Here is a 72089-nt window from a genome sequence, read left to right as displayed (position 1 = left end):
GGCTCTTCCAACAAGGTCGGAAGTGGTACAGACATAATACTAGTCAACAAAGAGGAAACACAAATAGAAGTTTCCCTCAAGTTTGAATTCCCAGCTTCTAACAACCAGGCAGAATATGAAGCCTTGATCGTCGGGTTGAAGCTGGCGGAGGAAGCCGGTGCAGCCAAAATAGTGGTCTTCAGCGACTCTCAGGTGGTGACCTCGAAAATCAATGGAGAGTACCAGGCTAAAGATCTCAATACGAAGAGGTACTTAGACATAACTCTGGAACATCTCAGGCGGTTCTCGGAGACCGAGGTTAAACACATAACTCAGATCTCAATAACAGAGCAGACGCCCTTTCAAAGTTAGCAAGTACTAAACCAGGAGGGAATAATAGAAGCCTGATTCAAGAAACTCTCTAAGAACCCTCTGTCACAAAAACAGATGCTAGACAGGATATCCTTAAAGTATCCAGATTGGACCTCGGATGGATGAACCTACTAATCGAATACATGAAATTTGACATCCTAACCAAAGATGAAAAAGAGGCCAAGAAAATCCGGAGGGAAGCACAGAACTACACCTTAGTAAAAAAATATCCCCTATAAAAGAGGAATATCTACACCACTATTAAAGTGCGTCCCGACCTCAATGACAATAAAGGTCCTAGAAGAACTGCACAATGGAATCTGCAGGAATCATCTCGGAGCAAGGTCTTTGGTTAGGAAAGCCATACGAGCCGGGTTCTACTAGCCAACCTTGTAGAAAGATGCCACCGAGTTCATAAAGAAATGTCAGCCATGCCAAATGCATGCAAACTTCCACGTCGCTCCCCCCGAGGAGCTCATTAGTATAACTTCTCCATGGGCTTTTGCAAAATGAGGATTGGACCTATTAGGACCTTTTCCCCAAGCGCCTGGACAAGTGAAATATCTAATAGTGGGAGTAGACTACTTCACAAAATGGATTGAAGCAAACCATTAGCCACCATTATAGCCCAGAGAAGTCGTAAGTTTCTCTATAAGAACATTATCACAAGATATGAAGTCCACCACTCCATCACCACTGATAATAAAACTCAGTTTACCGACTCTACCTTCAAAAACCTGGTAACCAGCATGTAGATCAAGCATCATTTTACCTTAGTAGAGCACCCACAAGAAAATGGGCAAGCTGAAGTAGCTAACAAGGTCATACTAGCTGGGTTGAAAAAAAGATTGCAAGATGTAAATGGAGCCTGGGCAGAGGAACTTTCTCAAGTACTATGGGCATATCGAACTACACCTTAGTCCACCATAGGAGAAATACCCTTCCGACTTGTTTATGGCATAGAAGCCATGATACTAGTTGAATTCAACGAGAAAAGTCCAAAGGTGAGATTCTATGACAAGGTTGTCAACATTCAGGCACACAAAGAGGAATTTGAACTACTCCCATAAGCCTGAGAACAAGCCCAGATAAGGGAAGCAGCATAAAAGCAAAGGATGACAAATAGATATAACAAGAAAGTCATTCAAAGAAGCTTCACCCCAGACGACTTGGTCTTGATCAGAAATGACATCGGTGTTAACAAGTCGGGGGAGGGAAAGCTCGCTGCAAATTGGAAAGGGCCATATAAGATCAGTGAGGTCTTAGGAAAAAGAATACTACAAGGTAATCGACTTAAGTGGTACCGAGCTACCAAGGTCATGGCATGCTTGTAATATAATAAGGTACTATAGTTAAAAGCGAACTCCACTCCCTGGTGTACTCTTTTTCCTGACTTCATGGTTTTTTCCCAAAAAAGGGGTTTTTCCTAAAGGGGGTTTTAACGAGGCATCAAAGTGGAGGCTAAGAGAACATAAAATTCTCCTAGTAGCAAAAGGTACCTTCATCAAATAAATAAAGATCTTTTTACATCTCTTTATATATTCTTGCATTGTGTGCATTATTCTACGAAAGGCACCGATTTAAGCTCGAAAAAACGTGAAAATCCCATACCCGACCTAGGTGGTTGCAGGATAAAACAACGAGGTACAAGTTGGTGTAAAGAGGTTATGAAAAGACGATCATAATAACTGGGAATATCTCGACCTATTAGTCAGAAATCATGAGAAAAGCGAAATGCATCGCATAAATAACTTAAGTTACGAAACAGTTCAATAGATGAAAATTGAACACGAAAGGAATACAAAAAGAGATAAGGAAAGCCCATCAAAAACAGAGGCAGAAGCTGTCCTAAAGTCCTGGAAAAATTGTGAGTAACTTAGACAAAAAATAGCCTGTCTAGTCATATTTTTTCAAAAGGGTTTTTCATAAAAGAAAAACCTAAAGGAATTACAACAAAAGCATGCACGCGCAAAATATACCCAAAAGCCCTTATCCAAAAAAGGACAAATTAAAATAACACAATTTTTTGTTAATGGCCAGAAGGCCAGAAGAGTCAAGAGCACCATCACAAATAAAGAAATAAAAATTGTTCAAAAAAAGGGCCCACAAGCCGGACCCCAAAGTAGCTCAAATCAATCACTGGGAAGGTAGAGGGGAATCGCCAACAAGAAGGGAGCTCGGGTCTGCATTAGGAGGGGTCGGAGCAGTCTCTTCAGCAGCAGGAGTCGGAACCTCTGAAGAACTTGGCAGGTATCTCTCTTGTTGCCCCCACGAGGAGTAGACTCAATCAGCCTTTGCTCGCAAGGACGAGGATGGGAGACTATAGCTCCAACAATAATGAACTTATCAGGATGGAGGGGAGAAAGGTCCAAGCCAGGGGAAATCACTCCGACCTGCTCCTTAAATATCCTCCACGCCTCATCCGAGCTCTCCGCCACGGAATTCTCTAAGTCTTGATACGCCTCCCGGTTCAACTCCAACTGCTTCTAAAGGTCAATATTCTCAGAAAAAAGCCTAACATAGTTTTGCTCTGCCTTCTCCTTGAGACCCTCCGCCATGGCACACTGGCCCATCAGCTTCTTCTCCCTCTCTTAAAATCGGGCCTTTTCCTCCTTCAACTAAGTAACCTCCCCCTGGAGCCGCTTCTCCTCCTCTTAATAGAGGACAATTCTCCCTTCCAATTTCTCAACCTTTTGGGTAGAGTCCAAAGAACTAAGGGGAGTTTTGTCCAGAATATCAAGGAGTTTTGTGCAGACCCCAGCAGTCCGAACACTCCCCCAAACCATAATTTAAAGATGGTTTTTAAGGGAAGCATCATCCATACTAATTTGAGTATGGGGGAAGATGTGATTCCTAACGAACCTGGGACCATCAAAGTTGGCCTCCTCAGAAGGAGAAGAGCCAGACTCTGAGGTCTTTCGTTTTTTCTTCTCAGGTTCGGAAGGAGGTCAGACTGGGGAATAAGAGGAGGAGGTTACCAAGATAGGATGAGAAGAGGTCCTAGAATCACGAGGAGAAGGAGGAGGAGGAGCGCCAGCAGCCCTCGCGGCATCAACACTGGCACGCGCCTTCTTCTTGGCCTCTTGGACCTTCTGGTAAGTAGCACTTGAACCACTCTTGACCATCTCTGAAAAGAAATAGGGGAAAAAAGCAACGAGACCTACAAAGGAAAATGGAAAAAAGATCAATAACAGGGCTTTTAAAAGACAAAACAACCTTTCTCAAAAACTAAACAAAGAACAGATTCACCTGACCAACAAACTCACTAAGGAGCTAATGGTCAGCATGCAAACCTCCTATTAATATACAAAGCAAAGTACCAACGTAAAGGAGGAAAAGGAAAGGACTAACCTTTGTTTGCGAAAACAAAAGAAAAGCAAGAACAGTAGCAGCAAAGCGCTCCAAGAAGGAAGGCTAAATATTTTCTCTTTGGAAAGAATAAGGATTGTAGGCGAGAAGTTTCAGAAAATGAAAGAAAACAGAGAAAAGAGAGGGAAAAGTATTTATAAACACGCCAGGGGCATAAGGATAAACTGACGCGATCATTAAAGAAACGCGTCGTTACCAATGTAACTGCTCCCACATGTAAATACAAACACTCCAACAGACGCGACGTTAGATTAGACACGACGGTTAAGAAATTTAAATCACGTCGGTTTTCTAGATCACGTCAGCGACACACCCGAGCTCAAATACTCGAATCCAACTCATAAATAAAAGAGATCAGACTCGAGTAGGGGCACTGTTCATACCCTGACCCAACACTATGGCCCAGGTCCAAACACACCAAAAGGCCCAATCCAAATATTGGCCTTCGCCGCCTAACCGACCTCCTCAGAAGAGGTCGGATTCAACATAGACTCCATCCCAAAGAAGTTGGGCTCGAAGGATAGCTGGCAGATAACACTTATTCAAATAAGTAACTGCCCCTAAAATCTCTCATCCCACTTCTAAGAGCCATATCTCAACTACCCTAAGATAAAGGACGGTTATCCACCTTAAAAGGTGGAATTACCCCAATGGTGGTTATTGGCTCACCACTATAAATACACTGATACCTCTCAGGTATCTCTAAGTTTCAATACTCTCTAAACCTGCTAAACCCTTTACTGACTTAGGCATCAGAGTGTTTTTGCAGGTACCACCCCCCATTTCTTCATACACACAAGTCGGACGGAGGCTTCCAAACGCAAACCAAGTCGGAGACCACCTCATCTTGAGCCAACCTTACAAGCCCAATCCATTAAGCATAGGTTACCCACGTAACAGTTGCCATTATTAAATATGGCTTGTTTTTTTAAATTTATAATTAAAAAAATCCTTAAAGAAGCCATGCTTGTTGTCTTTGTATTTTTGTGTATTCCTGTATGATCTATATACTACTTTGGAGAGATGATATGGACTGGGTTTTAAAAAATTTAAATGAATTTCGTCGTGGGTAAGGTGAACTCTATAAAATTTATAGAGTTCGCTGGGAGTGCGACGAACTTGCTAATTTTTATAGAGTTTGCTGGGGTGCAATGAACTTGTCCAAATAAAAAATAAATCGTATTTAGAGAATTAAAGTTCAAAAATCGTGTTTGGAGAAATAATAATTTATTTTATTTTATTTTAACGAAAAATCCCATCATTACAAGATGTATATTCTTTTGACATAAATTTTGTATTGATGATATACCATTTTCTTTAAGGATTTTGGAATGTACCTTTACTATCCTATATTTTGACTTGCAATCTTAGTTGTTTCTGTTTTTTTTCTTTTTGTATAGTAATTTCTTTTATACTCATTTGAGATTGGTTACTTCATAAAAAAATTCTAAATTTTATTACGTGTGAATAATATTATATCCTATTATTACTCTTTAGTATGATTTTAGTATATTTTTTTATGTTTTTTTTTTTGCTCAAGTTTATTGTGATGATTATTTTCATGTGATGAACTTGATATTTTTTTATATAGAAGTGGGATGTTGATTTCTTTTTGTCGAACTCTTAGTTAAAGTTTACAAAATTACATACATATTCATTATTACAAATTTACTAAGCACACAACATGATTGTGAAGAGCAGGATCTCTTATGTATAACAGTATTTCATTTACATTTTATTTATCTTATTGATTTATATGCTATCCTTAAATTATTGATTATTTGTTGTTTTTCATTTTATCTCCAAGAGGTGGTGTTCATCATGTTGTGCGTAGATAAGTTATTAGGCTCCATAATTTAAATTTTATTAGACAAGTAAGTACTTTAATGTACTTATACTAGATTCAGTGATTTTGAACCTATTGCCAATTAAAAGTATGAATTGTTGTGGCACATGATTTGGTACTTCAAAGTCATATAGAGTTTTAATATTTTCTAACTAAAGGAAAGAGAAAATGTTTGTATTTAATACCTCATAATTAAGAAGATGGAGAAAAAAGAGTATTAAAATTCTGTTATTGCTAAAATTATTTGTTTTATTATTTTAATTTTAATTTATTTTATTTTTTAATTGACATTACATTATTATAAAATTATGAAAAACAAAAAATAGAGTTAAAATAATTGAAAAAAATAAAATACTCTTTTAAGATTAATTTAAAATACTAAAATATCTCCTAACATTAAATTTATTTAATTTGATTTTGTAACAGTCCATACCACCCGCTAGCACGATATTGTCTGCTTTGGCACACAAGGCCTCACGATTTTGCCTTTGACGATAGGGATGATGACCGAAGCCCCCTACACTCACTTGTCAAAACGCGTCATGCTAGAGAGAGGTATCCACACCCTTATAAGACATGCTTCGTTCCCTTCTCCAACTGATGTGGGACCTTACAATCCACCTCCCTAAGGGAGCACAGCGCCCTCGCCGGCACATCGATCCGGACTCTGGCTCTGATACCATCTGTAACAGTCCAGACCACCCGCTAGCACGATATTTAGGGGTGTTCATGGTTCAGTTTTTTCATAAACTGAACTGAAATTGCACTAAACCATTTTAAATGGTTTAGAAACTGAACCAAACTACTTTGTCAAATAAGAAACTGGTTTTAAACCAGTTTACAATACAGTGCACCAGTTTAAACCAGTTCATAAAAATAAAACCAGTTTTAATTAAAAAAACCAGTTTAAACTGGTTTATAGGATAAAACTAGTTTTAACTTTTAACATATATAAAATTAGTTTTTACATTTTCTCTCTCCCCCTCTCTCTCCCACTCTCTCTTTCATTCTCTCCCTCTCCCCCTCTCTCCCCCTCTCTCTCTCTCTCCCTCTCTCCCCCTTTCTCTCTCCTTCCCTTCTCTCTCTCTCTCTCTCTCTCTCTCTCTCTCTCCTTCTCTCCCTCATCTATCTCTTTTCCTTTTCTCTCTCTCTTCCCTTCGCTTCTTTCTCCCCTCCCATCTCTTTGTCTTTCTCTCTCTCCCCCTCCTCTCTCTCTCTCTCTCTCTCTCTCTCTCTCCCTCTTCTCCTTTCCTCCCCTCCTCTCTCTCTTTCTCTCCACCCCTCTCTCTCTCACTCCCTCTCTCTCTCTTAACATATATAAAATTAGATTTTATATTATCTTTCTTCCCCTCTCTCTCTCTCCCTCTCTCTCCCTTTTCTCTTTCTCTCTCCCTTCCCTCCTTTTTTTCTTTTCTTCCCCTTTTCCTCTCTTTCTCTTCTCTCCCTCTCTTTATCTCCCTCCTTTCTCTCTCTCTCTCTCTCTCTCTCTCTCTCTTTCTCTCACTTTCTCTCTCTCCTTCCCCTCTCATTCTTCCTCTTTTCTTTCTCTCCCCCTCTTTCTCCCCTTTCCCTCTCTTTGTCTTCCTCTCTCTCTCCCTTTTCTCTCTCTCTCTCTCTCTCTCTCTCTCTCTCTCTCTTTCTCTCTCTCCCTTTTCCTTTTTCTCTCTCGTCCCCTCCCCTCTCTCTCTCCTCTGCCCCTTTTTCTCCTCCTCCCCTTTCTTTCTTTCTCTCTTTTCTCCCTCTATCCCTTTCTCTCATTCTCTCTCCCCTATCCCTCTTTCTCTCTATCTCTCTCTCCTTCCCTCTTTCCCTCTTCTCTCTCTGTCTCTCTCACTTTCTCTCCCTCCCTATCTTCCTCTTTCTCTCTTGCACTCTTTCTCCCCTCATTTCTCTGTCTTTTCCTCCTCCTCTCTTTCTCTTTTTCCTATCTCTCTTTTCTCCTCTTTTTTTCTTTTCTCTCTCCTTCCTTCTCTCTCTTATTTTGGAGAAAAGATGGAGAGAGAGAAATAGATAAAGACTGAGAGAAGGTTAAGAGAGAAAGAGAAAAGAGAGAAAGAAAGGAAAGAAAGAGGAGAAAGAGAGAGAGGAAGAAGAAGAAAATGAGAGAAGAGGAGAGAGAAAAAAGGGAAGGGGGAGAGAGAGAGAAAGAGAGAAAAGGAAAAAAGTAGAGAGAAAAAGAGAAAGAGGAAGAGAGAAAGGAGGGAGAGGAGAGAGAGAAACAAAAGGGGAGAGAGAGGGAAAAGAGGGAGAGAGAAAGAGAAGGGGGAAATGAGGGAGAGAGAGAGAGAAGGGGAAAGGGAGGGGGAGCGAGGGAGAGGGGAGAAAAAAAGAAAAAGAGAGAGAGAGAGTGAGAGGAAAAGGAGAGAGAGAGGAGGGGAAGAAAGAGGAGAAGGAGAGAGAAAGAGGAAGAAAGAGGGGGAGAGAGAGAGAAGGGAGAGAAGAGAGAGAGAGAAAGAAAATGGGAGAGCGAGAAAAAGGAGGGAGAGAGAGAGAGGAGGGAGAGGAGAGAGAGAAAGAAAAGGGAAGAGCGAGGAAAATGAGGGGGAGAGAGAGAGAGAGAGAGAGAGAGAGAGAGAGAGAGAGAGATGGGAGGGGGAGAAAGAAGAGAGATAGAGGAAGGGGGAGAGAAAGTGAAGGGAGAGAGAGAAAGAGTATGTAAAAACTAATTTTAGAGTTTAAATAAAACCAGTTTTAATTTGGTTTAAAACTGAACTGAACCATAAAAACTGGTTTTTAAAAAACTGGTTTTCATAAAAATTATGGTTTCAGTTCAGTTTTTTATTTAAAAAAACTAGTTTATTTAAAATAGTTTCAGTCCAGTTCAGTAAAACCAGTTTTTTTTGCACACCCTTAATGATATTGTCCGCTTCGGCACACAAGGTCTCACGGTTTTGCCTTTGACGATAGGGATGATAGTCGAAACCCCCCACACTCACTCGTTAAAACGCGTCATGCTAGGGAGAGGTATCCACACCCTTATGAGGCATGCTTCGTTCCCCTCTCCAACCGATGTGAGACCTTACAAATTTAAAAATTTAATTTAATTACAGAAAAGTAAAACAAATTTATAATTAATTTTAAAAGAACAACAATTTTATTTTAAATAAAACCTATTTTGTGTAAGTATATATTTATAAATAATATTAAAAATGTTTTATATAAATAAAATAAATATAAATTTTATGTATATAAACACAAAAATTTATGTATTTTATATTACTTATGTTATTTTAATATAATATAATTGGAACTAAATAGATTTATATTCGAAATTTAAAATTTGATTTTTTTTAATTTAAATTCTTTTAGAGAGAAGGACAAATACTTGACAAAGATAGAACCACGCGTAGTGGGGAAGGAGGCCATAGATGAATGCGTGGTTGGCGAGAACAAAGGCGGAAGCCTAGCAGAGCGTGGTGACTAACGGATGTTGATGAGAAAGGAAGAGTGGAAAAAAAATGAGGTATAGTGAGAAAGAAGCAAAAAAAATTAGCTACGACATAGTAGTGTGGAGTCTGCAAGTTGGTGTTGCAGCGATACTTGCATGGCGACAAGCGGCAGAGTGTTGGTGTTGTGGCGGGACGTCAGTGGGTTGGTATGGTGGTGGGGCCTTGATGGCCTGACGTGGTAAAGGCACGACAAGACTGATGTACAGTGAGACAGTTGATTGACTTAGAGAGGAGAAAAAAAGATAATAATAAATAAAACAACTAAGTTAATTTAAACAAACAAATAAGTAAAATTTATTTGATTTTTTTTAATTTGAATCTCATAGAGTTTTAAAACTCCAACATTATAGGAGTACTATATCAACCACTTTTATTTTAGTTTCAATTCTACAATGCATTCCTGTGTCCCTTGTTAAGTAGTTGGTACCATTTGATATTGACACTGTATGGACTATCAACGACCCTCTATCAGTTTTTTATTCTTTAAAGTATTCAACAATTCTGGTAGACTGAAGGAGTTCAAGTTTGGTTATGATTGAAAAGTTTTGTGAGATATATAGGCTGGCATCAATGGATATTTATATTTTTAAGGTTTTATTAACTTTTTCATTTGAGATTTAGGTTGATATAAAAAGGCACAGTATGTTTTAGTTATATTTAGACTTTGTTTCTCAAGAGATTAAGCTGTTTTTGCAAATTTGGTACAAGTAAATGGATAGTTTCTTTATGTCAAGTATGTAATGTTCTAAAAACTGTTTTATACGGTATCATGTATATGTTAGGATGTATTATGAATTTGTGTTCGTTTAGACATTCTATTAGTAGGCAGTTTTTGTTATAATTTTGTGTTTTTCTTTCGAGCATGACCTAATATATCTATAGAAATTTATGAATTATAAATTTATAATAATGAAATGTTTTGCATATAAAATATTACTATTTGGTTGAATAAATATTCTGTCTCAAGAAATATAAAAGTTATAAGCGAAATTATCAGGGTCAAAATATTAACTTATTTTCTCTCTATGCCAATTTTTTATTTACATTATATCTAATATTTTGTGTCTTTATGTTCTTATTATACAGAAAATTCTTTGTAATATTCATGTTATAACATTTCATCTTTCTTTTGTTTTTCATGGTACTCGTACTCGATTAATGGCTAAACAAATTCTCCTTCATAAAAATTAAAAAATAAATAATTTTTAGCATTTTAATTTTTTTGTTTTATTAAATTGAAAAATTTATTTAAACTATATAAATTAGTAATAGGTCAATACATCCCAATATAAAACAACAAGATATATAATTCATATATGTAATCATAGGATAGAATTATGGAAAATTATTGTTGTATATAATCATATTTATTTCCAAATTTTATGGCAACTATAAAGACGGATAATTTATTTTAGTATATTCATAAAAAATTTATTAATGTATATGCTTTTGCAATTTTCTCAAAATAAGATCAGATAACTTTATTTTTATGATCCAATTTAAATCAAAAAGTTCATGTTTAATTAGTTATCTTAACAATATAGTTTAATATTAACTAATTTTAATTAAATCTACTATACTCGTGTCATCGTGAACAAATTTTGAATTCCTTGTATCTCTCTTTTTCTTTCTTTTTCGCTCTCTCTCTCTATCTGATTGATTGATGCAAATGTGGAAAAAATACAAATGGAGTGAGTTCAAAATGCAAAGAGATTATCACCAGCAAGAAACAAGGAGCTCGAGGTGATGGAAGGAGTAATTGGAAAAGAAGATAAAGAATGGGCAGTGGTCGGTGCTACGGTTGGGAGAGCGTCTGGTGAAGAAAAGATAAGAAGGCGGCAGAGGCTCCGACTTTGTTTCCTCTGGCGGGTAGCAGAGATAAAGAACAATTAGTCAGAGGTGACGGTGGCTGTTTGATGCAAGAAAATCTGTCTCTCAACAAATTTTCCTTCGACAAGTATACCGAATTGTTGTCAAGTAAAAACTCACAATAGAGTGAGGTCGAATCCCACAGGGATTAACGGATTAAGCAATCAATAGTTGACTGATTAGCCTAGTTAGACGGTTCATATTGGAGTGATAATCAAACAGGAAATGTAAATGACTAGAAATTAAAAGAAAGCAATAAAGTGCAGAAAAGTAAAATGACAAGAATGTAAAGTGCAGAAAGTGCAAATAACCATAAAGTAAATAAAAGAGAAAATAAGTATTGGGATCAAGATATATTGCATTCTCCGGATCAAGTTCATTCTCATCTCTTCCTCAATCAATGCATTCATTGATCTCTTGGCAATCTTAGGTGATTGAATCCCAATTCCTTAGCAATTCAATCTCTCTAAGCTTAAACAACTGCCCAATTCTTTGATCTAATTGCTCAGGGGAAGAGATTAAGCTTGGCCACTGATTATACCACAAACCTTCATAGACCAAAGTATTGGTAGGATTACAAGTCACTATATCCATCCAACTCCCAACCTAATCCAACATGAGAAAGCATTTCTAGCATGATTTTCTCATTCCTCTTTCAAGGCTCAGAGGAAATCCAAGTATGAATAATTTCTCTTCCGAGACAATTGCTCAATTAGATGAGGACCAAAAGCTTTCAAGCAAATCAAGAGAAAAAAAAAGAAGAAGGAGAATAAGAACTATTAATAATCCATTGAATTACTACAAAGCTCTCTTTCCCAAATGCAGAGGGGTTAATTGTTCATTGCTCTATTCAAATAGAAAAGAAAGAAAGTGCAGAAAAATAAAGATGAAGATTAAGAATTCAAAACAGAGAATAAAAATTGAAGATTCATAAATGAGAATCACAAATTAATACTAAACTACCACTAACGAAGAAAAGAAAAGAAAAGGAAGAAGAGTGTATGAGGGGAGGGTCCGAAGACCCACTTTCCTTGGAGTGTGCCAATTCACAGAAGTTCGAATTGATCTTCACTCTCTCCCCCTTCCTTCAATATCTGTTATTCCCCGTTGTACTTTCTCTATAAAAACTAATGCCTATATATAGGCTTACAACTAAAATGAAAAAGCCAATTATAAATTACAAATGAAAATTCTTAATCTAGATGTTTCTTTTGCCATGGATTGAGTGATGTTAATGGGCTCTGCTTGCTTGAGAGGTGGATGCATGCTTCAGGGGTTTCTTGGCAATTATTAGGGACGTTTTTGGTGTCACAGACGTTGAAAAAATTGCTCTCATGCCCTCTTCAGCGTTTGAATCACCATTAGCATGCAAACGTTGTCACCAACGTTTTCCCGGTCACGCGTAAGCATGAACGACGCGTACGCGTGACCCTTGTTGCTAGCGTTTGAAACGAGCGTTGGAGACAACGTTGGTGCGCCAACGTTCTTCTCACGCGTGTGCGTGGGTGACGCACATGCGTGACTTGTCAATTTTTTCCTTCTCACGCGTACGCGTGGGTGACACGTATGCGTGGCCTCTAATTTTTCACTTCTTATGCGTACGCATAGGTGAAGCGTATGGCCGCCGATTTTTCCATGCATTTTGTCGAGCACGTTGGTGTGGCAACGTTGGTTCACCGACATTCTCACCAACGTTGGTACTTCATTTTCTTCATATCAACGTTGATATATCACCAACTTTGCCAACGTTTCTACCAACGTTTGTTCTTCAATATTTATATACCAATGTTGGTTCACCCCCAACGTTGGTTCTCCCTCATTGCTTTTCTCTGCTTCTACTGTGCCTATCATCAAACAAATAAGTGTATCAAAGTAATATATAAGATAATCTTTACTATACTAAGTGTGCTAATAATGCTCAAAATCATAACTTCACTTAGTGTGATCTATTTTATCAAATTTACACTGTATATTAGCTAAAATTTACCTATGCTTGAGATTTTTCTTAATGCAGAGATATTTCATGCTATTACTCATTTATTAACAAAATTTGTATGAAAACTAAATTAAAATCTACTGAAATAACAACTAAAACAGGCAATGATGCACTTGCATCACAACACTAAACTTAAACCTTGCTTGTCCCCAAGCAAAAAAAGAACTATACATAAAGAATTCTCTTTATGGGAATGTGCTGAGGAATTGCTTATGATGCCTTAGTGAGTGAAATGACTAAGTGATAATGGGGGCAAACTCTAATTGTATGCTTATGCAAGGATTCTAGTGCTCACCAGTCCTTGCATATTGGAAGTCTTAGATCTTAGGAATGTCATTCAAATGGTGTTATAAAATCCTCTTTATAGATTATCACCTTGAAGCAGCACTTATTCATCTTGGCCTCGACTCTAGGTGTCATATCTCAAAGCGGCCCTTTATGATAAGTTTTCAATCAATACTCCCAACCCAGTTGGGGTAAGGTATTAGGTGATGAAGCACCCCTTAGGATTTACTCGCTCAAGCCTCTCTCTTTGACACAAATCTACCACAAGCATATAACTAGGATAATTGATGACATGTCATCATGTCATATTTTTCCATACTTTTTCATACAAGAAATTGATGATTAGTGCTTAAATATTGAATGTTTTTGTGCTTAAATGGTATATTTCTTTGATCTTTTGATTTTACAAACTTTGTAGGAAATAAGTGGAAAAAAAAGCAAAAAAAATACAAGTTAAGCTCAAAAAGAGGAAAGAAAAATTTTGGGACACACTTTGAAGTTTAAACACGCTTTGGAATCTTAGGCCATGCTCTTAAAAGTGTGGCCCATGACCATGAAGCCTTGGCATTAGTAACATGATACATATGCCTTAATGTCTTATGCATGCATTATCATGAATTAATAACTAAAGCATGCATGCATTTAATTATTAATGCCTTATGCATGCATTTAATTATTATTGCCATCATGAACCATGCATTATTAACGCATTGGCATTATTATTGAGAATGAATGAAATGAATTAATGCTACGTAATTGGCATTATTAATTAATAAAGCCAATGAAAGCATGCATGAAACCTTTATTAGTAATGCCCAATTGGCACTAACGAATCAAGCTCCACGTTAACTAAGTAATTGGCATTACTAAAAGCCAATTAAAGTTGGGAGCGTTCATAAAGAGAGCGCTACGTTTAAAGCATGGAAACGTTGATTGAAAGGGAAGCTTGGAAAGTGAGCGCTATGCTCACTAAATTGAGCGTTTTCGGGCGTTTCAAATTGAAGTGAGCGCTGGGCAACAAATTGCGCACAAAAGAAGCGCTCAAATATAGAGCGTGGCGTTCAATAAGTGAGCGCTAGAGGAAATTGTGCACGAGAAAGGCGCACCAAAGGCAAAGTGAATGGGGCGTTTACATTTTCAACTGAACGCTCCACTGGGAGCATCAACTAAGCATGCACCCCTCACCCACTTCAAACAAACACCCAAGACCCATTTTATTGAAATCTCAAAGCAAGCAAAGTCTATTGTCATGACTCAAAGAAACAAAAAATAGTTAGATTAGGAATTTTATTTGAATTGTAATTTGTTTTCAATTTCAATTTTATTTTCACTTTGTAAAGTTTATATAAAGGCATTAGTTTTATTTCATTAAAGAATGGAGGTTAAGCTCTAATAGAGAGCAGTAGGAGTAGGAATAGAATAGAGAGCTCTCTTTTAAATTTTCCTTTTTGAATTTGAGAATTGGAAATCAGATCTGGGTTTTCTTTTCTTTTCTGTTTCATCTTCTTTCCTCTGCAATTTCTTTTCTGTTTTGATCGAGAGAGTAATTGAGCTCTTAGCTTTCTTTCTGTTTTTGCTATTTCATTGAAATTGTTTATTTCTCTTTAGGATTTCAAAATTGATATGAGTCTTCTTGCTGTTTTGATTCTTCTGCACTTTTACATTTCTGTTTTGGTACTAAATTGATCTGTTTCTGAATTTCCTCATCTGAGAGCTCTTTAGTTTATTGCACTTCACAGTTTTTAGTTCTGTTTTAATTCCCAGCACCCAAATCCTTTTATTCTTCATGCAATTTAAGTTCCCTTGTAATTTATATTCAGTAATTTAAATTCCTTGCACTTTAAGCTTCAGTCATTTACCTTTCTTGCAATTTAAGTTTCAGCTCTTTTACTTTCTTGCACTTTAAGTTTCTACAATTTACTTCTTCTGCACTTTTAATTCACTACAATTTACTTTCTGTTGATCAATTTCACCCAATCCACCACTGTTAGCTTAACTAGACTAACCACCTCACTAAAGTTGCTTGATCCATCAATCCCTGTGGGATCGACCTCACTCTTGTGAGTTATTACTACTTGATGCGACCTGGTACAGTTGTCGGTGAGTTTGTGTGGAATCGCTTTTTCCTCATCAAGTTTTTGGCGCCGTTGCCGGGGATTGATATAGATCGACAATGATTAAGTGGATGAGAAGTCTAGTTTAAGCATTTTCTTTGTTTTGGTTCTTTTAATCTTCTGATGCCAAGGTGTTTGAGTTATTGCCTCACTAAGAAATTCTCACTTGTGACATTAATTTCAATTTTCATTAGTGATGTATTTTACAAAATTCAAATGGAGTTCAACTCATCTTTTGATCAAACAGGTTTCATGGGATATTACCTACCATCACCAATTGATTATTCTAATGGTGGCTGGGAATATCACCAAGAATCAATAGATTATGAGCAATCCAACCAATGGGGATATGCTAATCAAGACAATTCCGTGGAATACTACCCAACACCACAAAATAATTCATGTTATTATGCTAATGGTGGATGGGAGCTTCAACAAGGAATAAATAAGTATGAACACCTCCTAGAGTCACAAGATGATTCATACTGCTATAACAACCACTAAGATTGTGACTGGGAGGGTCAAAATCAAAGAGATCTTGATGATCCATACTTTGTTCATCAGGAGGCATCATCACTGGAGTGTGCTTTCGATAAATTCATGCAAGATTTCTCCCCAATGCCACAAAATGATCCACACTCTGATGAATTCTACAATGATTCACATTGTGGATGGGAGGATCAAAACCAGAAAGCATGTGATAGTTCATACTCTACTTATCAAGAGCCATCATCACTTGAGCAAACCTTTAATTCATTTATGCAAAATTGTCCACCCTCACCTCCAAGTTTCTATTTGAAAATTCTTCATCACTTGATTATGCCTCAACACACAGTTTTCTCCAAGATCCATACAAATCATCTCACCAACCACAAAATTCATTCTACAATTCACAAAATTCACTCCATACCCCTCAAAACAACTTCACCACAACACATCCATGTCCACAAAATTACTCTCAACCTTCAGAGGATCTCCTTCAAAAGTCCAGAGAATTATTGGAAAGACAAGAACAATCCTGAAAAAGGCAAGAAATTCTCCTTCAAAAGATGGATGAGCACTTGGAGAAAATAGGAAAACACTCAGAACTGCTAAGCAAGGAAGATGAAGATCAATTGGTGGATAAAAAGGAAGAAGTGGAGAAGGAAGATGAAGAGGCCCATGTGTCAAGCAAAATTTTAATGAAGAATGAGGTGGAGGAGGCATTTGAACCTGAAACTGCATATCCACATAAGCCACTTGAGATGACAAAGGAACATGAAAACTCACAACCTCCACAAAACTTCCTGAACCAAAAACTTTCAACACTTGAATCTGTGATTAAAAGATATGAAGAGGAGATGAAGAAATATTGGGAAGAACAACAAACCTCCTCCATGGAAGTACTATTAAATCAAATGTTGAATGCAAAAGAGGAAGTGGAAGAACAAAAAAGTGAGGAAGTCAATCAAGAGAATTCACACTCAAGTGAAGTAGAGAAGTACATAGAGGAAGAGCTCATGGAACCAACAATTCAAAAGGCTTTTGATAAAGATAATGCACCAACAATCATACAGTAACCATGTCTTGATATTAAAGAAGTGAAGGCAACCAACAACAACAATGAGAAGAGGATTGTGACCAAGATACCAAAGAAAACATTCAAGAAAAGGTCAACTACAAACAATCCTACCCCTGATCCAGCAAGCAAGTTCAATCCAGCAAATAACAAAAAGAAGCTTGCTGAGAAGAGACCAAGAAAGGGGACACTAGCTGGTTCATTTCTCTTCTTGAGGTCATTCCTCTTAACAAACTGGAGGAAGAGGAAGAAAGTGAAGAACAACATGTCAAGCTAATGACACTAAAAGAGTGCTTGTTGGGAGGCAACCCAATCTTAGGTAACATTTCATTCCTTTGCTGTGTTTATTTTCTCTGTCTACTTTGTTTAAATTTTAATAAATTGGCATATGGTTACATTCTAAGTTTGGTGTTGCCCTGCAACAATTTATTTTCAATCCCTCTAGATGATTGCATCAATTCTACATGGAAGTGTTGCACTAAGTTTCTAAGTTTGGTGTGCCACTTAATTCTCTATGCAAGAAACCCAGCAACACCACTTGTCTGCATAATCATAATGCCTTTACAATATTATCTTTCATTTGGTTTGATTTTTTTTATTTCTTCTCTTTGTTTTAGTCATTTCTTTATTTTTAAAGCTTTCATTTATTTTGCTCCTTAACTGTTCTTGTTAAAACCTCACCAAGAAATCCTTATTCATGACATATTCTTCGCTTGGTGATTGTATTTAACATATAACAGTTCCCTTTGTTTAGTCTTAGTTCAAATAAATGGACATATGATTGCATTCTAAGTTTGGTGTTGCTATGCAACAAAACTTATTTCTAATCTTTATTGGATACTTGCATCAATTTCAAGTGAAAGTGTCACACTAAGTTTGGTGTGCTACTTATCTTTTATGCAATGTATCATGCACTCCTTATTTTGCAATCACAATGTCTCTGTTTCCTGTGCCTTCACTGTTATCTTTCATTTTGCTTGCCTAAACATATGTACTACTAATATTTCACTGTGTGAGACACTCATGGTCTAATCTAGACCCCATCACCTTTGTTCTAATTGTTGCTTGAGGATGAGCAAGCATTCTAAGTTTGGTATGGGAAAGGAGAAGAATAGGAGGAAAAGGACAACAACAATGAAGAAGAACTACAAGGTGGTAACGTTCCTTTTTCTCCCTACTTATTCCCAACACTGTAAATTGCATGATTGTCTTTATCTTCTCTATATGCATGTGTGTATGAATAAGCATAGTTTAATTGCTAAATTGTAACATCTTGCTGTGACATTATGATTACCATCTTGAATTGTGTGAGTTTGAAAGCAATAAAGTATCATGATCATAAACAAACAAGGTCATTAAAGAAGAATTAAGCAAGAGCATACAAGTATTGGGAGGCTAGTATGATTAATTATTGCTCAATTGTATTAGATTTTATTTAATTGAAGTTTTCATCTAGGACATTTTGTGAAATCTTTTGAAATCATGAAAACCTTGAAGAAGCAATTGCAAATTAAGGCAAGAAAAGAAAAAGGGAAAGAATGAGAAAGCTAATGGCTCTGAGTACCAATGACAATTCCATTGTTAAGTACTTGTGGTGTTTATGTATCAAGCAAAAAGTTTGAAAACAAAACACTTAGAGTCAAGGTTAGGCTCAAGTGCAAAAGCACTCCCTCAAAACTTAAGGCTCTGAGCATCAATGATTAGAGAGTAAAGAAAAGAAACAAATGAGCTTAAAGAAGTCCTCTAATTAAATGCTTGTGGTGCTTATGTATCAAGTGGTAATACTTGAAAAGAAAGCATTTAGAGTCGTAGCTTTGTTATCAACTCATGGGGCAAAACACCCAAAAGGAGAAGCTAATAAAAAAATTCAAAAGCTTGTTTCAAGGAAGAAATATAAGGAAAAGATTTCATAAATTGAGCTAGATAGAAACATCAATCATTTACATTTCTTTTGTGATCGTGGCATGTATAGAAAACTAGCCAACCATGAACATTGAGTTGCTATTCTTCTTACCTTGGATTATCAATCTTTATTGCATGATTCTTTTCTTACTTAGGGACAAGCACGGTTTAAGTTTGGTGTTGTGATGACATGTCATCATGTCATATTTTTCTATGCTTTTTCATATAAGAAATTGATGATTAGTGCTTAAATATTGAATGCTTTTGTGCTTAAATGGTATATTTCTTTGATCTTTTGATTTTATAAACTTTGTACGAAATAAGTGGAAAAAAAAGCAAAAAAAGCACAAATTAAGCTCAAAAAGAGGAAAGAAGAATTTTGGGGCACACTTTAAAGTTTGAGCACGCTTTGGAACCTTAGGCCACGCTTTTAAAAGCGTGGCCCATGACCATGAAGCCTTGGCATTAGTAACATGATACATATGCCTTAATGCCTTATGTATGCATTTAATTATTAATGCCATCATGAACCATGCATTATTAACGCATTGGCATTATTAATTGAGAATGAATGAAATGAATGAATGCTACGTAATTGGCATTATTAATTAATAAAGCCAATGAAAGCATGCATGAAACCTTTATTAGTTGGGAAAGTATGAGGAGCCAATGAAATATTTATATAATGTATACGATGGAAGTTTATGGAGTATTAGAGATATAATTATTAGTGTTACATTTTTTCATCAGCTGAAGCTTTTGGGATGAGTGATATCATGACATGGTATTAAAGCGCTAGATTCGAAAGGTTAAGAGTTCAATCCTTGGTGGACCCAAAAATTAAACTAATTTTTTCGAGAAGATATTTATTATCCCTTGTATTCGGATGGTTATTCTAAATTAAGTGCCGAATAATATTTTGGCTTTATTTATAAAATGCAATTTTAGATTTGGCTTTATAAACAAACTTACATTGGTTTCTTTTTATCTGGTCAAATTATACTCCAACTTCAAATCTAATAACTTATTCTTTGTTCAAAGTATTTATAGTTTAAATGATTTAATATAGTGGTTGCTCACTTTCTCTTATGTGGATGAGCAATTTTTTGCAGCCTAAATACTATAAAAAATTAAAATATTCTTGCTTTTGGGCAGTTGTCTACTCTGCTATTTGCTTCAAGCTTTGTTCATTCAAAAGAATGACCTTCAAATACCCTTGCAAATTATATCTTTCTTTGTGGTTTTTAATTGAAATGATTGGTTGTATTCTTAATCTAATATAAGATAAGGTTATCAACGTTCATAGATAGGTAGCTTATCGAGAGGCTCCTCAAATTAGATCTGTAAAATTTTTTTTAAAGCAGAAATTTATTTTTATATTTCTTTCTTCTTTTTAAAAAAAAGTTACAGAAAATGCCATTAGGGTTTGGAATGCAAGCAGAGAGAGATCTGTAACTATAACAACTTGACAATTACACAGATTTCTTTTCCCCCATTTTGTAAAACAAATAATTTTTTTTCCTTTCTTAAACTGCAGAAGGGGAAATTGATTATGTGAGGGTGCTCAATCGAGTCCTTCGAAATGATATTTGCATGATGGGCTGGTGTCCTGTTCCAGTCAATTTCCATGCAAGTTTCTATCTCTAACTTCATTTTCTACATGAATATCAAGTTATACTGAGTTTGAGAGCAACGGAAACAACTGATTGGGGAAGTAGGTTTCATATGGTTAGGTAAAGTAAACCATGCTATTGTGGTGAAGTTCGTACTCAAATTTATTGAATCATGAAGTATCCAGAATATTTTCATTTACTTACCCTTCAAATTGAAAAGAACTTGCAATAAATCAAATTTTTTAAAAAATAAATAATTAAGCTTAATATTTTGGATTATTCTATTTTTTCATCATGTCCCTTGCTTATCTGTGGATGCAGGTTCAACTGTTTTAAGTAGGCAGTATAAATCAAATTAGCTTAATATTGTTTGTTTAGAATATAAGGGATCTTCAAATTATAATCCAGACGTTATTAACATACTTAAACGGTTAAGTAACATACAAGTTATTACAAAAGGAAAAGAAAAATGAAATAATCATTTTAGTTTGCTCAGTTAACTTATTTGATGGAAATGTATTCACTAATCTTGCTTGCGTGTGTGTATGTCCTGATATTTTTTTCTCTTTATTCTAAATCTACTTCATTTGATGGAAATGTATTCACTATTTCTATTTAATGCTATATTTACACACGCTTCTAAAAAGACTAATTCAAACCAGCATTAGATTCATCTTTCGGTGATTAGATGCAAATATGTCCTAAGAATTTTTATGTTTCATGGTTTCTAGCAAGTAACAATATAACAATCTCGCCGTGCTCCTTTCATCTCATTAAGCATAAATTATATAAATTTAAACTATGTAATATGTTTCTTATTATAGTTAGAAATTTTATTGTTGGACAATGTAATTTGAAGAAAATTGTAAAATCTTCTTAATTAGTAATTTAGGGGACATTTTTTTTGTAGGTATAATTAGAAGAAAGATTTATTAAAATGGTTGATGATGTGAAAGGTACAACTTATGGTGGTGTCCGATCCTGCAAGTTGGAGTGAAAGTGGTCTTATAGTAGAAAGTTAGTGCTCTAACTCTCTACTTTTATAAATTTTTATTTCATAAAGGTTTTTCCTTTTAATTTCTTTTGATGGTTTGCAGATTTTGATTACACCTTTATGCTTACATTTCTGGGTTATCAGCTCAAAGAGCAAAGAACATTAAAGGTACCAGATTGTTAACATATAATGCTTTATTATTGTCTAAATGAATAATGTTTAATAATTCATGGAATTTTCTTAGGCATACTCTTTCATTTATTAGATAAGAAACTGTTAGACAAAATATTATTTTCATAAGAAAATTATAAAAATAAATAATTAGTTGTTTGGTAATATTCCTATATATAATATTTATATCTATTTTAAATTAAGTTAAATCATTTGATAGTTGGTTATTTATTTAAATTTTGAAATTAACATCAAGCAAGAAGTGCGGAACAGTTACAAGAAATTCAAATTTCCTGCAAGTGGTGTACAAAGAGTAACTGTCCATTGAGATTAGGCTAGTCTATAAATAGAGCTTTAGGAACACGTTGTAATAAGTTCAATTCTTCTTGGAAAACATTTAAAAACCCAAAACGCTCTCAACCCCTTGGCATCACAGAGGAAAATTGGGAATCTTAAATAATTCCTCTAAACTCAAACACTTGTACTTTACTTTTTCTCAGTTTTTATTAATAAAATTTCTCTACTCTTATGTTTTCTTCTCTTTTACGTTCATGTTTCTTCTTTCATCTTCTTTTTAATTTCCTGTTTGTTTCAATTTCTGCAATTTACTTTGCCACCGGCACCTTGCATTTACATGTTTATTTGTTATTTTTATTCCTATTAAATTTATTTGACGTTACAGTTGCGACATTGAGATACCCATAAAAGGAGTTGTTTCCGCTCCTTAAATTAAGATTGTGAAACAAAACTCGAAAATTGTTGATTTATTTGTTGTTAACAATGGAACAAAAATTTGAGTAAAACAAATTGACACGCCCGGTGGGAACTTGTCAATAGATTGTAATTGTCAAAAAGAAAACCAGGAGTTTTTAAGTTTGCATGTGGTTGCATAGTGGTAAGTTCGTGCATCCAGAGCCAAGGAAATCAGCGTCAGTTGACATGTCAAATACTTCTGCAGCATCTTCTTCTACTTCTAGTGATGAAATTAGAGGAAATGAATCCGGGAATTCTCCTGTAATTTCAAATGCAGAGCCTACCTTGATGTTAGTGACGCATGATGGCGTTGGCCATACCCATACAGGGTTAAATGCAACTCATATAAATACTGTGGGGTGGCCGCCATATGGCTTGCCACCGGGGTATGTCCCCCCATGGTGACACAAGGATTGCCTGTGCCTCTCTACTCAACTTTTCAAAATCTTCTTTATCAAAATCCATATGGCATGTCAAATATACCTGTTTCTGGGGTGTCAGGTTCACATGTATCACAACAAAATTTTTCACATGCTATTAATACAGGAAATAACAGTGCATCTAATTCTACTACGTCCACTGTCACTAGGGTAGAAAATTCCAGACCTGTATTTCCTGACATGTCGAGAGCAATGCCTGTTAACCAACCTAGTCAAACTGTGGGATCTTTAGCAAATATTAGGCAACAGATGGATGAAAGCCACCATGATCTAGTAAACATGTTAACTCATCAAATGGTGACAGTTTTAAATCCTCTTTTAGAAAACACAAATACTAGAATTGAACAATTAAATAGGCAAGTCAATAGGATTGCTACTGTGGTAAATTTAGAAGAAAATGATAACTAGGGTTTAAGATTTGATAATGTCAATCAAAACAGTGGAGCAATTCCTAATTATGATGTCCATATGCCTAAACATGGTCAAAATGCTGATGATATGTTAGAAAGACTTAGGCAAAACAACTTAGGGGGGCATTATAATCTAGAAAGAAATGTTGAACAAGTTTTAAACCGTTTGGGATTTAATGTTGGTTGCTTAAATAGGCCATATTTTGTGTCTGTTTTTCCTGAATGTGTCCAACAAGCAGAGCTCCCAAGGGGTTGGAAAATTCCAAAATCTCTTACAAAATTTTCTGGAGAAGAAAATGAGTCTACAGTAGAGCATATTGCTCGATATACTATTGAAATTGGGGAAGCAGCTTCTAATGAATATCTCAAGATGAGATACTTTCCTTCTTCTTTAACAAAAAATACATTTACATGGTTCTCCAACTTGAGACCAAATTCTATTCATTCTTGGGCGCAGTTAGAAAGGAATTTTCATGATCAATTTTTCCGAGGTGAATTGAAAGTTAGTCTTACAGATTTATTCTCTGTCAAACGTGCAGAAGGAGAATCCATTGACACTTATTTGGCACGGTTTAAAAACATGAGGAATAAATGTTTTACTCCAATTCCAGAATCTGAAGTTGTCAAAATGGCTACTAATGGGTTAGAATTTGGAGTTAGGAAGAAATTTGTCAATCAACATACTTTAGATCTTTTTCAGTTAGCTGAAAAAGTAAGACAAATAGAACAAATTAAAAAAAAAAGAGAAAATTTTAAAAAAGGTTCTAAAAAGGTTGCATATGTTGATTGTTTTTCCGATAGTAGTGATTTAGATGAGAAAGAGGCTTATATTGTTGAATTGCGTGGGGGTCCTCCTTATGTATGCAAATCTTTGAATTCTATTAAAGGAAAAGAAAAAGTTTCTTCTTATTCTAAAGTTGAAAATAAGACTTATTCTTTTGATATTTCTAAGGCAGATCAAATATTTGAGGTTTTATTAAAAGATAAGCAGCTTATTTTACCTGAAGGAAAAAAATGACTACAACTGATGAAATAAAGAATAAGAAATTTTGTAAGTTTCATCAGGTATTTTCGCATACCACTAACAATTGCGTCCGTTTTAGGGATTTGATACAAAAGGCAATTGAGGGGGGAAGATTGAAGTTTGAGGATAAAATTACTATGAAGGTGGACACTGAACCATTTGCTGCTGACTCAAATTATGTTGAGCCATTCAATTTGTCAATAAACATGGTAGAAGTTGATGCCACAATGGTTAGTGCTAAAGACAAAAATAAAGACCTGAGAGTCTTTGAACAAGATAAGAAGCCAGTTTATCCTCGTCTTGGTGAGGATTTGTTAGATTTTTTGTTGAGAATTAAAGAATCTGACATCACCATCGCCATGTGCCCAAAGTGCAATGCTGTTTTTGACAAGGAAGCTGCAAAAGAGTTTGAAAGGTACAAAGTTAAAGAGAAAGAAAAGGCTGAGTTGAGAAAGAAGATTGCTGAAAAAGAAAATGAAACTAATGAGCTAAAGCAGAAGATAGCCGAGGGAAAACAAAAGTTGGGCGGTTAAACTCCTTTGAACAAGTGCATCAACAACACTGGAGTACAACCCGTCAACCAGAAGATGAAGACTGTGGTCATGATTGATGGAAGACCTGATAGATTTTCTCAAAAGACAAAAGTTCCTCCCACCAAAATCTCAAACAATAAATGGGTCCAGAATGTGAGAAATGTGCAGAATCAACCTACTACTTTTGCAAGAGGAAAAAACAAATGGGTGAAGTCTAAACCTTTTAAGCCTAGGTATTATGAGTCTCAGTTATGGAACATGAATCATGCACAAGACGGAGGTAGTACATATATTCTAAAAAATGTGCCTGTTCCCTCAAAGCCAATTTATTCTTGTTATAATCCTAACATGCAGCAGGTTCCTAATTATTCTCCTTGGTCAAATTGTCAAAATATTCCAAAATATTCTCCTTTTACAACTTTTGAGCAGAAAGAGAATATGTCTGAGTATGTTCCTTTGGATCCATACAAGGGACACGGAGTAGATTTTCCTCCTTTGCCAACTATGGCCAAGTCTGTAGAAACAGGCAATTCTTCCAATTACCCTAAGTGCAATAAAAATGTCAAGAAAAATCTTGCTGGGAAGAGGGTGATGGTTGAAAACAAGGGAAAAAAGGATGAAGATTTAATTACTGATAATTTTGACATTGGTTTTGATGACAGCTTAGAAGCAATATTTGGTGTTAAGCAACATATAGCTGTGGTGTCAATACTGCCTGAGGAGTATAGTCAAGTCCAGGAAGTAGAGTCATTAGAAGATGATTGTTATGATGTCTTTCCTGGAAGCGAATGCTTATTGCTAGACGACAATATGTGTGGTGGAGGATTATTTGAGAAGCCTACTGAAAATGATAAGGAACACTTGCGTCCACTGCATATCAAGGCTCGTGTTGACGGAAGGATAATCAATAAGATTTTGGTTGACGGGGGAGCTGCTGTTAATCTCATGCCTGAAAGAATGATGGGAAGGCTTGGAAAGACTGAAAAAGATCTGATTAAAAGTAGCATTGGGGTGACAGATTTTAACGGAAAGACTTTTCCTATTAGAGGTGTGGTTCTGCTGTCAATTGAGGTTGGTTCTGTCAATAGGCCAACTCTATTTGTTGTGGTTCCTTCAAAGGCTGGTTTTAACTTGCTTTTGGGACGTGATTGGATTCATGAAATGGGTGTTATTCCATCCACTTTACATCAAAAATTGATTTTCTGGAATGAAGATGGAGGAGTGGAAGAAGTTCTTGCTGACAATAGTACCTGTTACTACGATGAGATACATGTGGAGTTCAGGATGTACAATCCTGGAGTCAAGCCACTGACAGTTGACACCAATGCATTTAATCCTGAAAATATTAAGATGTGCAAAATAGATATGAATGGTTTTATTTTGGTCCCTAAGGCCGGGGCGGATACGGCCTTTGAAGAAACTTAGATGAGCTTGACGAGCCAACTGGCTCGGCTGTCAGCCTATATGGCAGACAGAGAAGGGTGCATTGACAGTGTACCTTATGATTGTATATATGATGATGGTCCTTTAGGTTTTGAAAAAAATAATACTGACACTGTAAAAAAGGTTGAAGTGCAGGATCCTTTGGAGAAAGTAGATATTGGTAACAGTGATTATCCTAGACCAACATATGTGAGCAAGATACTGCCTGATGATTTCAAAAAAGAAATGGTGAAGATTTTGAAGGAATATTGCGACTGTTTTGCATGGGATTATGCAGAGATGCCAGGCTTGAGTCGTGAATTGGTAGAACATCAATTGCCATTGAAAGCCAATGTTAAACCTATCAAGCAGCCACCAAGGAGATTTGCTCATGAAGTCGTGCAGAAGATTAAAGAAGAGATTGAAATACTTCTTAAGGCTAAGTTTATAAGAACAGCAAGTATGTCAACTAGATTTCTAATATTGTCCCTGTCATGAAAAAGAATGGAAAATTAAGGGTTTGTATTGATTTTAGAGATTTAAATTCTGCAATACCAAAAGATGAATATCCAATGCCTATAGCTGATATGTTGATAGATTCTACTGCTGGTCATAAAATGTTAAGTTTTATGGATGGATATTCAGGTTATAATCAAATATACATAGCTGAAGAAGATGTGTCAAAAACAGCATTTAGGTGTCCAGGTGCTTTAGGAACTTTTGAATGGGTTGTGATGCCATTTGGGTTAAAAAATGCTGGTGCAACTTATCAAAGGGCGATGAATAAAATTTTTCATAACTTTATTGGAAATTTTATGGAAATTTATGTTTATGATGTGGTTGTCAAATCAAATGCTAAAAAAGAGCATCTAGAAAATTTAAAGAAAGCATTTGAAAGAATGAGAAAGCATAAATTAAAAATGAATCCCTTAAAATGTGCCTTTGGTGTGAGTGCAGGAATTTTTCTTGGTTTTTTGGTGCAGAAAAAAGGGATTGAAATTGACAAAAATAAGGCAAAGGTTATCTTAGAGGCTCCTCCTCCAGCTAACAAAAAGCAACTGCAAGCATTTTTAGGGAAGGTCAATTACCTCAGAAGGTTCATTTCCAATCTGTCAAGAAAAACCAAGGTTTTTGCGCCTCTGATCAAGTTGAAAAAAGAGGAAGAGTTCCAATGGAAAATAGAGCATCAAGAAGCTTTTGACAACATCAAGCAGTATTTGACTAATCCTCCTATTATGACACCTCCAAGGCACGGAGCACCTCTAAAACTTTACGTGTCAGCTTCTGAAGTAACAATTGGTGGAATGCTGGCTCAAGAAGATGAGAATGGCAATGAGAGAGTGATTTATTATCTAAGTCGTGTGCTAAATGATGTTGAGAGCCGTTATTCTCCAATTGAGAAACTTTGTTTAGCTTTATATTTTTCCTGTTTAAAACTTAAGTACTATCTAATTTCTAGGAATGTTTATGTAATTTCTAAATTTGATGTTCTTAAATATATGTTGTCTTCTCCAATATTGCATGGTAGACTAGGAAAATGGATGCTGGCCTTAACAGAATTTTCTTTACATTTTGTTCCTGAAAGAGCGGTTAAGGGTCAGGTTCTAGCCAATTTCCTGGTTGATCACCCTTGTATTGACATTGATGAGAATTTACTGAGTTTCATTGGTTTGGTGCCTTGGAAATTATATTTTGATGGTTCATGCCATAAGGGTGGTGTTGGTATAGGAATTTTAATTATTTCTCTAAGTGATGAGCCAAGTAAATTCCTCTTTGAATTGAATTATTCATGTTCCAATAATGAGGCAGAGTATGAAGATTAATAATGGGACTGGAATTATTATTAGAAAGAGGAGTTAAAAATATAGAAATTTTTGGAGATTCACAGCTTGTAGTCCGTCAAGTATCACTTGAATATAGGTGTATTAGTGAAAATTTAAGAAAGTATTTCAATGTGGCTACAGGGTTGTTGAGTAAATTTGATAGTGTCATTGTAAGGCATGTTCCAATGGAGTTAAATCAAGAAGCAAATGAATTAGCTCAAATTGCTTCAAGATATAAGATCAAGCCCTCAACACTAGAAAAATTGGTGAGGATAAAGGACATATTTATGCCTTTGAGAGAAAGAGAAGTGTTGTCATTAGAAAAACTAGACCCGTAAGATTGGAGAGTACCAATTGTAGAATATTTAAAAAATTCAAGTCTTAGTGTCGATAGAAAACTTAAATATAGGGCTCAAAGTTATGTTCTAATAAGTAATGTCTTGTTTAAGAAATCTGTTGATGGAAACCTCTTGACATGTTTGGGAGAAAAAGAAGCGTACTTGGCTCTTGCTTAAGTGCATGAGGGAATTTGTGGTGCCCATCAACCAGGGGAAAAAATGAAATGGGTGATAAATAGGAGAAGATTGTATTGGCCAACTATTCAAAGAGATTGTATAAACTATGCCAGGTCCTGTGAAAAATGCCAAAAACATGGAAGCCTTCAACATATTCCAGCGTCAGAACTGCATGTTATAATTAAGCCATGGCCATTTAGAGGTTGGGCTCTAGATCTTATCGAACAGATTCACCCACCTTCTTCTAAAGGTCATAAGTTCATTTTGGTTGGTGTTGATTATTTCTCTAAATGGGTAGAGGCTATCCCTCTAAGGAAGGTGACTTACAATGAAATAATAGATTTTATTGAGGAGCATATTGTGCATAGGTTTGGAATTCCTCAGTCTATTACCACTGATCAAGAAACCATGTTTATTGGAAAAAAGGTCATGGAATATGCCAAATATAGGGATATAAAAATGCTTTCTTCTACACCATATTAGGCCCAAGCCAATGGACAAGTGGAGGCAGCGAATAAAATTCTGATTGCATTAATTAAAAAACACATTGGAAGGCAGCCAAGAAATTGGCACCAAACTCTTAGTCAATTTCTTTGGGCTTACCGAAATTCTCCAAGTGGATCTACTAGAACCACCCCGTATAAGTTAGTTTACGGTCATGATGCAGTGTTGTCAATTGATATTAATCTGCAAAGTATAAGGGTGGCTAGACAAGATGAGATACCAGTAGTAGATTATTGGAATTCTTTGCATGATGAGCTTAATGAACTAGATGACGAAAGGTTAAGAGCTTTAGAGCAGGTGATTCGACAAAAAGAGATTATGTCAAAATCATACAACCCCCGTGTTAAAGCAAAGACATTTACAGTTGGAGATTTAGTGTGGAAAACAATCTTGCCTATAGAAAAAAAAAGTCAAAAACTTATGGTAAGTGGTTGATGAGCGGATAATTTATATGCTTTTTGGCACTGTTTTTAGTATGTTTTTAGTACATTTTAGTTAGTTTTTAGTATGTTTTTATGAGTTTTTATTTAAAATTCACCTTTCTGGGCTTTACTACGAGTTTGTGTATTTTTCTGTGATTTCAGGTAATTTCTGGCTGAAACTGAGGGACCTGAGCAAAAATCTGATTCAGAGGCTGAAAAAGGACTGCAGATGCTGTTGGATTCTGACCTCCCTGCACTCGAAGTGGATTTTCTGGAGATACAGAAGCCCAATTGGAGCGCTCTCACTAGCGTTGAAAAGTAGACATCCTGGGCTTTCCAGCAATGTATAATAGTCCATACTTTTCCCGAGATTTGATGGCCCAAATTGGCGTTGCAAATCAGCTTCAGAATTCCCGGCGTTTAACGCTGGAACTGGCACAAAAGTTGGAGTTAAACGCCCAAACTGGCAGAAAAGCTGGCGTTTAACTCCAGGAAAAGTCTCTACACATGAAAGCTTCAATGCTCAGCCCAAGCACACACCAAGTGGACCCCGGAAGTGGATTTTCACGTCATTTACTCATTTCTGTATATCCTAAGTTACTAGTTCACTATAAATAGGATCTTTTGACATTGTATCTTTATCTCATGACACTTTACACGTTTCATACTGTACTTTCTATGGCATGAGTCTCTAAACCCCATGGTTGGGGGTGAGGAGCTCTGCTGTGTCTTGATGGATTAATGCAATTACTACTGTTTTTCATTCAATCACGCTTGCTTCCATTCTAAGATATCACTTGTTCCTCATTTGATGAATGTGATGATCCGTGACACTCATCATCATTCTCACCCATGAACGTGTGCCTAACAACCACCTCCGTTCTACTTTAGATTGAGTGGATATCTTTTGGGTTCTATAACCAGAATCTTCGTGGTATAAGCTAGAATGTATTGGCGGCCATTCTTGAGAATCTGGAAGGTCTAAACCTTGTCTGTGGTATTATGAGTAGGATTCAGGGATTGAATGACTGTGCCGATCTTCAAACTCGCGATTGTGGGGCGTTAGTGACAGACGCAAAAGAATCACTGGATTCTATTCCGACATGATCGAGAACCGACAGATGAATAGCCGTGCTGTGACAGAGCGCGTTGAACATTTTCACTGAGAGGATGGGAGGTAGCTGATAAACCCATATTTCATGGTTTATCTTGTGCTCAATTGAGTGGTTTTATCAACTCTTTACCCACTTATTCATACTATTTGCATGGTTTTACATTTGCCTTCCTAATTATGTGCTTTGATTGAAAACATGCTTCTTTGGCCTTAAGTTCCCTATGTTTAATCCTCTCTTATTACCATTAGATGCCTTGATATGTGTGTTAAGTGATTTCAGAGATTACAAGGCAGGAATGACTCAGAGGATGGAAAGGAAGCATGCAAAAGTGGAAGGAATACAAGAAGTTGGAGAAACTGGTAAGCTGTCTAGCCTGACCTCTTCGCACTCAAACAACTATAACTTTAGCTATAGAGGTCTAAATGATGCGGTTCCAGTTGCGTTGGAAAGCTAACGTCCGGGGCTTCGATTTGATATATAATATGTTATAGTTCCCCTGATGCTAGGCGACGCGACCGCGTGATCCATGCGGCCGCATCGCAGTGACGGAAATCCAGCGTGGTTGAATTCGAGACCAGCGAATTCTGGGCTGTTTCTGACCCAGTTTGCGACCCAGAAAACACAGATTAGAGGCTATAAAGTGGGGGAATGCATTCATTCATAATTAGGCTCTCATAATTTGCTTTTTATATTTTTAGATGTAGTTTTTAGTGAGAGAGGTTCTCTCCTCTCTCCCTTAGGATTAGGATTTAGGACTTCTCTTAGTTTTAGGAGTGACTCTCAATCCCAGATTCTTTATTTTTATTTATCCCAATTTAATTTATGAACTCTTCCATGTTACAGATTACTCTTTTAAATTAATATTATTTGAGATATTTCAGATCTATGATTGCTTTCTTTAATTTATGTTGTTGGTACTTATCCAAATTATTTTCATTCGAGTAGATAGTTTTCCTTTTGGCTTTGGTTAAATAACTGATGACTCGTGAGTTATCAAACTCATTGTTAATTGAAAATTGGAATTCATCCACTTAACTTACCTTCATAGTTAGAGGTTAAAAAGGTGGGAGAAAAATCCAATTCTCATTACAATTGATAAGGATAACCAGGATAGGACTTCCAGTTCTCATACCTTGCCAAGAGTTTATTTTATAGTTATTTATTTATTTTTCTTATTATTTTTTGTGCAACATACTGCCCCCTTACTTCCAAAACCCCAATTTACAAACTCATAACCAATAATAAGAACATACTTACCTGCAATTCCTTGAGAAGACGACCCGAGGTTTAAATACTTCGCTTATCAATTTATTTAGGGGTTTGTTACTTATGACAACCAAAACGTTTGTACGACGGGATTTCTGTCGGTTTAGAGACTATATCTACAACGTGACTGTTTTTATGAAATTCTTTACTGGCAAAAATCCTAACGTCAAAATGGCGCCGTTGCCGGGGAATTGCAAACGTGTGCCTTATTATTGGTTATTGTAAATATTTTTCAAAAATAAAATATTTTTCTTTTAATTGTTTATTTGTTTTCTCTTTTTCCCCCCTTATTTTTGATAACTATTATGAATTCTCACCCCTCTCGCTTTGAGTTTAGTTCTAACTTTGTTGAAGGAAATAGAAACCACAGCAGGAATATGCATCAAGGTTGGAGCAATCAAGGATGGATGGAGTCAAGAGGATCTAATCAACCCTTTAGGCAACAACACCCTCCAAGATATCATGGACAACGACCATTCTACAATGCATACCCAGTTGAAAGATATGGTGGACAACCTTGTAACTACCAACAAGCCCCACCCCGTGCCTATAGACCATCCTCTCAACATGACCTCGAACCACCACACTCACAAGCTTCTTTTCGCCATTCACCACCATACGATTCTTATCCGCCCCAATACCAATCCAATTACTCCCAAGAACTACCACTCCCCCATACACATAACCCATATCCATCAAAGTCAGAACACGGGTTAGCCTCGAAGAATCAATGAAATAATGTACCACACTCCTTCATCAACTGGAGCAAGCAATGGTGGAGAAGTTAAAGCAATTATCTTCCGGACGTTCAGCCCCTCAACAGATCCCCATGGCCTTATGTGGGAAATCTACTGAAGAATGTAGTAGGAAGGAGAAATTGGGCACCCCGGTGGATAGTGAGCAGCACGATTTGATATTGGAACAAGTGGAGGAAGCCGGAATTATTGAAAAAGAAGAAGAGGCAGTGGTTGAAGACTTAGGAGATGCTGAACCTCCATGGGAAAGTCAAGTTATAGAGCATCCTTCAAAGACATTTGAAGATGATGTTGAGGAGGGTGTACAACCTCCAAAGCATATTATAGTTGAAGACTTTGAAGGAGACGATCAAGAAATGGATTCAATCATTGATGACTTCTTATCTACATTTGAATCCTCTTCCATTGGACTTGACATGAAGTTTAAAGAAGATGAAACACAACATCCCACGCTCTTGGTGAACAATGAAGAAGAGATTAAATTGGAAGAAATTCACCAAAAGGAAGAGGTTGATATTGAAGATTACAAAGAGGTGGAAGATGTCGAAGAAGAGCACAAGGGAGTGGAGCTTGCACGTTCATTAAAAACACCTCCCCCTAAGTTGCCATCATCCTTCACAACATTCAAGTGGGTAAAATTCATATCCCCTAGCTTTCTAATTCCACTTGAATATGGGCTACTGGAGACGGATGGTCAACTTAGAGCTCTCTGTGGCATTAAGAGTAAGAAGAAGATGGTCAAAGATAAGATTTATCCTGCAAGGTTCAACATGGTTGTGTGCTCAACATTTAAACGCAACAGTTGGTGTAGAGCTCACCTGAATGGGTCTAAGAAGTTGTCTGGCTGCTTCAGTGAGAATTCAGACTGTTTACCACCTGGCTGGAACAGTATTGCTCAACAAAAAGACGGGTGCAAAGGCAAGGTCTGGGACCCCGGAATCCATTCTACCAATCACCACTCTTGGGGCCTTGTCACTTGCTTTAACTTGCTTGAAGGCTTTCTGCACCTAATTTGGGATCCCGGAGGCTATTGGAAGTACAAACATTGGTGGGGATTCCTGGATCAATACAAGCACAAGCCACCCTAGCAGGAAGCTCATCAAATGCCCAACTTAAGGACTATAACTAAAAGTGCTAGGTGGGAGACAACCCACCATGGTATGATCGTTCATTTTTCATTTTTATTTAGTTTTATTTGCTTTTGAGTTTTATTTTATTTTATTATATTGAACCTGGAATTTTGCATAACATGGTATGATCGTTCAATTACTCCTGATGATAAAACAGTTAGCGGAATTTAAAGAGATGCTCCAAAAAACTAAAATTGCTAACAAGAATATAGAACCACAGTTGAATCAGACAAAATAGCAGTTATCTAAACAGATAACAGAAGAATGCCAAGCAGTTCAACTGAGGAGTGGGAAGACATTGAATAACATTGCTTAAAGTGGCAAAAAGCCAAGAAAGGAACAACTGACAGAGGATAACCAAACCACTGCCCAAAATCCTTCTGAGGACAGTAAGAGCCCAGAGAGGAATACTCCTGGCGTTCAAATGCCAGAAAGGAGGGAAAAGTTAGTGTTAAACGCCCATTCCTCACCCAGTCCTGGCGTTCAAACGCCAATGAGGAATCAGACACCTGAGAGTGCTGATAGTAACCCCTCTAAGAAGGCTTCTCCAACCACCTCTGTAGGGAATAAACCTGCAGCAACTAAGGTTGAAGAATATAAAGCCAAGATGCCTTATCCTCAGAAACTCTACCAAGCGAAACAGGATAAACAATTTGCCTGCTTTGCAGACTATCTAAGAACTCTTGAAATAAAGATTCTGTTTGCAGAGGCACTTGAGCAAATACCTTCTTATGATAAGTTCATGAAAGAGATCTTAAGTCATAAGAAGGATTGGAGAGAAACTGAAAAGGTATTTCTCACTGAAGAATGCAGTGCAGTCATTCTAAAAAGCTTACCAGAGAAGCTTCAAGATCCAGGACGTTTTATGATACCATGCACATTAGAAGGTGCTTGTACCAAGACAGCCCTATGTGACCTTGGAGCAAGTATCAACCTAATACCTGCATCCACTATCAGAAAGCTTGGGTTGACTGAAGAAGTCAAACCAACCCGGATATGTCTCCAACTTGCTGATGGCTCTATTAAATATCCATCAGGCATAATTGAGGACATGATTGTCAAGGTTGGGCCATTCGCCTTTCCAACTGACTTTGTAGTGCTGGAAATGGAGGAGCACAAGAGTGCAACTCTCATCGTAAGAAGACCCTTCCTAGCAACTAGACGCACTCTCATTGATGTACAAAAAGGAGAAGTAACCCTGAGAGTCAATGAGGATGAGTTCAAGTTGAATGCTATCAAAGCTATGCAGCATCCAGACACATCAAATGACTGCATGAGCGCTGATATTATTGACTCTTTGGTGGAAGAGATCAATATGACCGAAAGTCTCGAATCAGAGCTAGAGGACATCTTTAAAGATGTTCAGCCTGATTAGGAGGAACCAGAGGAAATAAAAGAACCTCTGAAAATTCCTCAGGAAGAGGATAAGCCTCCCAAACCTGAGCTAAAACCACTACCACCATCCTTGAAGTATGCATTTCTGGGAGAAGGTGATACTTTTTCCGTGATTATAAGCTCTGCTTTAAACTCACAGGAAGAGGAAGCACTAATTCAAGTGCTAAGGACACATAAGACAGCTCTTGGGTGGTCCATAAGTGATCGTAAGGGCATTAGCCCAGCAAGATGCATGCACAAGATCCTATTGGAAGATAATGCCAAGCCAGTGGTTCAACCACAGAGGCGGCTAAATCCAGCCATGAAGGAGGTGGTGCAGAAAGAGGTCACTAAGTTACTAGAGGCTGGGATTATTTATCCTATTTCTGATAGCCCCTGGGTGAGCCCTGTCCAAGTTGTCCCCAAGAAGGGAGGCATGACAGTGGTACATAATGAAAAGAATGAACTGGTTCCCACAAGAACAGTTACAGGGTGGCGTATGTGTATTGACTACAGAAGGCTCAATACAGCCACCAGAAAGGATCATTTTCCTTTACCATTCATAGACCAAATGCTAGAAAGACTAGCGGGTCATGATTATTACTGCTTTTTGGATGGCTATTCAGGTTACAACCAAATTGCAGTAGATTCTCAGGACCAAGAGAAAACAGCGTTCACTTGCCCTTCTGGCGTGTTTGCCTACAGGAGAATGCCTTTTGGTATGTGTAATGCACCTACGACTTTTCAGAGATGCATGTTATCCATCTTCTCTGATATGGTAGAGAAGTTCTTGGAAGTCTTCATGGATGACTTCTCAGTATATGGAGACTCATTCAGCTCCTGTCTTAATCATCTAGCACTTGTCCTGAAAAGGTGCCAAGAGACTAACCTGGTCTTAAACTGGGAGAAATGTCACTTTATGGTGATTGAAGGAATTGTCATTGGGCACAAAATTTCAGGCAAAAGGAATAGAGGTGGATCAAGCAAAGATAGAAGTAATTGAAAAATTACCACTACCTACCAATGTTAAGCCAATCAGAAGCTTTCTAGGGCATGCAGGATTTTACAGAAGGTTCATAAAGGATTTTTCAAAAATTACAAAATCTCTAAGTAACCTGCTAGCTGCTGACACGCCATTTGTGTTTGACACAAAGTGTCTGCAGGCGTTTGAGACCCTGAAAGCCAAGCTGGTCACAGCACCAATCATCTCTGCACCAGATTGGACATTACCATTTGAACTAATGTGTGATGCTAGTGACCATGCCATTGGTGCAGTGTTGGGACAGAGGCACAACAAGCTTCTGCACGTCATTTATTATGCTAGCCGTGTTCTGAATGACGCACAGAAGAATTACACAACCACAGAAAAAGAATTACTTGCAGTGGTTTATGCCATTGACAAGTTTAGATCCTACTTAGTTGGGTCAAAAGTGATTGTGTACACTGACCATGCTGCTCTTAAATACTTACTCACAAAGCAGGATTCAAAACCCAGGCTCATAAGGTGGGTGTTGCTTCTGCAAGAGTTTGATATAGAAATAAGAGACAGAAAAGGGACAGAGAATCAGGTAGCTGATCATCTGTCCCGGATAGAACCAGTGGCTGGGGCGTCCTTCCCCTCTACTGAGATCTCTAAGACCTGTCCAAATGAGCAACTCTTTGCTATTCAGGAAGCTCCATGGTTTGTAGACATTGCAAATTATAAAGCTCTGAGGTTCATACCCCAGGAGTACAGCAGGGTGCAAAGAAAAAAATTAATTTCAGATGCCAAGTACTACCTATGGGATGAGCCATATCTCTTCAAGAGATGTGCAGACGGAATGATCCATAGATGTGTACCTAGAGAGGAAGCACAAAGGATCCTATGGCATTGCCATGGATCACAGTATGGGGGACATTTCGGAAGTGAGCGAACAGCCACTAAAGTCCTCTAATGCGGCTTCTACTGGCCTACTCTCTATAGGGATCCCCGAGAGTTTGTGCGTAACTGTGACAGTTTCCAAAGAGCTGGTAACTTGCCTCATGGTTACGCCATGCCTCAACAAGGGATCTTAGAGATTGAATTGTTTGATGTATGGGGTATTGACTTCATGGGTCCCTTCCCACCATCATACTCCAACATTTATATTCTGGTGGCAGTAGATTATGTATCTAAATGGGTAGAAGCAATTGCCACACCCAATAATGATACCAAAACCGTGATGAAATTCCTCTAGAAACATATCTTCAGCAGGTTTGGTGTTCCCAGAGTACTAATCAGTGATGGGGGCACTCATTTCTGCAATAAACAGCTGTACTCTGCTATGGTCCGATATGGAATTAGCCACAAAGTAGCAACTCCGTATCATCCACAGACAAATGGGCAAGCTAAAGTCTTTAATAGAGAGCTAAAAAGAATCCTGGAATGGACTGTTATTGCCCGTAGACAGGATTGGGCAAAGAGCTTGGATGATGCTCTGTGGGCATACAGAACAGCATTCAAGACTCCTATACGAACCTCTCCATACCAACTTGTGTATGGGAAGGCCTGTCATCTGCCCGTGGAACTGGAACATAAAGCCTACTGGGCAACCAGATTCCTAAACATGGATGCTAAGTTAGCTGGTGAAAAAAGATTGCTCCAGCTAAATGAGCTAGAGGAGTTCAGACTCAGTGCCTTTGAAAATGCAATAATTTATAAGGAAAAGGCAAAGAAGTGGCATGACAAAAAGTTGTCATCCAGAGTCTTTGAACCAGGACAAAAAGTTCTGCTCTTCAACTCTAGGCTCAGACTCTTCCCAGGAAAACTTAAATCCCGATGGAGGAATCCGTATGTGATTACAGGAGTGTCACCATATGGATATGTTGAGCTTCAAGATATTGATTCTGATAAAAAGTTCATTGTTAATGGACAGAGGATCAAACATTATCTTGAAAGCAATTTTGAGCAAGAATGCTCAAAACTGGGGCTTGAATGAAGCATAGTAAAGGTCCAGCTAAAGACAATAAAGAAGCACTTGCTGGGAGGCAACCCAGCTATTAGCAGGTGATTTATTTTACTTAATAGAATATTGACATACATTCTTCAAGGTTGATCATCAAAATTGAAGGAATTAACAGAGTTACAGAAGGATTCAGTGCAAAAAGCAGAGAAAAGGAGTTTGCTGGCAAGAAAACGCCAGTAAAGGGTACTCTGAGCGTTAAACGCCAGAATGGATACCATTCTGGGCGTTTAACGCCAGTAAAGGTACCATTTTAGGCGTTAAACACCAGAATGGGTACCATTCTGGGTGTTTAACGCCAGGATTGCAGCATCCTAGGCGTTTAGCAAAATGCCCAGTGATGAAGGGGTTTCTGGCGTTTAACGCCAGCCAGGGTACCTGGCTGGGCGTTAAACGCCCATAATGGCCAATATTTGGGCGTTAAATGCCAGAATGGATACCATTCTGGGCGTTTAACGCCAGAAAGGTAGGGGACAGAGATTTTGTTTTCCACTTCAAATCTTTTCAAACTTTCTTGTTTTGATCCATAATTTTCTGCATAAACACATTACAAACTTTCATCATTCACCTTCAAATTTCAAAAATTAAACAATTTTCTAAATCATTCTTCAAATCTCTTTCAAATCCTTTCCAAATCTTCTTCAAAAACTCAAATATCTTCTCAAATTCTTCCCATATCTTCTCAAATCTCCTTCAAAAGTTTTGAAATCACTCCCCCTCCCTTATAAATACACGTTCGGCCATCCCCCTCTCCCCATCAATCGAATTTGCTCTCCTCCTCTCTCTCCTCTTTCCTTTCTTTTGCTTGAGGGCAAGCAAACCTCTAAGTTTGGTGTGCTTTTCCGTGATCACTAAGCCAAGATTTATCAAGATCATGGCTCCTAAAGGAAAACAAACCAATTCAAAAGGCAAGAAAGAGAATAATCCAAAGAATCTTTGGAGTCAAGAGAAGTTCTTAACCAAAGAACATGCAGACCATTACCACAAAATAATGGGTCTGAGGTCAGTGATCCCGGAAGTTAGATTCGATCTGAAAGAAGATGAATATCCAGAGATCCAAGAGCAAATTCGAAATAGAGGATGGGAAGTTCTAACAAATCCTGAGACAAAGGTTGGAAGAAACATGGTTCAGAAATTCTACTCAAATCTGTGGCTGACAGATAAGCAGAGAATGACTGGAACTGCTTTTCATACCTACAGAACCATGGTCAGAGGGAGAATTATTTACTTCCATCTGGACAAAATAAGAGAGGTCTTCAAATTGCCTCAACTACAAGATGATCCTGAATCCTTTAATAGGAGAATGGTGAGAGTAGATAAGGGGTTGGATCAAGTTCTAGAGGACATATGCCTCCTTGGAACTAAATGGACAACCAATTCAAAAGGTGTCCCAAACCAAGTCAAGAGGGAAGATCTCAAACCAATTGCAAGAGGTTGGCTAGACTTCATTGGGCGTTCTATATTGCCCACTAGCAACCGTTCTGAGGTCACGGTCAAGAGAGCAGTGATGATTCATTGCATTATGCTGGGAAAAGAAGTGGAGATTCATCATCTGGTTGCTTGTGAGATTTACACAATTGCAAACAAGAACTCCACTGAAGCCAAACTGGCTTACCCAAGCGTAATCTCTTTGCTATGCAAAGATGCTGGGGTGAGGATGGGAGTAGATGAATTCATCCCAATTGAACATCCAATCACCAAGAAGTCAATGGAAGGACAAATGAAAGATAACTCTATCAAAAGGAGGGTGCAGGAATTCCTCCCTGAACTTCCTAAAATTGACTACTGGGCCAGCCTAGAAGCATCTGTTGCCAAGCTGCAAGAAACTATGGAACAAATTAAGGAAGAACAACAAAATCAAAACTGCATGCTCTGCAAATTGCTGAAGGAACAAGAGAAGCAGGGGCGTGAGCTACAGGAGCTGAAGCGCCAGAAGCTCTCCCTTGAAGGGTCAAATAACCCACAAGTTGAAGGAGCATCCACTTCTCAAAATCAAGGTTGTTGAGTCCTAACTCTGTGATAACCTCTATCATTAGGAGTCTATTTTAGAGTCATTTAAATTTTTGTTTTCTATTACTATTAGTCTTATCTTATATTTATTTTTGAGTCTTGTTTTTAATTCATGATTAATAAAATTTAAGGTTCATATCTTAAAGCTATGAATGTCCTATGAATCCATCACCTCTCTTAAATGAAAAATGCTTTAATCGTAAAAGAACAAGAAGTACAGGATTTCGAATTCATCTCTGAAACTAGTTAAATTAGTTTGATGTGGTGACAATACTTTTTGTTTTCTGAATGAATGCTTGAACAGTGTATATGTCTTTTGAATTTGTTGATTAAAGAATGTTAAACTTGTTGGCTCTTGAAAGAATGATGGAAAAGGAGAAATGTTATTGAGGATCTGAAAAATCATCAGATTGATTCTTGAAGCAAGAAAAAAAGTAGTGAATTCAAAAAAAAGAGAAGAAATAAAAAGAAGAGAGAGAGCAAGCAGAAAAAGCCAATAGCCCTTTAAACAAAAAGGCAAGGGTAAAAATAAAAAAATGATCCAAGGTAAAAAGAGCGTGCTTAAGAATCCTGGACACCTCTAATTGGGGACTCTAGCAAAGCTGACTCACAATCTGAAAAGGTTTACCCAGTTATGTGTTTGTGGCATGTATGTATCCGGTGGTAATACTGGAAGACAGAGTGCTTTGGGCCACAGCCAAGACTCATAAAGTAGCTGTGTTCAAGAATCATCATACTTAACTAGGAGAATCAATAATACTATCTGAATTCTGAGTTCCTATAGATGCCAATCATTCTAAACTGCAAAGGATAAAGTGAGATGCCAAAACTGTTCAAAGGCAAAAAGTTACTAGTCCCGCTCATCTAATTGGAGCTAAGTTTCATTGATATTTTGGAGTCTATAGTATGTTCTCTTCTTTTTATCCTATTTGATTTTCAATTGCTTAGGGACAAGCAACAATTTAAGTTTGGTGTTGTGATGAGCGGATAATTTATACGCTTTTTGGCACTGTGTTTAGTATGGTTTTAGTACATTTTAATTAGTTTTTAGTATGTTTTTATGATTTTTTATTTAAAATTTACCTTTCTGGGCTTTACTATGAGTTTGTGTGTTTTTCTGTGATTTCAGGTAATTTCTGGCTGAAATTGACGGACCTGAGCAAAAATCTGATTCAGAGGCTGAAAAAAGACTGCAGATGCTATTGGATTCTGACCTCCGTGAACTCGAAGTGGATTTTCTGGAGTTACAGAAGCCCAATTGGCGCGCTCTCAATTGCGTTGGAAAGTAGACATCCTGGGCTTTCCAGCAATGTATAATAGTTCATACTTTGCCCGAGATTTGATGGCCCAAATCGGCGTTGCAAATCAGCTTCAGAATTCCCGGCGTTTAACGCCGAAACTGGCACAAAAGTTGGAGTTAAACGCCCAAACTGGCACAAAAGTTGGCGTTTAACTCCAGAAAAAGTCTCTACACATGAAAGCTTCAATGCTCAGCCCAAGCACAAACCAAGTGGACCCCGGAAGTGGATTTTCACGTCATTTACTCATTCTGTATATCCTAGGTTACTAGTTCACTATAAATAGGATCTTTTGACATTGTATCTTTATCTCATGACACTTTACACGTTTCATACTGTACTTTCTACGGCATGAGTCTCTAAACCTCATGGTTGGGGGTGAGGAGCTATGTTGTGTCTTGATGGATTAATGCAATTACTACTGTTTTTCATTCAATCACGCTTGCTTCCATTCTAAGATATCACTTGTTACTCAATTTGATGAATGTGATGATCTGTGACACTCATCATCATTCTCACCCATGAACGTGTGCCTAACAACCACCTCCGTTCTACTTTAGATTGAGTGGATATCTTTTGGGTTCTTTAACCAGAATCTTCGTGGTATAAGCTAGAATGTATTGGCGGCCATTCTTGAGAATCCGGAAGGTCTAAACCTTGTCTGTGGTATTCTGAGTAGGATTCAGGGATTGAATGACTGTGACGAGCTTCAAACTCGCGATTGTGGGGCGTTAGTGACAAACGCAAAAGAATCACTGGATTCTATTCCGACATGATCGAGAACCGACAGATGAATAGTCGTGCTGTGACAGAGTGCGTTGAACATTTTCACTGAGAGGATGGGAGGTAGCCATTGACAACGGTGAAGCCCTACATACAGCTTGCCATGGAAGGAGCCTTGCGTGCATGAAGAAGAATACGGTAGGAAAGCAGAAATTCAGAAGATAGAGCATCTCCAAAACCTCAACCTGTTCTCCATTACTGCAAAACAAGTATTTATTTCATGTTCTTCTACTTTTCACAATTAAACCTACGAATTATTGATATCCTGACTAAGAGTTACAAGATAACCATAGCTTGCTTCATGCCGACAATCTCCGTGGGATCGACCCTTACTCACGTAAGGTATTACTTGGACGATCCAGTGCACTTGCTGGTTAGTTGTGCGGAATTACAAAAGTGTGATTGCAATTTCATGCACCAGTGGTCTCCAACTTGGGAAGGACCTTATGTAGTTGACAAGATTTACTTTGAAAATGTCTATAAGATTATTGAAATCGGATCAGGAAGAAGAATTCCTTCAATAAATGGAAAATATTTAAAAGTATATAGGCCAGGCATACATGAGATAAACATTCCACATGTTTAAGGACACGAAAATATCCAGTTGAAGTGTCAAAGGAAAAAGTAAAGAGCTAATTAATATTCGCAATTCAGTTTGTAAAAGCTAACATGTCCTTGTGATTTCTTTGAATTGCAAGTTCTACTGACAGTGTAAAGCATTAAGATTATGAGACAAATATGTGTCCAAAGCATCAAGTTTAAAATCTTGGACAAAAATAATCTCTCATTGACATTTGGGTATGTACTTCATAAATACAAGAGCCTAATTGACTTAGAAATTCTGTTGAGTCTATTAGCGCTTGGAGTCAAGACTATTGGAATGTTAGTGTGGAGATTTTTTTTAAGATTAGAAATTTTATCAAATTTAATTGACACCTAGAGTTTAACATATGAAAGAAACGATTTCACGAAGTTAAGATTCTGTTACTTCTGAAAGTAGGAAAATTGTGTCAATTAAAACGATGAAAGTGTGTGTCAAAAAAAAACTCTTAACTGAAATATTAAAGATCAAAATAAAGGTCAATTGATACACATTTAATGTGCCGAAATTAGAACAGATATCATTTGACACACTTAAAAATTTCATACAAAAGAATAGACCCCATTGACAGTTCAACTAGTAATGTAAAAATTTTATAGACTTAAAAATTCTGTTAAGTCTATTACTAGTAGGCATTTATTTTTAAAAAAATAGCAAGTGTCCAATCTCCAAAGTAAGGGTAGAGTGCATTCAAAAGCGAATAATGAACAAAATTCTAAAGGTTCAAAAAGTGAAGATTGCAGACACATATTAAAATCACAAATGTTCACATAAGAAATGCAAGACTAGGTTTCAAGGATCTCCTTCAAGCGAGTAACTTTGGCTTGGAGAGCGGTTTGGAAGTTCCTGGCTTCTTTGGCAGCTTCCTGTGCGGAGAGCATCTTCTCTTCACGTGACTGTAAAGCTGCATTGCTACTATCAAGCATGTTACTTGCTTTGGCAAATTGAGCCTCATTCTTTATCAAAGTAGCGTCCAACCTACTTTTTGCTCCTCTCTTGACAGCTAGCTGTTGTTCTAAGTCTCGAATCTCCTCAGATAGCTCATGACCCCGATCTTTAGCTTTTGTAATATGGGCAGCCAGGGTAGCTTTGACAGCCTCAAAGGAGGTGGTGTCTTGTTTCAATTTAGAAAGAGATTCAGTTAATTGTTGACACGATGAGATGGCTGCCTGAGAATTTGGAAATTTGGCATAAAGGTCCTCATAAACTTTTCGCAAGTGAGCCAACAAAGGATCAACAGTCTCAGGATAGGGTGTAGTTGAAAAAGTTTGAAGAATATCAGAAAGTTGAGCCTTAAACTGCGGATCCGTAGCAAGTGTCAAAACAGGTTTGGATAGAATGACACTGAGTTGTGGGCTTAATGGAAACAGGATGGAACTACCAATAATCTTGGTTGCGGGAGGTGTAGTATGGGGCTGCTCTGTTAAAGGGTGACTTTGAATAGTGGAACAAGATTCAACTATGGCCTTCTGTGTATCCATGCTACATGCATATGCTTCATTTAGACTTTCTAAATCAGCCAATAAATCATTCACCACATTAGGGGTCTGAGCATGGATGGAAGTGATGGGTATTTGTTTTTCTGACCGCTCACTTGGGGGGGAGTTCAGAAGCTTGAAGCTAGACAAAAATACAAAAGCGAACGTTAACACAAAACTAAGAAAGATACAAGGAAGAGATACCAACCATCAGGCTAAATAACATGCCATACCTTATTTGCATTGGTTTTGGGCATAAGTTTATTAGATGTGGCAGCCATCATATTTTCAGTATTAGGCACGATCAAAGAAATGGTAGAAGTCACAGTGACTGACAAACCCCATTTGTAGGGTTTATCTTGTATTGATTTTAGGGGATTTTATCACCTTTCACCCACATTTATTCAATGAAATAGCATGGTTTTGTATATTCTCCTTTAATTGTGCTTAAGAGTGAAAACATGCTTTTTAGGACTTAAAATAGCTAAATCTAATTCTCCTTGATTCCACTAGATGCCTTGATATATTTGTTAGTGATTTCAGATTGAAAAGGCTAGGAATGGATCAAAGGAGTGAAGAGGAAAGCATGCAAAGTGGAGAAATCATGAAAAGTCAAAGAAGTTGAACTCGCCCATGGACGCGCGCGCGCACCTGCGAATTACCCCATGGACGCGTACGCGTGATGTGCGCGTACGCGTCGGTGCCGTTTTATGATTTTTTAATGAAAACGTGGCCAACGAATTCTGAAGGGTTGTGGGGCCCAATCTCAACCAACTTTGGCGCCTAAACTGCTATTTAAAGCCAAGGATTGAAGAGCAAAGGGGATTCTAACCATTCACACACATTAGGATTAGTTAGAATTAGTTTCTAGAGAGAGAAGCTCTCACTTCTCTCTAGAATTAGGATTAGGATTAGGATTAGTTCTTAGATCTAGATTTTAATCTTTGCTTTCTTCTACTTCTACATCTCAATTCCTTGTTGTTAGATTCATTCTCCTTCCATTCTTTTATTGTAATTTTCTTTATGTTGTTCTTATATTTTGTTGTAGATCTAGTATTGTTCCTTCTACATTCTTCCAATTCAATAAGAGGTAATTCATACTAAATGTGTCTTCTTTACTTTTCTATTGTTGATCTCTTGTTTTTGTAGTTAGATCTCTCTTTAATTCTTGCAATTTATGTTGTTTACTTTTATTGCCTTTTATGTGTTTGTTGAAATGCCTCTTCTAGATATAGTATAGATTTTGTTCCTCTTGGCCTAGGTAGAGTAATTAGTGACACTTGAGTTATCTAATTCCTTTGTTGATTGATAATTGGAGAGATTGCTAATTGGTTTGGAGTGCACTAAAGCTAGTCTTTCCTTGGGAGTTGGCTAGGACTTGTGGCTCAAGTCAATTCATCCACTTGACTTTCCTTTCTTTAGTAAGGGTTAACTAAGTGGTAGCAATGAACAATTCTCATCACAATTGAGAAGGATAACTAGGATAGGACTTCTAGTTCTCATATCTTGCCAAGAGCTTTGTTAGTTGTTAGTTTACTTTCTTTGCCCTTTATATTTCTTGTCCAAAAGCTTAAAAACCCCAAAACACATCACAACCAATAACAAGACACTTTATTGTAATTCCTAGGGAGAACGACCCGAGGTTTGAATACTTCGGTTTATAAATTTAGGGGTTTGTTTTAGTGACAAACAACTTTTTGTATGAAAGGATTATTGCTTGGTTTAGAAACTATACTTCGACAAGATTTTATTTGAGAAATTCTAAACAGTCAAAAATCCAATCGTCAGTGACCTAAATCAAAAGTGAAATGAGGACAAAGGTAATAAAAAGGGGACTCAGCATCAGAAGTATCATCACCATGTAAGTTCTTTCAGATGCTGTTATTTCAATGTGAAAATGTATAAGAATACCTGAGAAGCAAGCCGGTCACTGGGACTAAGAGCATTGACATCTTCTTCCGAAGAGAATTTACTGACTGATTCATCACTTGACGAGATGTTCTCGTTGTCCCTTTCATTGTGTTGAGAAATTACCAGTCCATCAAGATTGTCATTGGATGTATTTGATGTGTCATTCTTATCATTACTACTTGAAGATATTGAAACTTCATTAGTTCAAGTCTTCTTTTTACCCGACGGTTTGAGCAATTAAAATTGCATTTCTTTTTTCCTATAAGTTTACTAGAAGACTTTCTCAAAAGAGGATTTGCCGCAAGTGGGGTTGTTGTGTTCTCTGTAATAAATATATATATATATATATATATAATAATAATAATAATAATAATAATAATAATAATAAAATAATTAAAACAGGTGCCATTGTGATAGCCTTAGAAGACATTGTACATGAAGAAAATGGATAGCAACAACACAGAGAGGACATGTTACTAATAGAGGAAATTACCTTAACTAATAATAATAATAATAATAATAATAATAATAATAATAATAATAATAATAATAGAATGAGCAAATAGTTTAGTGGTAATTACCCTTTTTCGCTCTTCTCACTTGTTGCATTACAAGAACAGTGATCATCCTTTGACAGCAAGTACTGAAAGCAACTTCAATAGAGGAGTAATAGTTTTTCTACCAAGAAAAGAATGATAGGTGGCAATGGACAAGGCTTGAAAGGGAATAGGTGGAATTTATTTCTCCGTATAGCATTATCTTTCTGAATACGCAGCAGGTCTTCTAATGAAATAGTTTTGACATGCGAAGGTTGTGATTCTTGAAAATGATATGGAGACGGAATGGCATGAGCTAACCCAAATTGTCGTGAAACTGCGTTTGGCATATAGACCGTTGTTCTTAGGTCATTCTCACCCGAAAATCCAGCAAAAAGTAATTGAGGAGTTAAGAACTGTGACCAAATAGTGATGCTTTCCTTTTGTGTAACCCCAGCTGGGGTAAGAGATTACGTCAACCATTCCGGACCAGTTTGACAATTAGCAAAAGGAGTCAAATTGACGTTGTGGTCTTTCTCTGGCAAGTAATAAAAAGCGCGGAAGAAGTGTTTCATCTTATCATGTGAGAGCATCAACCTATCAGGAAAGACTGAATTGAGCAAACGTTGTCCGACAATCGCAGAATCCGTAAGACTTTTTTGGGTCGAACGTGGTTGTAGCTCAGATTCAAAAATAGCGGATAACTACAATTGAAAAAATCAAACGAGACCATCAACATTAGTGATTCTTTTCTTCTCCCTCATATAGGCTGTGATCCAATCTAGAGTGAGATATAGTCGAGCCAAGAACAATTTGGCCAAACACAGCCTCTTGCCTTTAGCTAACATAACGACTAATGGAACATAGGCGATTTCAACTTGAATATTTCTGGCACAGAAAACAACGCCACTCAACCAATAGAGAAGGAAGGCTATGTGCTCATTATCAGAAATATGTTCTCCATCTCGACCTCTGTTATTAAGAATGAAACTCTGGTAAGTAGTGGAAGAAATGTCAATGGCATACTTAACGCCTGTGGTTGACCGGGTAGTGGTTAAAATTTCCTCTCCCAAGGGAGATAGGCCGGTTATTGCAGCTACATCCAGAAGAGTAGGAGTAATCATACCATAGGGGGTGTGAAATGTATGAGAAGTCTCATCCCAAAAGTACAATACACCTCCCATTAATCCTGAATTAACAGTGTAGGAGATTTTACTAAGCTGAATTAGGTCATATATCCCAATCTCTTTCCACAAGGTCGTTTTCTCAGTTTCAACCTTACTTAACCAAGCGTGGTAACCTCCAATGTTGGTCTTTGGGTGATTTCTGAATAGTCTGTTGTTGGAATCGAAGTATCCAATGAGAATGGAGTCTTGAAAAGCGACGGGTCTTCTTTGAGGGTGACCAGGAAAAATATTTTTTTATCTTATTTGCCACTTCAAGAGAGATAATAGGACCAACAAAAGCTGAATCTATACCGTCAATGGTTAAAGGGAGTAGCACCTGAGATTCCCATGTCTTCGATTCTAAGGCTTCTGGTTCAGGAGCAAAATCCTTGCCATTCTTGACAACAGGTTTATCGCAAGTGGCCGCTTTAGATGAAGAAAGAGGAATTGTTGACAGATGGTGGCTTGAGGTTGTCATAACGATACAGATTAAAAAATTGAAGTATTGAGTGCTAAGGTTGTCAACGATCAACAAACAAGCTATAAAACAAATATTCTTCAGAGTAAAATTCGAGCACTCATAGTCATAAATAATACAAGAGATACTTCACAAAAAATAGAAAAGATAGGATAAAGATAAAAAAGAAAAGATATTGGAAAAGAAAAGATAGAGATAGAGCTAGCAGTAAAACCTTACTTGGAATATTAAAAAAATTAGGTATAATCAAACCCTTGTGAACAGAGAAAGCCAATCGTAATAGATAAAATTTGGGAGAGTACGTAGGGAGTATAGAGTTGAAGAAAAGTTTAACACTAGCGTATTATCTTTCTCACACGTACCACAAAAATATAAGAGGACTGAGTGATTTCATTTTTGTTGAGCCAATTCAAATAAATAAACAAAACAACAACAAAGAAAAGGGAAAAGAGTATAGTACTCTGGCATACTCTCTAGATGGTATTTCAAAATTTCATCGTTATCAGCATTTATTATTATTATTTATATACTAAAAAAGGAAAAAAAATATGTATATATATAATAAATAAATAAACATACAGTTGTATATACTTCCCTTATTATCATAAACAACAAAATTTTTGCACTTTCAATTTCTGTATGACTTCAAGTGAAAATTTTTGGGGGGCATTATGTTAGACAAAATATTATTTTCATAAAAAAATTATAAAAATAAATAATTAGTTGTTTGGTAATATTTCTATATATAATATTTATATCTATTTTAAATTAAGTTAGATCATTTGATAGTTGGTTATTTATTTAAATTTTGAAATTAATATCAAGCAAGAAGTATGGGAACAGCTACAAGAAATTCAAATTTTCTGCAAGTGATGTACAAAGAGTAACTGCCCGCTGAGATTAGGCTATTCTATAAATAGAGCTTTAGGAACACGTTGTAATCAGTTCAGTTCTTCTTAGAAAACACTTAGAAACCCAAAACGCTCTCAGTCCCTTGGCATCACAGAGTAAAATTGGGAATCTTAAGTAATTCCTCTTAACTCAAACACTTGTACTTTGCTTTTTTTCAGTTTTTATTAATAAAATTTCTCTACTCTTATGTTTTCTTCTCTTTTACGTTCATATTTCTTCTTTCATCTTCTTTTTAATTTTCTTTTTATTTCAATTTCTGCAATTTATTTTGCCACCGGCACCTTGCATTTACATGTTTATTTGTTACTTTTATTCCTTTTAAATTTATTTGACGTTACAGTCTCGACATTGAGATACCCATAAAAAGAGTCGTTTCCGCTCCTTAAATTAAGATTGTGAAACAAAACTCAAAAATTGTTGATTTATTTGTTATTAACAATGGAACAAAAATTTGAGTAAAACAGAAACCATTTTAACTGTTGATTGCCGTAATAAAAACCACTTTTCATTATCAACCACCCCTTTATAGTTTTCTTCATTACCTTGCTTCTCTTTTCTTTTTATTGCTCTTTGAAGATGTGTTTAGTAATAGTGATCTGTCTAATCATAACATAATCCTCTTTTAATTCCATTACTGTTATTGTGGTTGTACATATTAGAGTGATTTAGTTCTTTGGTTTCTATTGTTAGAAATCTGCATTAAGCAAGCAAAAGAATGAATCACAATTTGTCACACATAATTTACACTGTCACAAAATACTCAAGAAAATAAGGATTTACGTTAAAAAAAATTTCAAACACCGAACAAAATACAAGTACAAGTTCTTTCTAATTCGTATCAATAATTAAAACCAATTGCGAATCAACTTTATTGATGTTGCTCAATACCTACATTTGAAACTTCTACTTTTGGTAAATATGTTATTTTTCTTCTCAAATTTAATTAATTTCCACAATTTTTATTTGAATTATATTTTAAAATTTATGTATTTATGTTTAATTTGCTTCTCTTTTTTTTTTCTTCTAATTTTTGCAAGAATCTTCATCTCTTAAAAACATACCAGTAGTGATTTGTTACAAATGAATGTGCCTTCAAGAATTAGCAGGTAATAGGAGAAATAATTTTTTCAAACATTTTGATGCATGAGTCTGTGAATTATGAGGAAGTACTTCATTGTTTAGCATCCAAATTTTTACTAACAGATCAGTGCTTTTTTGGTTTAATCGCATACCTTTTTGGCATTTTCAACTATAGATAATTGAAAAACAAATAGTTGGCAACTATAGTTTAAAAAGTTAATAACTTTTCAAAAAAGTTTGTATCAAAAAGTTAATAACTTTTTCAGTTATCTCTACCATTTTTTAGAACGCTCAATTAATTTGGATATAATTATTTAGGTTTCTTTTTCCCACATCATTATCGATTTCAGATCCACTAAATGTTGTTACTGTCAGCAAAAAGACAGCAGTTCGGTAGTAAGATGGTGACGACGGATAGCTAACCGGTGGATATTCATCTTTGGAGATGAAAGAGAAGAATGGTGATAAATATCTTTTGTTAATTTCTGTTAATAAAAAAAGTGTAGAAACTCCATTAAAATAAGAGAAGATTGGAAATATATAAGTGTGTATGTCTCTTATCGAATACAATCAACTTTATTGGTTACAAAGTATCACATGTGACATTTTCCATTAAAATAACAGAAGATTAGAAATATGTAAGTGTGTATGTCTTATCGAATGTAATCAACTTTATTGGTTACAAAGTATCACATGTGACATTTTCAAAACAACTCGTATGCATGTATGGTTTTAAACTTTTTTTTTAGCAACTAACTTATAATAGAAAAATTTTAATACCGGATGTTTTAATTAAGAACAGCACATAGCACGCGTGATTAGCACAAACGTCCAAAGAATTACAATTTCGTGTATTTTCACGATTATTGTGCAGCAACCAACAATTCTGTTTTACGTTTTGTATATGTTAATCAATTTCATTTAAAGATGTAAACCGAATGATAAAATTAATTCAGTACTCAGCCGCGCATCGCGTGGGTCGTTTACTAGTTGAACTAATTCGTAACAATGCACTTTTTGGTTTAGCAATGGACGCGCCGCTTCCAAAAAAAGAGATCAATCAAGACCCACCAATAAATTAACGACAAGAATGCAATAACCAAATCACTGGCGAATTCCCGTTAAATCATTCTCTTCTCATGCATGTTCCTTTATGTCTCAATTAACGGTTATAATGGAAATAAATGGAAAGAAATCTATCAGAATTTGCATCCCGAAATCTTAGATTCGCAAATGATGTCAAGTTTTCAACAGTTACGTACCCAACACATATCAATGATTTCAATGGTTACGTACACCCCACATATCCAGCGGGCAAATATATACCTGCCGCGGCAGCGTGTTCAGTGTCTGAGAAAGAGTGGCCACACCCGTGTCAGGGAAAGCTGGACCAGATTAAAGTCGCCTTCCCAAGGAAGCAACATTTTTGTATGAGAATGGATGGAGTGAATTGTAAAAGTTGCACAGAATCCATCAACCCAATGCTGCATCAAAAGATTCATGACAACTGAACAACACGAGGCATGAATACCAACAAATATAAACCATTAACTTCAGGTTTGTAATGCAATCAGCTCCTAATAAAAGTTATAAAAGATAGTGCAGGTCTCAGACCCTAGCATCACCATCACAAATCCAACAGGGAAAATCCACTCAACCAAGGGATTATAACTGCCGCCAAAATCATCATAGACCTCTATAAGGAAAGGGGTAAGAAGATACAATAGGGGGACAATTCAGAAGTACATCGACGGCGGGTTACGGGACTAGACACCTTGAATTTGAAAGCAACAAGATGCCTTAGTTTCTGCCCCGTCCCCGTGGATGAGATGCACTCCTCTCACTGTAATCTGTCCTTGCTCTCTCCTGCGTGCGAGAAGAGCCTGCTCTATCTTGAGCTTCAGAAATTGTTCGGGCAGGATGACCATGCTCCGAAGAAGGGAGAGCCCACCCACCCTGCCTGGCCTGTGCAGTTTGTTGGCTATCAAGAGCTCCTAAAACAGAAAAGAGAAACAAATTAAAGATGAGATGATATATTCTAGAGATTAATCATCCCCAGCCAAAGTAACAGAAAGTATATTCGGCAACTGACCAATATTCCCAGTCAATTCAGGCAAATACTTTTGACCTTTTTGTTTCCATTCATCTTCAAAACCAGCAAGTTCATCTACAAGATGACAAATTAACAACACAAATCCTTCAGTAACACTATCATAGAAGCATGGAAGTGTGGAACTGCACATCATAGAAATCATGAATATTGAAGCCAAGATATACCTTCATTCAGATTGTGCAAGGTCTGCATGCTGTCCACTCTACCATCCGAATTAAGTTTTCTTGAAAGGGAATGTCCCTATGAAGTAACAAACCAAGTGAAATAAAGTTAATAAGCAGGGCAATTACAATTTACAAATACACAGCCATAAATCGAAGCAACTTAATCCAATATTATTAATTTGATACCAAAGAAATAGTATATGAATACCTTGCCATGAATGCCTCTGGAAACTCTCTGAGAAGCTTCCCTTGTAGAACTATCAGCCTCTTTGGCCTCTTCATATGTCACCTAATATGTTGAAGATGGCATCAGAAAACCAACAATACACTAATTCACTCTAAAGAGTTATTTAACCAGATTCTAAATGCTCACCCCATCACTGCCGGTCCTCCTTGTCCTTGACGAAGTATAGTATGTTCCATTAGCACCACCATAGCTTACGGTTTGGAAGCAGAAGCTTTGAGTTTGAGGTTCAGCCCTAGCCACATTGAATCTGTTGTTGAATTCATTGTTGTACTCATTCCTAGCCTGCAAGTGCCTGCTTTTCTTCCCTGTAAATATAAACTTTTAGCATGAACAAACCAACCATCCGATTTCAGGAAAAGAAAAAGCAAAAGTACCAACCAACAGCTTCCCATTACCTTCGATTCCTCCTTTTGGATGTTCAACAAACGAATCACTGCTGGACCTGCCATGCTTTCGTGGATTCTCTTTCTTTGCCTTGTTTCCTTCTTTGACTTCCCCACCCTGATCATCATCATCATCATCATCAGAGTTCAATTCCTCAATGATAGGCCCCCTTCGCACGCTAGACTCGGGAGCAGGAGCCTGAGCCTGATGCTGATCAAGAAACCCAGCTGGATGCATATCCTGGGAGAAAGGGAATCCAGGGAATCCAGCAGGGGCAGCACCAAAGGGGCTAGAACCAAACATGCCTCCACCAAAAGGACTTCTGAAGAAAGGGTCATCAAAAGGGTCCCTTCCCCCAAATAAGCTCGAGATTAAGCTTCCAGGAGGTCCAAAGGGACCAAACCCTCCTCCAAAACCACCACCAAAAGGGTCACCACCAAAATCAAAGAACGGATCCCTACCACCACCAGCACCACCACCAAACCCTCCTCCTCCACGTCTATTCATATTCACTGCAAGCAACAGGATAATCAAACCATATCCTCACAGAAACAACGTATCAATTATCAAAACGCACGATCACAAATAGCAACGAAGATTCCAACTTCCCGCAGAGGTTTTATTTTTTTATTTTTTTGAAGAGAGTAAATCTTAATTCAAAGTTCAAAAACCACTAGAATTACCATATCATAATGATCCGAAGAACCCTAATCAAAGAACGATTACAATTAAAAACACATATCAAATCAAACACAGAATCTATAATCCGAAACATGATGATCCAAAACGAAGATCGTTGATTTTACCGAAATTGAAAAAGACCTTCAACGAGAGAGAGCGAGAGAGGGGCACACCTGAGAGCAAAACAGCAAAGAGTAGAAAATTGATTGAGAATAAGGGGAGGATGCTGCTGTGATTGTAATAACGACAGAACAATTAAGAATTCAAAGAATCAAGGATGCAGAATCCTGACGCGGAAGTTTCTAGTATACGAGGGATGTCCACGTGCACTCGCCATATCTCGGACGCTAGATTTTATATAATGGGCTTTCCTTCGATTTACTCTTTCTTCGGATTCTTGTTTTCATTTAACGTTTTTGTTTGGGCATTATTATTTTAATAAATTTTTTTAAAAAATTATAATTTATATTTTTTTAAAAGATGTTTTTTAAAAAAATATTTTTATATTATTATATTTGTACGGTATTCTGCTTAATCGGGACTTATCGACGTATATCTCGGTCACGTTGGAAAAATTAAAATACGTACGCCTGAAATCTCATCACATAAACGTTATTTTTTAAAGATCTCAGAGGAAGCTGAGATTCACTCAAACCAATTATTGAATCTCAAACCAATTATTGGGCAGCCCAAGGTCTAACTCTATAAAAACGGCATTAACATAAGCAAGAGATACACGAAAAACAAATAATATACTTCTGCTGAAGAACATTACTTCGTCTCTGAGAATCCACTCTGAAGTCATCTTTCCCTCAATTTTATTTATCTATTAATTATTTATCTCATTCATATACTAACTTGGGCGGAGTTCCTTTTTCAGGTACCACGCTCGGGTCCTACTTCACAAGGATATCATCGGCTCAGGCAAACCTGTCGAACACAGACCAACGCATAGCCGACGTATACCTCAACCACAGCATCCTTGTAAGAACATTTGGCGCCCACCATGGGGCCCACGTTAATTCCTCCCCACCCGAAGATATAACTACTTTTAGCTTTTTCATATCTGCCGCATATCTCTCTTTCTTTGCAGGAAAAGAACCATGACGGATCATTCGGAAACTCAACAACCTTCCCGAACTAATGCTGATCTCACGGCCGCAAATGCCGCACTCTTGGCAGAGAATCAGCGGATGGCAGAACTGTTGGCGGAGATGCAAAACAATGGAGATCGGAAGGTCGATAGTAAAAGAACAAACGCTACACAGCATGAAGAGCATCAGTCAGAGTCCAATGCTAAGACAGGGGAAACCCCTCCCAAGACAGAAAGGCGACGAGCTAACCCATTCTCCGAGGAGATAATGAGCTATAAAATGCCCCAGAACTTTACACTCCCGATGACCCTGACGTCGTATAAGGGGATAGGGGACCCAAAAGTCCATGTCACCAAGTTCGACTCTATGATGTTTCTCAACAGTGATTGTGATCCCATTCTATGCCGATCCTTTCCCACTTTTCTAGATGGAGCTGCCTTACTGTGGTTCTCTAATCTGCCTGCAGGGTCCATCACCAGCTTTGATGAATTCGCCAAGATGTTTATCAATCACTTCGCAGCATCAAAAATCTATGTAAGAGACCCGAATTATCTCAGCACAATCAAACAAGGCCCGCATGAAAGCATCAAGGATTACATGACGCGTTTCACCACAGCAGCTATGGAAATCCCCGACTTAAACCCAGAAGTACAATTGCATGCTATCAAAAGTGGCCTCCGACCAGGAAAGTTTCAGGAAGCCATAGCTGTGGCCAAGCCAAAGACACTAGAGGAATTCCGAGACAAAGCCACGGGACAGATTGAAATAGAGGAACTGCATGAGACGCAAAGGAATGAAAGACCACCATCATGAAAAGACGATGACAAGCCGAACAGGTCCATTATTAAGGATCATCGAAAATCTTTTAAACTAACTCCAAAATTTGATTCGTATACCAGGTTCAACACGAGAAGAGAGGACATAATAAAAGATATATTGCACAACATGCTCATAAAGCCACCAGTCAAAGCGGGAACGTACCAAGATCAAAAGTATGTAGACAGAGGGAAGCATTGCGCATTCCACCAAAAATTCGGCCACACCACGGACGAATGTGTGGCAGCTAAGGACCTATTAGAGAGATTGGCAAGATAGGGGCTACTGGACAAGTACATCGATTCTAGGAACCAGAAGGAAATAGCTGACACGGGCAAGTCGAAGCATACCTCGGAACGCAGAGACAAAGGAACATGGCAGGACCCAGTAGAAACCCCCACCTCCAAAGGGATCATAAACTACATATTAGGAGGTTTCGCCGGAGGAGGAATAACAAACACAGCAAGGAAACGAAGTTATAGAGCCATGATGACAATGGAAGGAACTCAGCAGAACTCTCCAGCGCCAACATCCTCGGCCATTGTCAATTTCAGTGCTTCTGATTTCAAATCAAGAACTCCAAACCGAGATGACCCAGTGGTAATTTCTGTAAGCATGGGAGAATTGATTGTGAAAAAGGTGCTGCTCGATCCAGGAAGCAGCACCGATGTCTTGTTCTACTCCACATTCAAGAAGATGCAATTAAGCGACAAGTCATTACAACCATCAGGAGGAGAACTGGCAGGTTTTTCGGGTGAAAGGGTCCCCATATCAAGTTACGTCTAGTTGAGAACTGATGAGCGGATAATTTATACGCTTTTTGGCACTGTTTTTAGTATGTTTTTAGTACATTTTAGTTAGTTTTTAGTATGTTTTTATGAGTTTTTATTTAAAATTCACTTTTCTGGGCTTTACTATGAGTTTGTGTGTTTTTCTGTGATTTCAGGTAATTTCTGGCTGAAATTGAGGGACCTGAGCAAAAATCTGATTCAGAGGCTGAAAAAGGACTGCAGATGCTGTTGGATTCTGACCTCCCTGCACTTGAAGTGGATTTTTTGGAGCTACAGAAGCCCAATTGGCGCGCTCTCAATTGCGTTGGAAAGTAGACATGCTGGGCTTTCCAGCAATGTATAATAGTTCGAGATTTTATGGCCCAAACCAGCGATGCAAATCAGCTTCAGAATTCCTGGCGTTTAACGCCGGAACTGGCACAAAAGTTGGAGTTAAACGTCCAAACTGGCACAAAAGCTGGTGTTTAACTCCAGGAAAAGTCTCTACACATGAAAGCTTCAATGCTCAGCCCAAGCTCACACCAAGCGGACCCCGGAAGTGGATTTTCACATCATTTACTCATTTCTGTATACCCTAGGTTACTAGTTCACTATAAATAGGATCTTTTGACATTGTATCTTTACCTTATGACACTTTACACGTTTCATACTGTACCTTCTACAGCATGAGTCTCTAAACCCCATGGTTGGGGGTGAGGAGCTCTGCTGTGTCTTGATGGATTAATGCAATTACTACTATTTTTCATTCAATCACGCTTGCTTCCATTCTAAGATATCACTTGTTCCTCAATTTGATGAATGTAATGATCCGTGACACTCATTATCATTCTCACCCATGAACGTGTGCCTGACAACCACCTCTGTTATACTTTAGATTGAGTGGATATCTCTTGGGTTCTTTAACCAGAATCTTCGTGATATAAGCTAGAATGTATTTGCGGCCATTCTTGAGAATCCGGAAGGTCTAAACCTTGTCTATGGTATTCTGAGTAGGATTCAGGGATTGAATGACTGTGACGAGCTTCAAACTCACGATTGTGGGGCGTTAGTGACAGATGCAAAAGAATCACTGGATTCTATTCCGACATGATTGGGAACCGACAAATGAATAGCCGTGCTGTGACAGAGCGCGTTGAACATTTTCATTGAGAGGATGGGAGGTAGCCATTGACAACAGTGAAACCCTACATACTGCTTGCCATGGAAGGAGCCTTGCATGCTTGAAGAAGAAGACAGTAGGAAAGCAGAGATTCAGAAGATAGAGCATCTCCAAAACCTCAACATGTTTTCCATTACTGCAAAACAAGCATTTATTTCATGTTCTTTTACTTTTTACAATTAAATCTGAGAATTATTGATATCCTGACTAAGAGTTACAAGATAACCATAGCTTGCTTCAAACCGACAATCTCCGTGGGATCGACCCTTACTCACGTAAGGTATTACTTGGACGACCCAGTGCACTTGCTGGTTAGTTGTGCGGAATTGCAAAAGTGTGATTGTGATTTTATGCACCAAGTTTTTGGCGCCGTTGCCGAGGATTGTTCGAGTTTAGACAACTGACGGTTTATCTTGTTGCTTAGATTAGGAATATTTCATTTTTGTTGGTTTCGAGTCTTTTATTTGAGTCTAGTTTCATATTCTAAGTTTGGTGTCTTCTTTGTGTTTTCCTTTAAATTTTCGAAAATTTGTGTTTGATTTTCTAAAAATTTTAAGTTTGGTGTCATTTTGTTGTTTTTCTCTTTCCTCATTTCAAAAATCAAATCTTTTTCAAAACAATTTTCAATCATATCTTCTTAATTGCTAATTCCAAAATCTTTTTAATTAGTTAATTAATTTAGTTTTCAATTTGCTTTGATTTTATTCTCTTTTGGTTTCCGAATTTTTATTTTATTTTCCATTTATTTTATTTTATTATTTTCGGTTACTGTTAGTTAAAATATATATATATAATAATAATAATAATAATAATAATAATAATAATAATAATAATAATAATAATAATAATAATAATAATAATAATAATAATAATAATAATAGTAAAATAAAATAATATCCACATCATCTCCCTTTTTCCATCATGGACCTAAGTGGAAGTGAGTAGTCCAGAAGGACTCTGGGGTCATATGCTAACCCCATTACAGCTGCATATGGGAGTAGCATCTGTATACCTCCCATTAAAGCAAGCAGCTTTGAGCTAAATCCTCAACTCATTATCATGGTGCAGCAAAATTTCCAGTATTCTGGTCTTCCACAGGAAGAACCTACTGAGTTTCTGGCACAGTTCTTACAAATTGCTGACACAGTACGTGATAAAGAAGTGGATCAGGATGTCTACAGATTGTTACTATTTTCATTTGCTGTAAAAGATCAAGCTAAGAGGTGGTTGAATAACCAACCCACAACAAGCATAAAAACATGGAGACAGTTATCAGACAGATTCCTCAATCAATTTTACCCTCCAAAGAGGATGACACAGCTAAAGTTGGACATCCAAGGCTTTAAACAAGAGGATAATGAATCCCTTTATAATGTCTGGGAGAGGTACAGAGGGATGCTAAGGAAATGCCCTTCTGAGATGTTTTCAGAGTGGGTACAGTTAGACATCTTCTACTATGGGCTTACAGAAACAGCTCAGATATCTTTAGACCATTCAGCTGGTGGATCTATACACATGAGGAAGACGATTGAAGAAGCTCAAGATCTCATAGATACAGTTGCTAGAAATCAACATCTATGCTCAAGTAGTGAGTCCTCTATAAAAGAAGAAGCTATGGCAGTAACTACTGATCCTAATCCTCAAGAACAGATTGTTGAACTTAATCAGCAATTACTCCTGATGACAAAACAGTTAGCAGAATTTAAAGAGATACTCCAAGAAACTAAAATTGCTAACAAGAATATAGAATCACAGTTGAATCAGACAAAACAGCAGCTATCTAAACAGATAACAGAAGAATGCCAAGCAGTTCAACTAAGGAGTGGGAAGACATTGAATAATTCAACTCAAAGTAGCAAAAAGCCAAGAAAGGAACAACTGACAGAGGATAACCAAACCATTGCCCAAAATCCCTCTGAGGATAGTAAGAGCCCAGAGAGGAATCCTTCTGGCGTTCAAACGCCAGAAAAGGGGAAAAAGTTGGCGTTAAACGCCCATTCCTTGCCCAGTTCTGGCATTCAAACGCCAGAAAAGGGTGGGAAGCTAGCGTTAAATGCCCATCCTGTACCCAATCCTGGCGTTCAAACGCCAATGAGGAATCAGACACCTGAGAGTGCTGATAGTAACCCCTCTAAGAAGGCTTCTCCAACAACCTCTGTAGGGAATAAACCTGCAGCAACTAAGGTTGAAGAATATAAAGCCAAGATGCCTTATCCTCAAAAACTCCGTCAAGCGGAACAGGATAAACAATTTGCCCGCTTTGTAGACTATCTCAGGACTCTAGAAATAAAGATTCCATTTGCAGAGGCACTTGAGCAAATACCCTCTTATGATAAGTTCATGAAAGAGATCATAAGTCATAAGAAGGATTGGAGAGAAACTGAAAAGGTGTTTCTCACTGAAGAATGTAGTGCAGTCATTCTGAAAAGCTTACCAGAGAAGCTTCAAGATCTAGGAAGCTTTATGATACCATGCACATTAGAAGGTGCTTGTACTAAGACAGCCCTATGTGACCTTGGAGCAAGTATCAACCTGATACCTGCAACCACTATCAGAAAGCTTGTGTTGACTGAAGAAGTCAAACCAACCCGGATATGTCTCCAACTTGCTGATGGCTCCATTAAATATCCATCAGGCATAATTGAAGACATGATTGTCAAGGTTGGGCCATTTGCCTTTCCCACTAACTTTGTAGTGCTAGAAATGGAGGAGCACAAGAGTGCAACTCTCATCCTAAGAAGACCTTTCCTAGCAACTGGACGCACTTTTATTGATGTACAAAAAGGGGAAGTGACCCTGAGAGTCAATGAGGATGAGTTCAAGTTGAATGCTGTCAAAGCTATGCAGCATCCAGACACTTCAAATGACTGCATGAGCACTGATATTATTGACTCTTTGGTGGAAGAGATCAATATGACTGAGAGTCTCGAATCAGAGCTAGAGGACATCTTTAAAGATGTTCAACCTGATCAGGAGGAACCAGAGGAAATAAAAGAACCTCTGAAAATTCCTCAAGAAGAGGATAAGCCTCCCAAACCTGAGCTCAAACCACTACCACCATCCCTGAAGTATGCATTTCTAGGAGAAGGTGACACTTTTCCAGTGATCATAAGCTCTGCTTTAAATTCACAGGAAGAGAAAGCACTAATTCAAGTGCTAAGGACACACAAGACAGCTCTTGGATGGCCCATAAGTGATCTTAAGGGCATTAGCCCAGCAAGATGCATGCACAAGATCTTATTGGAGGATAATGCCATGCCAGTGGTTCAACCACAAAGGCGGCTAAATCTAGCCATGAAGGAGGTGGTGCAGAAAGAGGTCACTAAGTTACTAGAGGCTGGGATTATTTATCCTATTTCTGATAGCCCCTGGGTGAGCCCTGTTCAAGTTGTCCCCAAGAAGGGAGGCATGACAGTCGTTCATAATGAAAAGAATGAACTGGTTCCTACAAGAACAGTTACAGGGTGGCGTATGTGTATTGACTACAGAAGGCTCAATACAGCCACCAGAAAGGATCATTTTCCCTTACTATTCATAAACCAGATGCTAGAAAGACTAGCTGGTAATGATTATTACTGCTTTTTGGATGGCTATTCAGGCTACAATCAAATCGCAGTGGATCCTTAAGATCAAGAGAAAACAACATTCACCTGTCCTTCTGGCGTATTTGCTTACAGAAGAATGCCTTTTGGTCTATGCAATGCACCTGCAACTTTTCAGAGGTGCATGCTATCCATCTTCTCTGATATGGTAGAGAAATTCTTGGAAGTCTTTATGGATGACTTCTCAGTATTTGGAGACTCATTCAGCTCATGTCTTGATCATCTAGCACTTGTCCTGAAAAGGTGCCAAGAGACTAACCTGGTCTTAAACTGGGAGAAATGTCACTTTATGGTGACTGAAGGAATTGTCCTTGGGCACAAAATTTCAAGCAAGGGAATAGAGGTGGATCAAGCAAAGGTGGAAGTAATTGAAAAATTACCACCACCTGCCAATGTTAAGGCAATAAGAAGCTTTCTGGGACATGCAGGATTCTACAGAAGGTTCATGAAGGATTTTTCAAAAATTGCAAAACCTCTAAGCAACCTGCTAGCTGTTGACACGCCATTTGTGTTTGACACAGAGTGTCTACAGGCGTTTGAGACCCTAAAAGCCAAGCTGGTCACAGCACCAGTCATCTCTGCACCAGACTGGACATTACCATTCGAACTAATGTGTGATGCTAGTGACCATGCCATTGGTGCAGTGTTGGGATAGAGGCATAACAAGCTTCGACACGTCATTTATTATGCTAGTTATGTTCTAAATGACGCACAAAAGAATTACACAACCACAGAAAAAGAGTTACTTGCAGTGGTTTATGCCATTGACAAGTTTAGATCCTATTTAGTAGGGTCAAAAGTGATTGTGTACACTGACCATGCTGCTCTTAAATACATACTCACAAAGTAGGATTCAAAGCCCAGGCTCATAAGGTGGGTGTTGCTTCTGTAAGAGTTTGATATAGAAATAAGAGACAGAAAAGGGACAGAGAACCAGGTAGCTGATCATTTGTCCTGGATAGAACCAGTAGTTGGGGCATCCCTCCATTCTACTGAGATCTCTGAGACCTTTCCAGATGAGCAACTCTTTGCCATTCAGAAAGCTCCATGGTTTGCAGACATTGCAAATTATAAAGCTGTGAGGTTCATACCACAGGAGTACAGCAGGGTGCAAAGAAAAAAATTAATTTCAGATGCCAAGTACTACCTATGGGATGAGCCATATCTCTTTAAGAGATGTGCAGACGAAATGATCCGCAGATGTGTACCTAGAGAGGAAGCACAAAGGATCCTGTGGCATTGCCATGGATCACAGTATGGGGGACATTTCGGAGGTGAGCGAACAGCCACTAAGGTCCTCCAATGTGGATTCTACTGGCCTACTCTCTATAGGGATGCCCGAGAGTTTGTGCATAACTGTGACAGTTGCCAAAGAGCTGGTAACTTGCCTCATGGTTACGTTATGCCTCAACAAGGGATCTTAGAGATTGAATTGTTTGATGTATGGGGTATTGACTTCATGGGTCCCTTCCCACCATCATACTCAAACACTTATATTCTGGTGGCAATAGACTATGTATCTAAATGGGTAGAAGCAATTGCCACACCCAATAATGACACCAAGACCATGCTGAAATTCCTCCAAAAACATATCTTCAGCAGGTTTGGTGTTCCCAGAGTACTAATCAGTGATGGGGGCACTCATTTCTGCAATAAATAGCTGTACTCTGCTATGGTCCGATATGGAATTAGCCACAAAGTAGCAACTCTGTATCATCCACAGACAAATGGGCAAGTTGAAGTCTCTAATAGAGAGCTAAAAAGAATCCTGGAACGGACTGTTATTGCCCGTAGAAAGGATTGGGCAAAGAGCTTGGATGATGCTCTGTGGGCATACAGAACAACATTCAAGACTCCTATAGAAACCTCTCTATACCAACTTGTGTATGGGAAGGCCTGTCATCTACCCGTAGAACTGGAACATAAAGACTATTGGGCAACCAGATTCCTAAACATGGATGCTAAGTTAGCTGGTGAAAAAAGATTGCTCCAGCTAAATGAGCTAGAGGAGTTCAGACTCAGTGCCTTTGAAAATGCAAAAATTTATAAGGAAAAGGCAAAGAATTGGCATGACAAAAAGTTGTCATCCAGAGTCTTTGAGCCAGGACAAAAAGTTCTGCTCTTCAACTCTAGGCTCAGACTATTCCCAGAAAAACTTAAATCCCGATGGAGGGGTCCGTATGTGATTACAGGAGTGTCACCATATAGATATGTTGAGCTTCAAGATATTGATTCTGATAAAAAGTTCATTGTTAATGGACAGAGGATCAAACATTATCTTGAAAGCAATTTTGAGCAAGAATGCTCAAAACTGAGGCTTGAATGAAGCACAGTAAAGGTCCAGCTAAAGACAATAAAGAAGCGCTTGCTGGGAGGCAACCCAGCTATTAGTAGGTGATTTATTTTACTTAATAGAATATCGACATACATTCTTCAAGGTTGATCATCAAAATTGAAGGAATTCATAGAGTTAAAGACGGATTCAGTGCAAAAAGTAGAGAAAAGGAGTTTGCTGGCAAGAAAACGCCAATAAAGGGTACTTTGGGCGTTAAACGACAGTAAAGGTACCATTTTGGGCGTTAAACGCCAGAATGGGTACCATTCTGGGCGTTTAATGCCAAGATTGCAACATCCTGGGTGTTTAGCAAAACACCCAGTGATGAAGGGGTTTCTGGCATTTAACGCCAGCCAGGGTACCTGGCTGGGCGTTAAACGCCCATAATGGCCAATATTTGGGTGTTAAACGCCAGCATGGATACCATTCTGGGTGTTTAACGCCAGAAAGGTAGGGGACAGAGATTTTGTTTTCCACTTCAAATTTTTTCAAACTTTCTTGTTTTGATCCATAATTTTCTGCATAAACACATTACAAACTTTCATCATTCACCTTCAAATTTCAAAAATTAAACAATTTTCTAAATCATTCTTCAAATCTCTTTCAAATCCTTTCCAAATATCCTTCAAAAACTCAAATATCTTCTTAAATTCTTTCTATATCTTCTCAAATCTCCTTCAAAATTTTCGAAATCAATCCCCCTCCCTTATAAATACACGTTCGGCCATCCCCCTCTCCCCACCATTCGAATTTTCTCTCCTCCTCTCTCTCTCTCCTTTCCTTTCTTTTGCTTGAGGGAAAGCAAACCTCTATGTTTGGTATGCTTTTCCGTGATCACTAAGCCAAGATTTATCAAGATCATGGCTCCTAAAGGAAAACAAACCAATTCAAAAGGCAAGAAAGAGAATAATCCAAAGAATCTTTGGAGTCAAGAGAAGTTCTTAACCAAAGAACATGCAGACCATTACCACAAAATAATGGGTCTGAGGTCAGTGATCCTGGAAGTCAGATTCGATATGAAAGAAGATGAATATCCGGAGATCCAAGAGCAAATTCGAAACAGAGGATGGGAAGTTCTAACCAACCCTGAGACAAAGGTTGGAAGAAACATGGTTCAGGAATTCTACTCAAATCTATGGCTGACAGATAAGCAGAGAATGACTGGAACTGCTTTTCACACCTACAGAACCATGGTCAGAGGGAGAATTATTTACTTCCATCTGGACAAAATAAGAGAGGTCTTCAAATTGCCTCAACTACAAGATGATCCTGAATCCTTTAATAGGAGAATGGTGAGAGTAGATAAGGGGTTGGATCAAGTTCTAGAAGACATATGCCTCCCTGGAACTAAGTGGAAAACCAATTCAAAAGGTGTCCCAAACCAACTCAAGAGGGGAGATCTCAAACCAATTGCAAGAGGTTGGCTAGACTTCATTGGGCGTTCTATATTGCCCACTAGCAACCGTTCTGAGGTCAGGGTCAAGAGAGCAGTGATGATTCATTGCATTATGCTGGGAAAAGAAGTGGAGATTCATCATCTGATTGCTTGTGAGATTTACACAATTGCAAACAAGAACTCCATTGAAGCCAAACTGGCTTACCCAAGCTTAATCTCTCTGCTATGCAAAGATGCCGGGGTGAGGATGGGAGTAGATGAATTCATCCCAATTGAATATCCAATCACCAAGAAGTCAATGGAAGGACAAATGCAAGATAACTCTATCAAGAGGAGGGCGCAGGAATTCCTCTCTGAACTTCCTGAAATTGACTACTGGGCTAGCCTAGAAGCATCTGTTGCCAAGCTGCAAGAAACTATGGAACAAATTAAGGAAGAACAGCAGAATCAAAACTGCATGCTCTTCAAATTGCTGAAGAAACAAGAGAAGCAGTGGCGTGAGCTACAGGAGCTGAAGCGCCAGAAGCTCTCCCTTGAAGGGTCAAATACCCCACAAGTTGAGGTAGCATCCACTTCTCAAAATCAAGGTTGTTGAGTCCTAACGCTGTGATAACCTCTATCATTAGGAGTCTATTTTAGAGTCATTTAAATTTTTGTTTTTTTATTACTATTAGTCTTATCTTATATTGATTTTTGAGTCTTGTTCTTAATTCATGATTAATAAAATTTAAGGTTCATGTCTTAAAGGTATGAATGTCCTATGAATCCATCACCTCTTTTAAATGAAAAATGTTTTAATCACAAAAGAACAAGAAGTATAGGATTTCAAATTCATCTCTGAAACTAATTGAATTAGTTTGATGTGGTGACGATACTTTTTGATTTCTGAATGAATGCTTGAATAGTGCATATGTCTTTCGAATTTGTTGATTAAAGAATGTTAAAATTGTTGGCTCTTGAAAGAATGATGGAAAAAGAGAAATGTTATTGAGGATCTGAAAAATCATCAGATTGATTCTTGAAGCAAGAAAAAGCAGTGAATTCAAAAAAAAAAGAGAAGAGAGAGAGCAAGCAGAAAAAGCCAATAGCCCTTTAAACAAAAAGGCAAGGGTAAAAATAAAAATTGATCCAAGGCAAAAAGAGCATGTTTAAGAACCCTGGACACCTCTAATTGGGGACTCTAGCAAAGCTGAGTCACAATCTGAAAAGGTTTAGCCAGTTATGTGTTTGTGGCATGTATGTATCCGGTGGTAATACTGGAAGACAGAATGCTTTGGGCCGCAGCCAAGACTCATAAAGTAGTTGTGTTCAAGAATCATCATACTTAACTAGGAGAATCAATAACACTATCTGAATTCTGAGTTCCTATAGTTGCCAATCATTCTAAACGGCAAAGGATAAAGTGAGATGCCAAAACTGTTCAGAGGCAAAAAATTACTAGTCCCGCTCATCTAACTGGAGCTAAGTTTCATTGATATTTTGGAGTCTATAGTATGTTCTCTTCTTTTCATCCTATTTGATTTTCAGTTGCTTGGGGACAAGCAACAATTTAAGTTTGGTGTTGTGATGAGCGGATAATTTATACGCTTTTTGGCACTGTTTTTAGTATGTTTTTAGTACATTTTAGTTAGTTTTTAGTATGTTTTTATGAGTTTTTATTTAAAATTCACTTTTCTGGGCTTTACTATGAGTTTGTGTATTTTTCTGTGATTTCAAGTAATTTCTGGCTGAAATTGAGGGACCTTAGCAAAAATCTGATTCAGAGGCTGAAAAAGAACTGCAGATGCTGTTGGATTTTGACCTCCATGCACTCGAAGTTGATTTTCTGGAGCTACAGAAGCCCAATTGGTGCGCTCTCAATTGCGTTGGAAAGTAGACATCTTGGGCTTTCCAGCAATTTATAATAGTTCATACTTTGCCCGAGATTTGATGGCCCAAACCGGTGTTGCAAATCAGCTTCAGAATTCCCGACGTTTAACGCCGGAACTGGCACAAAAGATGGAGTTAAACGCCCAAACTGGCACAAAAGCTGGCGTTTAACTCCAAGAAAAGTCTCTACACATGAAAGCTTCAATGCTCAGCCCAAGCACACATCAAGCGAACCCCGGAAGTGGATTTTCACGTCATTTACTCATTTCTGTATACCCTAGGTTACTAGTTCACTATAAATAGGATCTTTTGACATTGTATCTTTACCTCATGACACTTTACACGTTTCATACTGTACTTTCTATGGCATGATTCTCTAAACCCCATGGTTGGGGGTGAGGAGCTCTGCTGTGTCTTGATGGATTAATGCAATTACTACTGTTTTTCATTCAATCACGCTTGCTTCCATTCTAAGATATCACTTGTTCCTCAATTTGATGAATGTAATGATCCGTGACACTCATCATCATTCTCACCCATGAACGTGTGCCTGATAACCACCTCCATTCTACTTTAGATTGAGTGAATATCTCTTGGGTTCTTTAACCAGAATCTTCGTGGTATAAGCTAGAATGAATTGGCGGCCATTCTTGAGAATCCGGAAGGTCTAAACCTTGTCTGTGGTATTCTGAGTAGGATTCAGGGATTGAATGACTGTGACGAGCTTCAAACTCGCGATTGTGGGGCATTAGTGACAAACGCAAAAGAATCACTGGATTCTATTCCGACATGATCGAGAACCGACAGATGAATAGCCGTGCTGTGACAGAGCGCGTTGAACATTTTCACTGAGAGGATGGGAGGTAGCCATTAACAATGGTGAAACCCTACATACAGCTTGCCATGGAAGGAGCCTTGCGTGCTTGAAGAAGAAGACAGTAAGAAAGCAGAGATTCAGAAGATAGAGCATCTCCAAAACCTCAACCTGTTTTCCATTACTGCAAAACAAGTATTTATTTCATGTTCTTTTACTTTTTACAATTAAATCTGAGAATTATTGATATCCTGACTAGGAGTTACAAGATAACCATAGCTTGCTTCAAACCGACAATCTCCGTGGGATCGACCTTACTTACGTAAGGTATTACTTGGATGACCTAGTGCACTTGCTGGTTAGTTGTGCGGAATTGCAAAAGTGTGATTGTGATTTCGTGCACCAAGAATGGCAATAGGAGAACCTCCAAACTCCAAGACACTAGACATTCAATTCCTAGTGGTTGACTGTGCTAGCCCCTACAATATTATTTTGGGATGTCCATCCCTGAACTCCTTTGGAGGCATTGTTTCTACCATTCATTTGTGTGTCAAGTTTTCCCTGCAGGATAACAAAATAGCAACAGTCCATGCCGACCACAAGGAGGCCAGACAATGCTACAATGCAAGCATAAAGAAGGTCGAGAAGGAAGCCATCCCGAGGATTAATTCGGTGTACAACTCGGAGCATATCCCACGCCTGACCGAGATGGATCCTAGAGACGACCACAGTCGTCCTTCTCTAATGGACGATCTCGAAAAGGTAGAATTATATACAGATAACCAGTATACTAACATTGGATCAGCGTTTGTTGCAGAGACAAAGGAACATCTGAGGAGCATCTTGAAAGCTAATGCCGACCTATTTGCTTGGACCCCAGCTGACATGCCAGGGATTGATCCAAACTTTATCTGCCGCAAACTAGCAGTCAACTCCAATGCCCGACCTGTACGACAGAAAAAACGCAATTTGGGAACTGAAAGGAGAAGTGCAGCAGCAATAGAAATGCAGAAACTACTCGATGCAGGTTTTATAAGAGAGGTCCGATTTTCTTCATGGCTGGCAAACGTGGTCATGGTCAGAATAAATTTAGGGAAATGGCGAATGTGCATGGATTTCACAGATTTAAACAAGGCTTGCCCAAAGGACTCGTATCCATTGCCGAACATTGACAGACTTGTAGATGACACCTCAGGTTACAAAGTGCTAAGCTTTATGGACCCCTACTCTGGATACAATCAAATCCAGATGCACCCAAATGAAGAGGACAAGACAACATTCATAACCGACCAAGGTAACTTTTATTATAAAGTAATGCCTTTTGGACTAAAAATACAGGTGCCACTTATTAGAGGCTAATGGACAAAATATTCAAAAAACAAATCGGAAGAAACATTGAAATATATGTTGATGACATGGTCGTCAAATCTAGTTCAGAAGAACAACACGAGTCCGACTTAAAGGAGGTCTTCCAACAACTCTGAATGCACAACATGAGATTAAATCCATACAAATGCGCATTTGGAGTAAAACAAGGAAAATTCCTTGGATTTCTGTTAACAAACTGAGGTATAGAAGCCAATCCGGATAAATGTCAAGCAATCCTAAACATGCAATCACCAAGGACGATCAAAGAAGTACAACAATTAACAGGATGCCTAGCCGCCTTATCAAGATTCTTACCGGCTGCAGCAACAAGGTCCTACCATTTTTTCAAGACCATGAAAAAGTCAGACAAGTTCGCCTGGACAGACAAATGTGAGAAAGCATTCACCAAATTCAAACAGATATTGGGACCACCACCCATACTGTAGAAACCGGAGCAAGGTAAACCATTGTCACTATTTCTTTCAATTTCAGCTAACATTATCAGCTCTGTCTTGGTAACAGAAATAGGGAAGGAGCAACATCCAGTATATTTTGTAAGCAAAGTCTTGTAGAATGCCGAAACAAGATACCCATTGATTGAAAAGCTGGCATTTGGCCTAGTAGTTATTACCCGGCGTCGGAGGCATTATTTTCAGACACACCCAATCATAGTTCAGGCGGGTCACCCTCTGCGACAAATACTATCCAAACCAGACTTAGCAGGGTGACTAACAAAATGGGCAATTTAGCTCTCTGAATTCGACATCTCCTACCAATCGAGGGGGTCGCCCAAAGCCCAGGCATTAGCCGATTTCGTCTCTGAATTCACAGACAAAGATGAACTCATCAAATCCTAGGAGCTGTACGGGGATGGTGCATCGAATGAGAATGGATGCGGAGTAGGAATTCTGCTGAAGGACGGCAATGGAGTCCACGCCGAATAATCAATCAGGTTCCTCTTCGAAACAACTAACAACCAGGCCAAATATGAGGCCCTACTAGCAGGCTTGAGATTAGCCAAGGAAGCAGAAATCTCAGCCCTAAAGGTACACTGTGACTCACTACTCATGGTGCAACAGGTAGAGGCCAATTCCAGGTACGCGACCCGCTCTTGGAAAAATATTTGACTTCGGTCAAGGAATTAATGAAATATTTTCAACATTTTGAAATTTTACATATACCTAGAGAACAAAATAGCAGGGCAGATATCTTATCCAAGTTAGCCACACATAGAATAATAGAACAAACAGACAAACTACACCATATTACTTTAACAGAATCAAGTGTAGAAACAAAGTCGGTGTTGAGTGTGACACAGGCAGAAGATTGGTGAAGGATGTACATTTGCTATTTACAAAGCGGAGAAATACCAGAAGGTGAAAGTCCGAGGACATTCAAATACAAAGCTAGCCAATATACTTTATTAGGATTGGATTTGTACAGACGAGGCATCTCCCGACCCCTCCTGAAATGTCTCGGCCAAGTAGAAGCCGAAGCAATGGTAAACGAATTGCACGGCAGAATTTACGGACACCACACTGGAAGTAGAAGTTTGGCCACAAAAATACTGCAAGCTGGCAATTACTGGCCGATGTTAAGGAAAGACTGCAGACATAAGGTACAAAGCTGTGACGCCTGTCAAAGATGCGCGCCGCTCATCCCCAACCCAGCCGAGCTCTTACACACATCAAACATCAACTGGCCATTCCATAAATGGGGAATGGATATACTCGGACCATTCCCAATCTCAATGGGGCAGGTAAAGTTCCTCTTAGTTGCTGTTGACTATTTCACAAAATGGATAGAGGCTCAGCCATTAGCAAAGATCACAGCCAAAAAGGTACAAAATTTTATTTGGAAGTCTATCATATGTAGATTCGGATTACCCAGAGAAATTGTATCTGACAATGGTAGGCAGTTTACGGACAAAAAGGTAGCATCATATTTAACAAATTTGCATATTAAGCATCACTTCTCCTTTGTCGAGCACCCATGAACTAACGGGTTTGCGGAAGCAGCTAACAAAGTTATCTTGCAGGCATTAAAAAAGAAACTAACAGACGCTGAGGTATTGTGGAGTTACAACACAACACCACACACAACAACAAAAGAGAGCCCATTCCGACTAGTATATGGTGCAGACTGTATGATACCCATAGAGGTTAGTCGAGGATCAACACGGACCGAGTATTTCAACGAGCAAGATAACTCGGAGGTAAGAGCAGCCGAGCTCGACCTCATACACGAGGACCGCGAACTTATCAAGCTCCGACAACAAGCAATGCAGGCGATGATAAAGAGGCAATACAACAAAAGGGTAAGGCCAAGAACATTAAAAGAAGGAGACTTAGTGCTAAGACAAATGGAAGAAGTCCAAAAACCACCTAGACATGGGAAGCTAGCTGCCAATTGGGAAGGTCCTTACCGTATTTCTAAAGTCATCGGCAAAGGAGCATACGCCCTTGAAACATTAGAAGGGACACCTCTACCCAACACATGGAACATTTCATCTTTGAAGATCTATTACAGTTAAACCAAAAATGTAAGTATGGACTGGCCAGGTACTCTTTTTCCTGATCACGAGGTTTTATCCCTAAGGAGGGTTTTACTTGGACAGGTTTTAACGAGGCCGACCAATTCGTACAAAAAACTTCTCATGCACATCAATAAATTATATTCAGCTACATACTATATAGTAATCCTCATCGGCAAAAGTCAAGATAACATCAACACGACAAACCGACGACTCAAGTCGGAAAAAGATATCAGCAAAACTCAAAAAGTGATATCAAAGCAATACTTATCATTCAAACTAGCGCAGAAATAACTAAGTATACATGAGTTTTTTTTCATACTGATCAAACATACTTCAAATACCAACCATCGTCAAGGGTGGATCTCAAAATACTAACATTATAATTCGGGAACAAAGCCTGAGACATAATCGGTCCTAGATCAAACAAAAAAATACCAAATTTTCCTATAAAACCATATTTCTAGATAGGTGGAGGAACATTCT

General features: G+C 37.8%; 2 protein-coding genes across 4 annotated transcripts; one reads left to right on the top strand and one right to left on the bottom strand.

Moving 5' to 3' along the window:
• Window positions 1-51761: 51761 nt before the first annotated feature.
• On the bottom strand, window positions 51762-54226 carry LOC112803670 (uncharacterized). 3 transcript variants are annotated; one of them, XM_072198392.1, is made up of 8 exons: window positions 54119-54217; window positions 53952-53999; window positions 53157-53657; window positions 52888-53066; window positions 52723-52803; window positions 52515-52590; window positions 52330-52404; window positions 51762-52231 (listed from the first exon to the last, which is right to left on the bottom strand). In XM_072198392.1, exons 3-8 carry the CDS (start codon window positions 53650-53652, stop codon window positions 52038-52040), a joined length of 1101 nt encoding a protein of 366 aa, XP_072054493.1. In that variant the 5' UTR covers window positions 53653-53657; window positions 53952-53999; window positions 54119-54217; the 3' UTR covers window positions 51762-52037. The 3 variants fall into 3 exon arrangements, with proteins under 3 accessions (XP_072054493.1, XP_025702939.1, XP_025702945.1); XM_025847154.3 differs by having other exon boundaries at window positions 53952-54226; XM_025847160.3 differs by lacking the exon at window positions 53952-53999 and having other exon boundaries at window positions 54000-54217.
• Window positions 54227-55865: 1639 nt separating this feature from the next.
• Window positions 55866-56522, top strand: LOC112722572 (uncharacterized). Its single transcript, XM_025773682.1, has 2 exons — window positions 55866-55912; window positions 56045-56522. The coding sequence occupies exons 1-2, from the start codon at window positions 55866-55868 to the stop codon at window positions 56520-56522; spliced, it is 525 nt and encodes a 174-aa protein (XP_025629467.1).
• Window positions 56523-72089: the final 15567 nt, after the last annotated feature.

The sequence above is a fragment of the Arachis hypogaea genome, chromosome 1, assembly GCF_003086295.3.
Source record: "Arachis hypogaea cultivar Tifrunner chromosome 1, arahy.Tifrunner.gnm2.J5K5, whole genome shotgun sequence".
Lineage (NCBI taxonomy): Eukaryota > Viridiplantae > Streptophyta > Magnoliopsida > Fabales > Fabaceae > Arachis > Arachis hypogaea.
The sequence above is the reverse complement of the archived record's forward strand: the minus strand, read 5'-3'. Positions and strand labels throughout refer to the sequence as shown.

What these genes read in the sequence shown, in the direction of transcription:
- LOC112803670 (XM_025847154.3), bottom strand. Translation starts at nt 53,652, where the DNA reads ATGAATAGACGTGGAGGAGGAGGGTTTGGTGGTGGTGCTGGTGGTGGT. An exon ending in TCCAAAAGGAGGAATCGAAG is followed by an intron (nt 53,067 to 53,156) that starts GTAATGGGAAGC and finishes TTATATTTACAG; the next exon opens with GGAAGAAAAGCAGGCACTTG. An exon ending in CTTGCACAATCTGAATGAAG is followed by an intron (nt 52,405 to 52,514) that starts GTATATCTTGGC and finishes GTCATCTTGTAG; the next exon opens with ATGAACTTGCTGGTTTTGAA.
- LOC112722572 (XM_025773682.1), top strand. Translation starts at nt 55,866, where the DNA reads ATGCTCATAAAGCCACCAGTCAAAGCGGGAACGTACCAAGATCAAAA. An exon ending in GGAACGTACCAAGATCAAAA is followed by an intron (nt 55,913 to 56,044) that starts GTATGTAGACAG and finishes CATCGATTCTAG; the next exon opens with GAACCAGAAGGAAATAGCTG.